General features: G+C 44.4%; 2 protein-coding genes and 3 long non-coding RNA genes across 14 annotated transcripts in view; 1 reads left to right on the top strand and 4 right to left on the bottom strand.

Annotated features, from left to right (window-relative positions):
• Nucleotides 1-37,854: 37,854 nt before the first annotated feature.
• On the bottom strand, nt 37,855-39,777 carry LOC137594402 (uncharacterized). Of its 2 annotated transcripts, XR_011035240.1 has the most exons (7): nt 39,578-39,777; nt 39,388-39,480; nt 38,966-39,238; nt 38,786-38,887; nt 38,411-38,620; nt 38,207-38,271; nt 37,855-38,112 (listed from the first exon to the last, which is right to left on the bottom strand). It is a non-coding gene; the product is annotated as an uncharacterized lncRNA (long non-coding RNA). The 2 variants fall into 2 exon arrangements; XR_011035239.1 differs by having other exon boundaries at nt 39,388-39,777.
• A 1,570-nt stretch (nt 39,778-41,347) lies between these two features.
• On the top strand, nt 41,348-43,919 carry LOC137594403 (uncharacterized). The gene is made up of 3 exons (XR_011035241.1): nt 41,348-41,956; nt 42,171-42,270; nt 42,598-43,919. It is a non-coding gene; the product is annotated as an uncharacterized lncRNA (long non-coding RNA).
• Nucleotides 43,920-45,078: 1,159 nt separating this feature from the next.
• On the bottom strand, nt 45,079-50,323 carry LOC137594401 (uncharacterized). 2 transcript variants are annotated; one of them, XR_011035238.1, is made up of 5 exons: nt 50,059-50,323; nt 49,764-49,849; nt 49,346-49,487; nt 45,708-46,074; nt 45,079-45,630 (listed from the first exon to the last, which is right to left on the bottom strand). It is a non-coding gene; the product is annotated as an uncharacterized lncRNA (long non-coding RNA). The 2 variants fall into 2 exon arrangements; XR_011035237.1 differs by lacking the exons at nt 49,346-49,487; nt 49,764-49,849; nt 50,059-50,323 and having other exon boundaries at nt 45,099-45,630; nt 45,708-45,786; nt 45,887-49,333.
• Nucleotides 50,324-55,740: 5,417 nt separating this feature from the next.
• Nucleotides 55,741-63,079, bottom strand: rnf141 (ring finger protein 141). Of its 3 annotated transcripts, none has more exons than XM_068313962.1 (6): nt 62,994-63,079; nt 61,827-62,009; nt 61,591-61,699; nt 60,245-60,438; nt 59,697-59,804; nt 55,741-59,413 (listed from the first exon to the last, which is right to left on the bottom strand). In XM_068313962.1, exons 1-6 carry the CDS (start codon nt 63,065-63,067, stop codon nt 59,263-59,265), a joined length of 819 nt encoding a protein of 272 aa, XP_068170063.1. In that variant the 5' UTR covers nt 63,068-63,079; the 3' UTR covers nt 55,741-59,262. The 3 variants fall into 3 exon arrangements, with proteins under 3 accessions (XP_068170063.1, XP_068170064.1, XP_068170065.1); XM_068313963.1 differs by having other exon boundaries at nt 61,827-62,006; nt 62,994-63,047; XM_068313964.1 differs by lacking the exon at nt 62,994-63,079 and adding an exon at nt 62,220-62,737.
• Nucleotides 63,080-65,271: 2,192 nt separating this feature from the next.
• The window catches only part of LOC137593508 (alpha-1,3-mannosyl-glycoprotein 4-beta-N-acetylglucosaminyltransferase C-like), a 40,495-nt gene continuing 33,677 nt past the window's right edge, over nt 65,272-72,089 (bottom strand). For 4 of the 6 annotated variants that reach the window (XM_068312267.1, XM_068312270.1, XM_068312269.1 and 1 more), the window contains 3 exons: nt 66,988-67,132; nt 66,725-66,872; nt 65,272-66,628 (listed from right to left, as the gene is read on the bottom strand). In XM_068312267.1, coding sequence (XP_068168368.1) covers nt 65,463-66,628; nt 66,725-66,872; nt 66,988-67,132 — 1,459 coding nt within the window. In that variant the 3' untranslated portion in view covers nt 65,272-65,462. Of the gene's footprint in view, nt 66,629-66,724; nt 66,873-66,987; nt 67,281-68,546; nt 68,988-71,496 lie in introns of those variants that run through there. The other 2 variants (XM_068312272.1, XM_068312268.1) reach the window with 2 other exon arrangements.

Raw genomic sequence — 72,089 nt, 5'->3', positions numbered from 1 at the left:
TTGCCACACTACAATCAATGCAACAAAGAAAGTGCTGAATAACTATGTGCATCATGGGATGACATACAAGCACTGCATGTATGCAGAGTTTAGCTCCTCTTCATAAACTGGTTCATACTTGTTCTTTGGTTTTACATAATCTCTTCCCTGGTAACTGGTTCTTGAATGGAATGTTACCCTCCTTTTCAAAATAATTTTTTCTACACAATTTCAAAGAAATAGTCTTAGACCATATTTTCCTTGAGATGAAACGTACATCTAGCACTAAATAGCACTAAAGAGGAAGTAACAGGAAGGCAATTGATCTGGTAGACATTCTTGGAGGTATGGAACCTTCTCTGAGAGGTGACTGGAGTTTTTGACCAGGTTGTTCAACAGAGTTCTAGCGGCTGAGAAGATGCCTGAGGAATGGAGGAAGTGTGCTGGTTCCCATTTTTAGGAACAAAGGTGACGTGATGAGTTGTAGAATCACTAGAAGGATAGAGTTGATGAGTCACACAATGAAGTTCTTGGAACAAATGGTACAGGGTAGAGTTAGGACAGATGGGAGTATTAACGAGTAACAACATGGTTTCATTCCCAGGAAAAGGAGCACAGATGCATTATTTGCCTTGAGAATGTTAATGAGGTACAGAGAAGGTCAGAAGGAGCTCCATGGTGTCTTTGTACATCTAGAGAAAGTTTATGACAGAGAGGAAGTGTGGGACTGCATGAGGAGGTCTGGACTGGCAGAGAAGTCCGTTAGAACAATACAGGACATGAACGAGGGCAGCAGAACAGGTGAGGTGTGCTGCAGGTGTGAGGGAGGGGTTCGAGGTAGAGGTAGAACTGATCAGGGATCAGATCTGAGCCCCTTCCTGTTTAAAGTGGAGGAAATAGGCTGACATGAAGTTAGACTGGATTCCACATGGACCATGATGTTCACAGATGACACTGATCTGCACAGAGCTGGTGGAGGAACATTTAGAAAGGTGGTGGCATGCGATGGAGAGGAAAACAGCACCTGTGCATTAATTAGTGGAGTGGAGAAGGAAGAATGTTCCTCCACCTGATCCCTGCTTTCACAATGTCATCTGTGAACATGATGGTCCATGAGGTAATCCAGTCCAACTCCATCAGTCAGCCCATCATCACCACTGCAAACAGGAAGGGGCTCAGATCTGATCCCTGATCAGTCCCACCTCTACGTTGAACTCCCTCACACCTGCAGCACACCTCACCTGTTCAGCTGAACTTGTTCATGTCCTGTACTGTTCTAACGGACCTCTGCCACTCCAGACTTCATGCAGGACCCCAGTTCCTCTCTGGGTACCCTGTCATTCTTTCTCTAGATCTACAGACACCATGGAGCTCCTCCTGACCTTCTCTGTACTTCATTAACATCCTCAAGGAAAAGAATGCATCTGTGGTTCTTTTCCTGGAAATTAAACCAAAGTCACCTGTAAATACTCACATCTGTCCTAACTACCTTCTACCACTCGTTACCCACAACTTCATCGTGGGATTCATCAAATGTATCCCTCCACAGTTCCCAGAACTCAGCAGATGACCCTTGTTCCTAAAAATGGGAACCAGCACACTCTTCCTCCATTCCTCAGGCATCTTCTCATCCGCTAAAATTCTGTTGAACAACCTGGTCAAAAACTCCACAGCCACCCAAGAGAAGGTTCCGTACCTCCAGGAATGCCATCCAGACAAACTGCCCTCCCGTTCCTTCCTCTTTAGTGCCCTTCTACCTTCACACTTGCTGATCACCGCTACTTCCTGGTCCACCACACTTGCATCTTCCACCCACCTTTTTCTGATTTTCCTCATCTCCTCAGGGTATTCCTTCCATCTACCCAGGACACTGGCACTAGTTGCCACATTTCCATCTCTATCCATCACCCTAACCTGCTGCACGTCCTGCCCATCTCCATCCCTCTGTCCGGCCAACCTGTAGAGACCTTTCAGGTAAGACTCACCATATATCCAGGAGTCATGGACCGACCCAACCTACATTGCCTCCACTTCAGAAATGTGGATTTCAGCACCACACATGATCTTGACAGGGCAGAGAATGATAGATGTTAGTTTAGCTATGACTCAGTCTAACATTTTAATAGTCAATCTACATGTACCTGCACGTTTGGGTTGATGGATTTATAGGATGGAGCCTCGATGGGGTGCCATCCATGCAGCCAGTTCTGTCAGGAAATCCTAAAGAAAAATTAAACTGAGGTACTGAAGTCTGAGGTTGCAGCACAATGTCAGATATAATTTTAAGTTAATTTAACAGATCTCCACATGACTCACCTGTAATCCTGTGGAACTCCTCCTTGATGGCTCAGACGGGTTTCTGTCCAGGGAAATTGACGACCGCGGTAAAAGCCGTTTCGACGTTGAGTCGCACTCTGATGACCGCTCTGATACAGGAGTCTTACTCAGGTGCATCTCCCACATCATACAAAGACAACTTTATATAATGTGGGAGATCCCAATACCTGTTGGGACGCGAGAGCATGACCGGTTGTTTTTTAGGCTACAAATGTGAGGACATATTAGGCCATGGATGTATGTGATGGATTCGGACATGAAACACCGAATACTGCTCGTCACCTCAATCACCTCATCGCCATCATTGTTAGCAGTATCAGCATCATGTGCATCAGCATCTTAATTATTGATACCCTAATCGGCATCCTCATCACCATAATCATTGTTAGTATTATCTTTAAGGCATTCAATTTCATCAGCATTATCAATAGCACATCATCATCATCACCACAATCAGAGGGAGGGACACACACACACTTTAGGGTTTTTCTACAAACACAAACCCTCTTGGTTCTTTGGTCTCTGTCTAGAGGTGCATCTCCAGTGATGAAACAAGTTGTAGTACCAACAAAGTTAACTGAACAACGATCAGTTTGCCGTATGTATCCCTTCACACGATGTGGTAGACAAGGAACAAAGTGTGTATTATCCATGTTTGTGTCAGCAGATGGGCTTTGTGGTCGTTTCCATTTGTTTAATGATAACTCCCAACAACTCCCCCTGTTGAGCTGGCCCAATCGGGTCACTTCACAAAACTTGTGTGGTGATCCAAATGAACATGGCTCTGGCCCCTAAAGGGATTTAGCATAAAATCCGTCTCCCAGACAGTGGAGTGTGGATGTAGCACTGTGTTTAGAGCTGGAACCAATGGAAGCTAACCTTCCCATGAGCCCTAGGGGTTAGGGCTCTAACCCTAACACTAGGGACCTGTAGGCATGCCATTAGTACCACAAGCAGTACAGGGGGAGGCCGAGTGACGGTCGCGCTGCAAATTTGGTTGTAGGGGGGACACCGCCTCGTTCAAGGGCTCCTCGGCAGTGACCGGGAGGTGAGCAGACACCTCCCACTCAATCTGGCTGGTGGGAGCAGGTCTCGAACCGCCAATGTCTGACCGCAAGGCGTCTGCTCTACAACGGAGACACTACTGCCCCAAAAGAGAAGATCCATGGTGTCTTTCTAGATCTAGAGAAAGTCTATGACAGAGAGGAAGTGTGGGACTGCATGAGGAGGTCTGGACTGGCAGAGAAGTCCGTTGGAACAGTACAGGACATGAACGAGGGCAGCAGAACAGGTGAGGTGTGCTGCTGGTGTGAGGGAGGGGTTCGAGGCAGAGGTGGGACTGATCACGAATCAGATCTGAGCCCCTTCCTGTTTGCTGTGGAGGTAATAGGCTGACATGAAGTTAGACTGGATTCCCCATGGACCATGATGTTCACAGATGACACTGTTCTGCACGGAGCTGGTGGAGGAACATTTACAAAGGTGGTGGCATGCGATGGAGAGGAAAACAGCACCTGTGCATTAATGAGTGGAGTGGAGAAGGAAGAATGTTCCTCCACCTGATCCCTGCTTTCACAATGTCATCTGTGAACATGATGGTTCATGAGGTAATTCAGTCCAACTCCATCAGTCAGCCCATCATCACCACTGCAAACAGGAAGGGGCTCAGATCTGATCCCTGATCAGTCCCAGCTCTACGTTGAACTCCCTCACACCTGCAGCACACCTCACCTGTTCAGCTGAACTCGTTCATGTCCTGTACTGTTCTAACAGACCTCTGCCACCCCAGACTTCATGCAGGACCCCAGTTCCTCTCTGGGTACCCTGTCAATCTTTCTCTAGATCCACAGACACCATGGAGCTCCTCCTGACCTTCTCTGTACTTCATTAACATCCTCAAGGAAAAGAATGCATCTGTGGTTCTTTTCCTGGAAATTAAACCAAAGTCACCTGTAAATACTCACATCTGTCCTAACTACCTTCTACCACTCGTTACCCACAACTTCATCGTGGGATTCATCAAATTTATTCCGCCATCGTTCCCACAACTCAGCAGATGACCCTTGTTCCTAAAAATGCATGTCCTTCCCATCTCCATCCCTCTGTCCGGCCAACCTGTAGAGACCTTTCAGGTAAGACTCACCGTATATCCAGGAGCCGTGGACCGACCCAACCTACATTGCCTCCACTTCAGAAATGTGGATTTCAGCACCACACATGATCTTGACAGGGTAGAGAATGATAGATGTTAGTTTAGCTATGACTCAGTCTTTAACATCTTAACAGTCAATCTACATGTACCTGCACGTTTGGGTTGATGGATTTATAGGATGGAGCCTCGATGGGGTGCCATCCATGCAGCCAGTTCTGTCGGGAAATCCTAAAGAAAAATTAAACTGAGGTACTGAAGTCTGAGGTTGCAGCACAATGTCAGATATAATTTTAAGTTAATTTAACAGATCTCCACATGACTCACCTGTAATCCTGTGGAACTCCTCCTTGATGGCTCAGACGGGTTTCTGTCCAGGGAAATTGACGACCGCGGTAAAAGCCGTTTCGACGTTGAGTCGCACTCTGATGACCGCTCTGATACTGAAGTCTTACTCGGGTGCATCTCCCACATCATACAAAGACAACTTTATATAATGTGGGAGATCCCAATACCTGTTGGGACGCGAGAGCATGACCGGTTGTTTTTTAGGCTACAAATGTGAGGACATTAGGCCATGGATGTATGTGATGGATTCGGACATGAAACACCGAATACTGCTCATCACCTCAATCACCTCATCGTCATCATTGTGAGCAGTATCAGCATCATGTTCATCAGCATCTTAATTATTGATACCATAATCGGCATCCTCATCACCATAATCATTGTTAGTATCATCTTTGAGGCATTCAATTTCATCAGCATTATCAATAGCACATCATCATCACCACCACAATCAGAGGGACACACACACACTTTAGGGTTTTTCTATGAACACTAACCCTCTTGGTTCTTTGGTCTCGGTCTAGAGGTGCATCTACAGTGATGAAACAAGTTGTAGTACCAACAAAGTTAACTGAACAACGATCAGTTTGCCGTATGTGTCCCTTCACACGATGTGGTAGACAAGGAGCAAAGTGTGTATTATCCATGTTTGTGTCAGCAGATGGGCTTTGTGGTCGTTTCCATTTGTTTAATGATAATTCCCAACAACTCCCCCTGTTGAGCTGGCCCAATCGGGTCACCTCACAAAACTTGTGTGGTGATCCAAATGAACATGGCTCTGGCCCCTAAAGGGATTTAGCATAAAATCCGTCTCCCAGACAGTGGAGTGTGGATGTAGCACTGTGTTTAGAGCTGGTACCAATGGAAGCTAACCTTCCCATGAGCCCTACGGGGTTAGGGCTCTAACCCTAACACTACGGACCTGTAGGCATGCCATTAGTACCACAAGCAGTACAGGGGGAGGCCGAGTGACGGTCGCGCTGCAAATTAGGTTGTGGGGGGACACCGCCTCGCTCAAGGGCTCCTCGGCAGTGACCGGGAGGTGAGCAGACACCTCCCACTCTGAAACTGGCTGGTGGGAGCGGGACTCGAACCGCCAATGTCTGACCGCAAGGCGTCTGCTCTACAACGGAGACACTACTGCCCCAAAAGAGAAGCTCGATGGTGTCTTTGTACATCTAGAGAAAGTCTATGACAGAGAGGAAGTGTGTGACTGCATGAGGAGGTCTGGACTGGCAGAGAAGTCCGTTAGAACAGTACAGGACATGAACGAGGGCAGCAAAACAGGTGGTGTGCTGCAGGTGTGAGGGAGGGGTTCGAGGTAGAGGTGGGACTGATCAGAGATCAGATCCCCTTCCTGTTTGCAGTGGAGGTAATAGGCTGACATGAAGTCAGACTGGATTACCCATGGACCATGATGTTCACAGATGACACTGATCTGCACGGAGCTGGTGGAGGAACATTTACAAAGGTGGTGGCATGCGATGGAGAGGAAAACAGCATCTGTGCATAAATGAGTGGAGTGGAGAAGGAAGAATGTTCCTCCACCTGATCCCTGCTTTCACAATGTCATCTGTGAACATGATGGTCCATGAGGTAATTCAGTCCAACTCCATCAGTCAGCCCATCATCACAACTGCAAACAGGAAGGGGCTCAGATCTGATCCCTGATCAGTCCCAGCTCTACGTTGAACTCCCTCACACCTGCAGCACACCTCACCTGTTCAGCTGAACTCGTTCATGTCCTGTACTGTTCTAACGGACCGCTGCCACTCCAGACTTCATGCAGGACCCCAGTTCCTCTCTGGGTACCCTGTCATTCTTTCTCTAGATCTACAGACACCATGGAGCTCCTCCTGACCTTCTCTCTACTTCATTAACATCAAGACAAATAACGCATCTGTGGTTCTTTTCCTGGAAATTAAACCAAAGTCGCTCGTAATTATAACACCCTCAATGTCAAGTTTCCCCCTCATCACTGGATCTGACACTTTCCACCTACACGACCCTCTTAGCTAACCCTTATTTTAAAGTGACCCCTACTCCGTTTCTCTTCGCATTAACACCACAGTAAATCTGAATCCTGTTCTTCAGATTCTAGACCTACTGCCTTTCCACCTGCTCTCCTGCACACAGTGATGCTGGTTAGTTCTAAACCTGGTTCCTTTAAAATCCATAGTTAGCTGCGTTCAAAAACTAGTCATTTTAAAACCTAGTCCACAACCTAGTTTTTCAGAATTAGAGTCTTCATAATTAAGATAGTGTAAACAAAAAAAATGTATTCCTATTCTTTGACTACTGATTTTTCATTAAAATATTTATCTGAACTTAACATGTTTTTAATTGGATTGATAATTTTTATGATCCTTTTTGTAACCAATTTCACTTCTTAGGTACTTTGAGATTCTGATTCATCGGTGCACTCTTCCCTCTCTGACCCCCTCCCAAATTAACCAGCCCCTACCCCCAACCTCTAACAATAATTAAATAGACAAAACTAAATACACAACTTTAGACCAATACAACTCTAGATCAGGTGAAACCAACAGTTCATTAGCTGTAGTACTCATTTTAACCACTCGAGGGAAACAAAGGACCATGGAGCCAAACCTGAGCTCCAGTCAACAAAGACCAAATGACAAAAAGAAATGTTTCATGAACACCTGAAGGAAAACTAAATGTTCACATAAAACTATAGAAAGTTGAAATGCTGTTCAAATTGCACAATGACCCACGTGTTACACATTTATGCAAGTAAATGCTTTTTAGTTCTTGTCATTTCATAGTTAAAATAGTCTTTGTCAACCTTCACACGTTCACTGTGGACACCAAAGACTTTCATTGTGTACTACATAGTGCCGTGCACTTATACTGTGATGCTTTGTGGGCGGAGTGATACGGGACAGTGTGATGAGACCGGACACCGGCATGGCTGAGAGTGTAACGTGTGTGAATGACAGTGAATAAAGTGTCGCTTCTGAGGCCAACGATGATTCTACGAGCATCTGTCATCTAAGGCAAGTTATGTGGTCACCAACAACACATTGTACAGGGAAACCAGTTTCTTTACACAACACACACTTTATATCTTGAATCTTTTAAGATAAACTGTTAAACTGTTCTGGTGTGTTTTCTTAACACTAATCTATCAGTCAGTTCACTTCAATACAGTCACGTCAGGTGACGTCACATTTAACACGACTTGGTATTATTATCAATAACCAGCAGCATTATCATCAATAACCAGCAGCAGTATCATCAATAACCAGCAGCATTATCATCAATAACCAGCAGCATTATCATCAATAACCAGCAGCATCATCATCAATAATCATCATCAGGGTGAAGGCCTCATGCGGTGGGCGGAGCTCCCCTTGTGGAACCAGGTGTCTCTGGATGATGACGCGTCTCATCGCTGTGACTCCAGCCGTTTAGATTTTTGCTCTTTTAGGTTTTTAATTAAAGTGACGTCATTGAAATCAAAGCTTGTCTGATTTTAAGTTTCAAACAAATAATTTCACACCGGAGCGCGCTCACGTTTCAGTCCGACCAACAACCGGTGTCTGCAGGCCTACGTCACCCCAGGTCCAGCTCGGTACCGGACCTGAGGGCCCGGTAGGTTAACGTGAGCACCGCCACACGGCTGGTGGCCACTGGTTCCGCCCCCCCATGAGCCAACACCCCCATCAGGAGGGACTTACCTGCTGCTGGAGGCTCCTCCGAGAGGAAGCCGCTCAGGGGCTTCCTCTGGCCGCCCCGGACCGGGACTGTGGGGGTGACGTCCTGCAGCTCCATCAGCCAGCTTTACACACACCTGCTGGTGTAGCCGGTCTGGCCCAACTTGTCCTTTAAGGTCTCTGCGTTGTGTAATAAGGACCCTGGACGTGATGGTTTGAGCCCAGCTGGCGTATTTATTCTGCACAAATGAAGAGACACGGTCACAAATTGCGCACACAAAGCGGGACAGAGCGCAGCAACCTGCAGCACAGGAAATGTCATCAAAACAATTGACGCGGTTGTCCTGAACTTCTCCTGCGAAATACACATTCTCTAAACATTGACCAAACACTTTACTCGGGACAAAAACTAAACTTAAGATCACAAAAACTCGATAGTATCAAACCCAATTCTTACTTTCTAACACTTTAACTTCATTCGTTGAACTTTTTATACCACATGCAACGCGGGAGCACTTCACAAACTCACCTTCCTCCATCGCCACAACGGGGCTGAGGAAAGGCACAGCCGCGGGTTAACGCCAGCTTTACACACAGCTGCTGGCTAACGCCGGGTCGCTGCTGCTTGAATCTTAACTCGTCCTGAAGCGAAGCTTCCAGAGCCGTGGAGGAGAAACCCGCGTTAACGCTGACCTGAAGGCGCTGGACCAAACTCTGCACGCCGACTGACATCATCTGTGTTGGAGACGCCAAATCTGACATAAAACCATCCCATCAGCCAATCCACACTGATCAATCAGCCAATCCACGCCCACCCATCAGCCAATCATCATGGTCACGCGGCTCCTGCTGCAGCTGGTCATCATTAGTCTGATTTCCTTGAATCCACTGACGCAGCGCACATGCGCAGTAGAAGTTGTTCACGTCCAACATGAACTGTTTGTTATTAGACAAGTTGTGTTTCTGATGATTCATTTTATTCTTGAACAATTACAACACTCTCACCTGAAAACGTGAATAAAACCCAAAGCTGAATATTTCAGAAGAATCACAGCGAACATGAAGGAGAACAGGAACCAGAACCAGAAACCAGATTTAATATTGAAACACAAGTCCTCACACCAGTGATCCTGGACATGAGGGTCAGACCGGACTGATTAGAACCGGTTCTACTTCACACCTGATTGGGACTGAAACTGGTGCTCAGGTCCTTCTGCTGACAGCAGGTGGCGCTACACGCATGACCGCTCACCTGCTTCTTCTCAGGAGGACGGATCACAACACACATTTATCAGTACTGTGTGTGTGTGTGTGTGTGTGTGTGTGTCCTCAGGTCTGATTGAATTAAGACAGAGAATATCACATGATATCACTGAACAGAGAGGAATAACACACACACAGACACACGCACACACACACACACACACACACGCACGCACACACACACACACACACACACGCACACACACAGAACATGTATGCTAGGCAGAGAAGAGTGACGGTTGAAACCCTTTACTTTTCTCTGCCACACCAAACAGGCTGTAAATGAAGATAAAAATACTACAAACTCTTACAGACTGACGGCCTGCATCACACAAACTGTGTGCAGTTCATCCGGTGCCATTCTAGACGTCATTTTAAATGCATTTTCTTTAGAATGGCATAATAATTTGCAGCTCGGTCCCACAGACACCAGTATAACTCTCTTTGTTCTACTGGTCCACTGGCTTCGTGTTCTAACCCAATAATACAAGATGAATTGGGATGAGTGGCTGAGTATCAGGGGTTAATGCAGTGGAATTCAAATCACCAACAAATGACTTTGTGACAGTAATGATTATTGAGTATGATAATAATGATATATTCAGTACTGATCAGACATATTGATAGGTTCCTCTGATGTCGGGACTCCTTTGAAGGAAACATTTCTGTTCTTGGGATCAACGTGTTGAATTAAAGACCAGTGTGAACGAAGCTGATCACACTGACATGATGTCATCTCCGTCTCTGGTCCCCTGCCAGTTCTGGACAGAGGCTGTTTCCATGACAACCCATCAACCCAGATGTTTATTATGTTTCTTTGAAGTGTATAAGACAGGTTGTAAAAAGGAAATGGATTCCGTCCGTCCCGTGCTCCGTCCCTCTTGAAGACCTTCTAGGTGGCCTGCTGTGTTTTTAATGTGTTCTTCTCTTCCAGCTGTGCGTGATGGACGTTTGATTGGACCTCCTTTGGGAGACATGACAGGACCCGGCCCACCTGGAAACAAAGGCCTGAGGTCTTCCCTCCCGTCCGGGCGCCGCTGAGTGATAGCCCAACAATCAGCAGTGTCATCATCAGTATCATCATCATCATCAGCGTCATCATCAGCGTCATCAGCAGCGTCATCAGCAGCAGCATCATCATCATCATCAGCGTCATCAGCGTCACCATCATCACCAGCAGCAGTATTATCACCACAATCAGAGGGACGGACGGACGGACGGACACACACACACCAATACATCTTTTAGGGTTTTTCTATGAAGAAGCTCCTCTAGACGGAGACCCAAGAACTAACAGGGTTTGTGTTCAGTGATGAAACAAGTTGTAGTACCAAAATTTACTGAACAACCTAGGGTTAGGGTTACCACAGAGACACTGCTGCCCCAAAGAAGAAGCTCCATGGTGTCTTTGTAGATCTAGAGAAAGTCTGACAGAGGAAGTGTAGGACTGCATGAGGAAGTCGAGTGGCAGTGAAGTCCGTTAGAACAGTACAGGACATGAAGGAGGGCAGCAGAACAGGTGAGGTGTGCTGCAGGTGTGACAGGGGTTCGAGGTAGAGGTGGGACTGATCAGGGATCAGATCTGAGCCCCTTCCTGTTTGCTGTGGAGGTAATAGGCTGACATGAAGTTAGACTGGATTCCCCATGGACCATGATGTTCACAGATGACACTGATCTGCACGGAGCTGGTGGAGGAATATTTAGAAAGGTGGTGGCATGCGATGGAGAGGAAAACAGCACCAGTGCATTAATGAGTGGAGTGGAGAAGGAAGAATGTTCCTTCCGCTCGTAAATATCACACCCTCAATGTCAAGTTTCCCCCTCATCACTGGATCTGACACTTTCCACCTACACAATCCTCTTAGCTAACCCTTCTTTTAAAGTGACCCCTACTCCGTTTTTCTTCCCATTAACACTACCGTAAATCTGAATCCTGTGCTTCAGAGTGTGTCTCCTGCACACAGTGATGCTGGTTAGTTCTAAACCTGGTTCCTTTAAAATACATAGTTAGCTGGGTTCAAAAAATAGTCATTTTAAAACCTAGTCCACAACCTAGTTTTTCAGAATTAGAGTCTTCATAATTAAGATAGTGTAAACAAAAAATGTATTCTATTCTTTGACTACTGATTTTTAATTAATATGTTTATCTAAACTTAACATGTTTTTAATTGGATTGATAATTTTTATGATCCTTTTTGTAACTAAACAATTTCACCTTTAAATAGTTAAATTGTCTTTGTCAACCTTCACACGTTCACTGTGGACACCAAAGACTTTCATTTTGTAGTACATAGTGCCGCGCACTTATACTGTGATGATGATGTGAATGACGAGTGGGCGGAGTGATACGGGACAGTGTGATGAGACCGGACACCGGCATGGCTGAGAGTGTAACATGCGTGAATGACAGTGAATAAAGTGTCGCTCCTTAGGCCAACGATCAGTCTACGAGCATCTGTCATCTAAGGCAAGTTATGTGGTCACCAACAACACATTGTACAGGGAAACCAGTTTCTTTACACAACACACACTTGACATCTTCAGTCTTTTTAGATTAACTGTTAAACTGTTCTGGTGTGTTTTCTTAACACTAATCTATCAGTCAGTTCACTTCAATACAGTCACGTCAGGTGACGTCACATTTAAACCGACTTGGTATTATCATCAATAACCAGCAGCATTATCATCAATAACCAGCATTATCATCAATAACTAGCATTATCATCAATAACCAGCAGCATTATCATCAACAACCAGCAGCAGTACCATCAATAACCAGCAGCAGTATCATCAATAACCAGCAGCAGTATCATCAATAACCAGCAGCAGTATCATCAATAACCAGCAGCAGTATCATCAATAACCAGCAGCATCATCATCAATAATCATCATCAGGGTGAAGGCCTCATGCGGTGGGCGGAGCTTCCCTTGTGGAACCAGGTGTCTCTGGATGATGACGCGTCTCATCGCTGTGACTCCAGCCGTTTAGATTTTTGCTCTTTTAGGTTTTTAATTAAAGTGACGTCATTGAAATCAAAGCTGGTCTGATTTTAAGTTTCAAACAAATACAGTGATACCTCTGTACTCGACCGCCTCTATACTCAACCAAATCGGTGCTCGACCAAAAAATTCGAGTAGAAAATGTATCGGACCCCGAACAGATTTTCGGTACTGGACTAGCCGAGTCGACCCGAACACGCTCCTCGGCTGCGCTCCTCGGCCAGCGGGTAAGCGTCAGTTCGACTCAGACCGCCAGCAGAGCAACACGTACGCAAATTACGTACGCAAAGACGTACGGAAATTATAGTAAAATATGAAAGTGGTGTATGAGTGTCCGACCTCGCGTCGCAGTACGAAATGGCAAAGTCAACCATTTCCACTATCTTGAAGCAGAAGCAACTGACAATGGACAGGTTCCTTCTTAAAGAAAAGAGGAAGGCTACTGCCCAGCCAGATTCACCTCCACGATAGAGAGAGAGAAGGGAGAAAACCCCTGGAGGCGCGTTACCTAGCGTCATCAACCACTCTCTAAAACGTAAAGTAAATTATACAAAATGGTTTATAATGCTTTATCTTTATCATGTACTGCTTGTGCACATTTACGTATTCATTGTTGTTTAGATACACGTTCTTATAATATTTTAGGTATTTTTCTAAATGGTAAGAACGGATTAAAATACTTTCCATTATTTCTTATGGGAAAATTGGTTTCGGTGGTCGAACAAATCGGTGCTCAACCACCACCTCAGAACGGATTATGGTCGAGCACAGAGGTATTACTGTAATTTCACACCGGAGCGCGCTCACGTTTCAGTCCGACCAACAACCGGTGTCTGCAGGCCTACGTCACCCCAGGTCCAGCTCGGTACCGGACCTGAGGGCCCGGTAGGTTAACGTGAGCACCGCCACACAGCTGGTGGCCACTGGTTCCTGTCCGACCACCACTCTGGGACCCCCCACCCCCATCAGGAGGGACTCACCTGCTGCTGGAGGCTCCTCCCAGAGGAAGCCGCTCAGGGGTCTTCCTCTGGCCCCCCCGGACTGGGACTGTGGGGGTGACGTCCTGCAGCTCCATCAGCCAGCTTTACACACACCTGCTGGTGTAGCCGGTCTGGCCCAACTTGTCCTTTAAGGTCTCTGCGTTGTGTAATAAGGACCCTGGACGTGATGGTTTGAGCCCAGCTGGCGTATTTATTCTGCACAAATGAAGAGACACGGTCACAAATTGCGCACACAAAGCGGGACAGAGCGCAGCAACCTGCAGCACAGGAAATGTCATGAAAACAATTGCTGCGGTTGTCCCGAATTTTTCCCGCGACATACACATTCTCTAACCCTTAAAGCCCGACTATCACGGCGCCGTGATCTGAGCGCATGTGTTTTTAAACCCTTCTTAACTAATGAAGTCTGTCATGTGGGTTGCTGTGGTCATGTTTCCGTGACAGTATAGATGTGAAACTTTCTTCCGGTTTTTATTTGGAGCCGATTGACCCCGGAAAACCGGAGATCTGATCATTTACATAAGAACAAAGGAAAGCGCTTCAAAGCGCTCCTTATCCACAGGCGGCCGACGCCGTGTTTCTCTCCATGTAGTCACCATTATACAAGTGATTCACGTGATGTAAACATGTTTTGCGATTCGTACATGCTTGTCATGTGATGCAAAGACGTACCATGATTGGTGCATCTTGTTACGTGACGTAAACGTCACAATAAAGCACGCCATTACGCGCACGATTTACGCTTGACGCATGCGCATTCTTACTTTGAAGCACTCCTTTGTAGAGTGGCACAAGTGACAGAAACTACATATAGTAATGTTAGAAGTCTATGGCAACCTTTTTTGAGTTCAAAATCAAATTCAATGAGCATTTTTTGGGGTTTTTATGTACAATAAAATACAATTTGTTCCACTTTCGAATTTGACTATCTATTTGGGCCCAAAAAAACTCCTTCAAGAGTGGCACAAATGACACAAACCTTTTTAGAGTTCAAAATGAATTTGATCAGCATGTTTTTGGTTTTTATGTGCAATTACATAATATTTTTCCATTTCCGGATTTGACTGTGTGTGTGTATTTTGCTCCAATATGTCAATATAGTAAGTTATATGGAAATAAAAACTATCTTCATATAGCTGAGGTTGTGCTGAAGATAAACATACCAAGCATGGGTATGTTAAATCATTTTAATGTGGTATATAGAGACAAATATCAAAAGTACCAAAAAACGGCCAAAATAGGTCAGGGCTAAAAGGGCTAAACATTGACCAAACACTTCACTCGTGACAAAAATTCGATAGCATCAAACCCAATTCTTACTTTCTAACACTTTAACTTCCTTCGTATAACTTTTTATACCACATGCAACGCAGGAGCACTTCACAAACTCACCTTCCTCCGTCATCTCCAGAATGGGACTGAGGAAAGGGCGCGCCACGGAAGTGACGTCACGGGTTGAAAGTAACGGAGACACCAAAAGAACAACTTCAAAATAAAATACAAAACACTCGTTTAAACAAAAGAATGAAGATTAAAAAAAATAAAGAACGGTGGAAGACTTTTGGTGGAATAAAATATGTTTTCCATCTGCAAAACAATAATTAAATAGACAAAACTAAGATGCACAACTTAGACCAATAAAACTGTAGATCAGGTGAAACCTACAGTTCATTAACTGTAGTACTCATTTTAAACACTCGAGGGAGACAAAGGACCATTATGCATATTCAAAAATGATGTCAAAACATTAAAAACTTTTCACCAGTTTTTGGTCGTACTTTTCTCCTGAAATTGAATCAAATACATTTCCTCTTAGATTGATGCTTTTATTTTGAGCTTCCACCGGAAATGAATGCATATCCGCGACACTGCCGTTCTCTTGTCAGTAGCCGCATTAGCTTTAAACCAAAACGAACACAAAGACAAAGACATAAACACGGAAATAACACACAAAAACCTTTAAAAGAGAGAAAATGCAAACAAAATAACACATTCGTGCTTCGTATTTGACAAACTATTGCGTGGAAAACTACACAACAAACTTATTTCGAAAGACAAGTCAATACTGTCAAATCGTCTTGAAGGATCTGTAGTTGTGAAGCCCTCCTCTGGACGTAATGGGTTACTACAACAACATTAAAATGAAGTTACACGTTGCTAGATCGTCAATAGCTTCCGGTTGGGACTACCAAAATACTTTAAATTTTTCCGAAATAACGTGTTTTTCCCCTTTTTTTTTCAAATATGACACACAATGCAACCTTCTCTTTGGTTTTGACCCAGAAATTTGAACCACAACTTTAACACTTTTACACAAGAACCTAATAGATTTTGACAATTAAAGAATTTATTCACTTCAAACTGCCTACAAGTCTTAATTTGCACGGTAACAATCGTTCAAAAATGATGTCAAAACATTAAAAACTTTTCACCAGTTTTTGGTCGTACTTTTCTCCTGAAATTGAATCAAATACATTTCCTCTTAGATTGATGCTTTTATTTTGAGCTTCCACCGGAAATGAATGCATATCCGTCACACTGCCTTCCTGTGTGAGTAGCCGTATTAGCTTTACACCAAAACGAACACAAAGACAAAGACATAAACACACAAAAAACACACATAAAACCTTTAAAAGAGAGAAAATGCAAACAAAATAACACATTCGTGCTTCGTATTTGACAAACTATTCCGTGGAAAACTACACAACAAACTTATTTCGAAAGACACGTCTTCTTCTTCTCCTAAACTGTCAAATCGTCTTGAAGGATCTGTAGTTGCGATGCCCTCCTCTGGACGTAGCGGGTTACTACAAAAACATTCAAATAAAGTTACACGTTGCTAGATCGTCAATAGCTTCCGGTTGGGACTACCAAAATACTTTAAATTTGCCGAAATATTACGTGTTTGTCCCCATTGTTTTTCAAATATTACAAACAATGCAACCTTCTCTTTGGTTTTGACCAGGAAATGTAACCCACAACTTTAACACTTTTACACAAGAACCTATTAGATTTTGACAATTAAAGAATTTATTCACTTCAAACTGCCTACAAGTCTTAATTTGCACGGTAACAATCGTTCAAAAATGATGTCAAAACATTAAAAACTTTTCACCAGTTTTTGGTCGTACTTTTCTCCTGAAATTGAATCAAATACATTTCCTCTTAGATTGATGCTTTTATTTTGAGCTTCCACCGGAAATGAATGCATATCCGTCACACTGCCTTCCTGTGTGAGTAGCCGCATTAGCTTTACACCAAAACGAACACAAAGACAAAGACATAAACACACAAAAAACACACATAAAACCTTTAAAAGAGAGAAAATGCAAACAAAATAACACATTCGTGCTTCGTATTTGACAAACTATTCCGTGGAAAACTACACAACAAACTTATTTCGAAAGACACGTCTTCTTCTTCTCCTAAACTGTCAAATCGTCTTGAAGGATCTGTAGTTGCGATGCCCTCCTCTGGACGTAGCGGGTTACTACAAAAACATTCAAATAAAGTTACACGTTGCTAGATCGTCAATAGCTTCCGGTTGGGACTACCAAAATACTTTAACTTTGCGGAAATAACGTGTTTTTCCCCCTTTTTTTTCAAATATGACACACAATGCAACCTTCTCTTTGGTTTTGACCCAGAAATTTGAACCACAACTTTAACACTTTTACACAAGAACCTAATAGATTTTGACAATTAAAGAATTTATTCACTTCAAACTGCCTACAAGTCTTAATTTGCACGGTAACAATCGTTCAAAAATGATGTCAAAACATTAAAAACTTTTCACCAGTTTTTGGTCATACTTTTCTCCTGAAATTTAATCAAATACATTTCCTCTTAGATTAATGCTTTTATTTTGAGCTTCCACCGGAAATGAATGCATATCCGTCACAATGCCTTCCTGTGTGAGTAGCCGTATTAGCTTTACACCAAAACGAACACAAAGACAAAGACATAAACACACAAAAAACACACATAAAACCTTTAAAAGAGAGAAAATGCAAACAAAATAACACATTCGTGCTTCGTATTTGACAAACTATTCCGTGGAAAACTACACAACAAACTTATTTCGAAAGACACGTCTTCTTCTTCTCCTAAACTGTCAAATCGTCTTGAAGGATCTGTAGTTGCGATGCCCTCCTCTGGACGTAGCGGGTTACTACAAAAACATTCAAATAAAGTTACACGTTGCTAGATCGTCAATAGCTTCCGGTTGGGACTACCAAAATACTTTAAATTTGCCGAAATATTACGTGTTTGTCCCCATTGTTTTTCAAATATTACAAACAATGCAACATTCTCTTTGGTTTGACCAGGAAATTTAACCCACAACTTTAACACTTTCACACAAGAACCTATTAGATTTTGACAATTAAAGAATTTATTCACTTCAAACTGCCTACAAGTCTTAATTTGCACGGTAATAATCTTTCAAAAATGATGTCAAAACATTAAAAGGTTTTCACCAGTTTTTGGTCGTACTTTTCTCCTGAAATTGAATCAAATACATTTCCTCTTAGATTGATGCTTTTATTTTGAGCTACCACCGGAAATGAATGCATATCCGTCACACTGCCTTCCTGTGTGAGTAGCCGTATTAGCTTTACACCAAAACGAACACAAAGACAAAGACATAAACACACAAAAAACACACATAAAACCTTTAAAAGAGAGAAAATGCAAACAAAATAACACATTCGTGCTTCGTATTTGACAAACTATTCCGTGGAAAACTACACAACAAACTTATTTCGAAAGACAAGTCAATACTGTCAATTCGTCTTGAAGGATCTGTAGTTGTGAAGCCCTCCTCTGGACGTAATGGGTTACTACAACATTAAAATAAAGTTACACGTTGCTAGATCGTCAATAGCTTCCGGTTGGGACTACCAAAATACTTTAAATTTGCGGAAATAACGTGTTTTTCCCCTTTTTTTTCAAATATGACACACAATGCAACCTTCTCTTTGGTTTTGACCCAGAAATTTGAACCACAACTTTAACACTTTTACACAAGAACCTAATAGATTTTGACAATTAAAGAATTTATTCACTTCAAACTGCCTACAAGTCTTAATTTGCACGGTAACAATCGTTCAAAAATGATGTCAAAACATTAAAAACTTTTCACCAGTTTTTGGTCATACTTTTCTCCTGAAATTTAATCAAATACATTTCCTCTTAGATTAATGCTTTTATTTTGAGCTTCCACCGGAAATGAATGCATATCCGTCACAATGCCTTCCTGTGTGAGTAGCCGTATTAGCTTTACACCAAAACGAACACAAAGACAAAGACATAAACACACAAAAAACACACATAAAACCTTTAAAAGAGAGAAAATGCAAACAAAATAACACATTCGTGCTTCGTATTTGACAAACTATTCCGTGGAAAACTACACAACAAACTTATTTCGAAAGACACGTCTTCTTCTTCTCCTAAACTGTCAAATCGTCTTGAAGGATCTGTAGTTGCGATGCCCTCCTCTGGACGTAGCGGGTTACTACAAAAACATTCAAATAAAGTTACACGTTGCTAGATCGTCAATAGCTTCCGGTTGGGACTACCAAAATACTTTAAATTTGCCGAAATATTACGTGTTTGTCCCCATTGTTTTTCAAATATTACAAACAATGCAACATTCTCTTTGGTTTGACCAGGAAATTTAACCCACAACTTTAACACTTTCACACAAGAACCTATTAGATTTTGACAATTAAAGAATTTATTCACTTCAAACTGCCTACAAGTCTTAATTTGCACGGTAATAATCTTTCAAAAATGATGTCAAAACATTAAAAGGTTTTCACCAGTTTTTGGTCGTACTTTTCTCCTGAAATTGAATCAAATACATTTCCTCTTAGATTGATGCTTTTATTTTGAGCTACCACCGGAAATGAATGCATATCCGTCACACTGCCTTCCTGTGTGAGTAGCCGTATTAGCTTTACACCAAAACGAACACAAAGACAAAGACATAAACACACAAAAAACACACATAAAACCTTTAAAAGAGAGAAAATGCAAACAAAATAACACATTCGTGCTTCGTATTTGACAAACTATTCCGTGGAAAACTACACAACAAACTTATTTCGAAAGACAAGTCAATACTGTCAATTCGTCTTGAAGGATCTGTAGTTGTGAAGCCCTCCTCTGGACGTAATGGGTTACTACAACATTAAAATAAAGTTACACGTTGCTAGATCGTCAATAGCTTCCGGTTGGGACTACCAAAATACTTTAAATTTGCGGAAATAACGTGTTTTTCCCCTTTTTTTTCAAATATGACACACAATGCAACCTTCTCTTTGGTTTTGACCCAGAAATTTGAACCACAACTTTAACACTTTTACACAAGAACCTAATAGATTTTGACAATTAAAGAATTTATTCACTTCAAACTGCCTACAAGTCTTAATTTGCACGGTAACAATCGTTCAAAAATGATGTCAAAACATTAAAAACTTTTCACCAGTTTTTGGTCATACTTTTCTCCTGAAATTTAATCAAATACATTTCCTCTTAGATTGATGCTTTTATTTTGAGCTTCCACCGGAAATGAATGCATATCCGTCACACTGCCTTCCTGTGTGAGTAGCCGTATTAGCTTTACACCAAAACGAACACAAAGACAAAGACATAAACACACAAAAAACACACATAAAACCTTTAAAAGAGAGAAAATGCAAACAAAATAACACATTCGTGCTTCGTATTTGACAAACTATTCCGTGGAAAACTACACAACAAACTTATTTCCAAAGACACGTCTTCTTCTTCTCCTAAACTGTCAAATCGTCTTGAAGGATCTGTAGTTGCGATGCCCTCCTCTGGACGTAGCGGGTTACTACAAAAACATTCAAATAAAGTTACACGTTGCTAGATCGTCAATAGCTTCCGGTTGGGACTACCAAAATACTTTAAATTTGCCGAAATATTACGTGTTTGTCCCCATTGTTTTTCAAATATTACAAACAATGCAACCTTCTCTTTGGTTTTGACCAGGAAATTTAACCCACAACTTTAACACTTTTACACAAGAACCTATTAGATTTTGACAATTAAAGAATTTATTCACTTCAAACTGCCTACAAGTCTTAATTTGCACGGTAATAATCTTTCAAAGACGATGTCAAAACATTAAAAAGTTTTCACAGGTTTTTGGTCGTACTTTTCTCCTGAAATTTAATCAAATACATTTCCTCTTAGATTGATGCTTTTATTTTGAGCTTCCACCGGAAATGAATGCATATCCGCGACACTGCCGTTCTCTTGTCAGTAGCCGCATTAGCTTTAAACCAAAACGAACACAAAGACAAAGACATAAACACACAAAAAACACACATGAAACCTTTAAAAGAGAGAAAATGCAAACAAAATAACACATTCGTGCTTCGTATTTGACAAACTATTCCGTGGAAAACTACACAACAAACTTATTTCGAAAGACACGTCTTCTTCTTCTCCTAAACTGTCAAATCGTCTTGAAGGATCTGTAGTTGTGAAGCCCTCCTCTGGACGTAATGGGTTACTACAAAAACATTCAATTAAAGTTACACGTTGCTAGATCGTCAATAGCTTCCGGTTGGGACTACCAAAATACTTTAAATTTGCCGAAATATTACGTGTTTGTCCCCATTTTTTTCAAATATTACAAACAATGCAACCTTCTCTTTGGTTTTGACCAGGAAATTTAACCCACAAATTTAACACTTTTACACAAGAACCTATTAGATTTTGACATTTAAAGAATTTCTTCACTTCAAACTGCCTACAAGTCTTAATTTGCACGGTAATAATTGTTCAAAAATGATGTCAAAACATTGAAAACTTTTCACCAGTTTTTGGTTGTACTTTTCTCCTGAAATTGAAGCAAATACATTTCCTCTTTCTTGATATTTAAATATATGTTATGCCTTTAATCACATTCTAACAACTTTTTCAGTGTATTCTCAGGACAGTAGGAGCTGCGAGGGAATGGACAGGTCACAAGTTGTCAGTGGAAAGTTTTTCTAACTGATACAGATGAAGACATCCTGACTGATTCATGTCCAGTTTCTCTTCTGCTATCTGTTAACTGTCACACCAAAACTAAATGTTGTAAGGGGCACAGTGACCCCCTCCCTTAAATCATGCAATGTCCTGTTATGGGAACTCTCAATCAATCAAGTTTTATTTATATAGCGCTTAATCATGACGGCAGACATTTCAAAGCGCTTTAACAGACAGAGAAACCCAACTGAACCCTCCAGAGCAAGCATAAGCGACAGTGGCGGGGAAAAACTCCCTCCATGAGGAAGAAACTCCGGGCAGGACCCAGACTCTTTTGGGCAGCCATCCGCCTCGACCGGTTGGGTGGAAAAGAAATCAAAGGAAGATAAGAACAGGGTCAGAGAGAGAGAGACAGAGAGAGAGAGAGACAGAGAGAGAGTGAGACAGGCCAGAGAGAGACAGTATCAATATGGTTAAGGTTGCTAAAGTCAAGGCACAATTACAGCTGTGTGGATGACTGTATGGAGGAAGGAGGAAGAAAGGAAGCAGGACCCCAGCCGATGGATAGTTGAGGGGTGGTACTGGTGGGCTTGGAGGATAAGGTGCACAACACATGGAGAGATGGGGGTGATACTGGTGGGCTCGGAGGTGCAGGTCCACAGAGGAAGGTCCACGGCGGCTGGGCGGATGAGGGGTGGAAAAGTAAGATGACACCAAGGAAGAGAGGCAGCAGGACCCCAGTCGATGGTTAGGTGAGGGATGATACTGTTGTTTTGGAGGTGTAGGTCCACAGCAGATGGTCCACAGCGGATGGGTGGATGAGGGGTGGAACAGTATGGTGGCGCGGAGGAAAAAGGAAGCCGGACCCCAGCCGATAATTAGGTTAGGGGTGGTACTGGTGGGATGGGAAGAGCAGGTCCATAGCAGATGGGCGGATGAGGGGTGAACCTGAGAAAAACCTGTGAGGACATAGAGCACAGAGACTCCAGGGAAGAAGTTTAGTTAGTACGGTGTGATTGGAGACTTGAAGAGTGAGATCAGAGAGGAGGAGGAGTAACAGAGATGGTTGGAGAGAAGGGGGAGGAGAGTGGAACTCAGTGAGTCTGGATGTTGAGTCTCCACCAGTGTAGGTCTATATGAAAATAAACGTAGTAACCTGAGTTACCATTAATTGTAACATTTATGAAAAAGAAAAGTTTTAAGTCTAGTCTTAAATAGTGAGAGGGTGTCTGCCCCCCGAACTGAGGGAGGGAGGTGGTTCCACAATAGAGGGGCTTGATAGCAGAAGGCTCTAGCCCCCGTCCCACTTTTATAAATTCTAGGAACCACCAGTAGGCCAGTATGTTGAGAGCGTAATGCTCTAGATGGATTATAAGGAACTAAAAGTTCCTTCAGGTAGGTCGGTGCCTGGCCACGTAGGGCTTTGTAAGTGAGGAGGAGTATTTTAACATCTATCCTAGCTTTCACAGGAAGCCAGTGCAGAGAAGCCAGCACAGGAGAAATATGGTCCCTGGCACTGGTCCTGGTCAGAACCTGGTCCCTGGTACTGGTCCTGGTCAGAACATGGGCGGCAGCATTCTGAATTAGTTGAAGACTCTTCAGCGACTTTTTGGGGCAGCCTGAGAAAAGTGCGTTACAGTAATCTAGTCTGGAAGTGATGAAAGCGTGGATTAATTTCTCTGCATCACTCCGTTTTAAAATATGCCTGATTTTAGCAATGTTTCGGAGATGGAAAAAGGCCGTTCTAGAAACCTGTTTAATGTGTGTGTTAAACCAGAGATCCTGATCAAAGATGACACCTAGGTTCCTCGCAGTGGTTTTGGCCTCAAACGTGATGCCATCCAAGGTAATTACATCACTGGGCACTACATCCCCAACAGTTTTTGGGCCGAGCACAACAACCTCAGTTTTATCAGAATTGAGATGCAAAAAGTTATTCGTCATCCAATCTTTAATCCCTTTGATACACGCCTGTAATTTGCATAACTGGCTGACTTCGTCAGGTTTAATCGAGAGATATAATTGCGTATCATCGGCATAACAATGGAAGTTGATGGAGTGTTTCCTTATCAAATTACCCAGAGGAAGCAGGTACAAGATAAACAGTATTGGACCAAGAACCGAGCCTTGAGGAACTCCATAACTAACTATAGTTGACTGAGAGGAGTTGTTATTAACGTGAACAAACTGGGAACGGTCAGTTAAATAGGACTTAAACCACATCAGTGCTGATCCCTTAATACCAATTGTTTGGTCCAGACGTGCCAGAAGAATATTGTGGTCAATTGTGTCAAACGCCGCACTAAGGTCCAAGAGAACCAGTATAGAAACAAGTCCTCTGTCTGAAGCGGTTAGAAGGTTGTTGCTAACCTTGACAAGTGCTGTTTCCGTACTATGATGTTCCCTGAAACCTGACTGGAAATTCTCGAATAAACTGTTGGATTTAAGGAAATCACAAAACTGATTAGCGACTATTTTCTCCAAGATCTTAGATAAAAATGGGAGATTTGAGATGGGTCGATAATTATTTAGAACAGTAGGGTCCAGGTTAGGTTTTTTGAGAAGTGGCTTAATTACAGCTACTTTAAAGGACCGTGGTACATATCCAGTAGATAAAGACATGTTAATTATATTAAGGAAGTGGTTGCCAAGTAAAGGTAGGGCTTCTTTGATGAGTTTAGTTGGAATTGGATCTAACAGACAGGAGGATGGTTTAGCTGAGGAGATTATTTTAATCAGCTGACTGATCTGTATTGGAGAAAAGACATCCATAGAACCAAAGGGTTCAGGAGTCAGCTGTGTGTTTTCCGGATCTAAGGGACCTAAAGAAGGACCAGAGTTTGAGGATAGGACGCCATTAATTTTGTCTCTGATGAGCAGGATCTTATTATTGAAGAAATTCATAAAATCATTGCTGTGGAGACTTGATGGAATACTAGGCACAAATGCACTGTGGTTCTTTGTCAGTCTGGATACAGTACTGAACAAGAATCTGTGATTGTTTCTATTGTCCTCGATTAATGATGAATAATAGGCTGCTCTAGCGGAACGAAGTGCCTTCCTGTATTTATGTAAACCATCATGCCACGCAGTGCGGTATTCTCCTAATTTAGTAGAACGCCATTTCCTCTCAAATTGTCGGGATTCTTGCTTTAATTGGTGGGTATGAGAATTAAACCAGTGAGCTCGCATCCCCTGTTTTATAGTCTTATTTTTTAGTGGAGCAATTAAATCTAAGGTTTTTCGCAGAGAGTCTGAAGTAACATCAACAAACTCATCAATTTGAGATGGGCTAGCATTAACTGAGTTCAGAAAATGACCCGCTGTGTAGTTCAGTAGTGGGATTAGATTAAGCATACTTGGGATTTCTTCCCTGAATTTAGAAATAGTATGATCTGATAAGTTTCTAGTACAAACGTTTTTTGCAGGAAGACAATTACACAATAGCCGAATGTCAAAAGTTATCAGGCAGTGGTCAGAAAGGATAGGATTACGAGGAAAGATGACCAACTCCTCAATTTCAATCCCATAAATCAAGACTAAGTCCAGAGTATGCTCGAACTGGTGGGTAGGTTCCTGTACACACTGACTAAAGCCTATGGAGTCTAGTAATGACATAAATGCCCTACTGAGGCTATCATTACTGTCGTCCACGTGAATATTGAAATCACCAACAATTATGACCTTATCAGTTTTAAGAATTAAACTAGTTAAGAAATCGGCAAATTCGGAAAGAAAGTCACTGTATGGACCAGGAGGACGATAGATGATGACAAATAATAGGGGCTGAAGTAGTTTCTGGATTGGGTTTGATAGGCTCAGACTAAGACTTTCAAATGAATTGAAGATAATTTTTGGTTTAGGGCTCAATTCTAGCAAGGAATTAAAAATTGATGCAACTCCACCACCTCTGCCTGAGACTCGAGGGATCTGATAATTTAGGTGACTAGTAGGAGTAGCTTCATTTAGGGAAAAATACTCATCCTCACTTAGCCAGGTTTCCGTTAAACAGAATAAATCTAATGGATAATCTGATATAATGTCATTGATTAAAACAGCTTTTGAAGACAGAGATCTAATATTTAGGAGACCACATTTTATTGTTTTGTACTCCGGAGCTATTGAAGTCCCGGTTTTGATTTTTATTAAATTTGGGTGTCCAGTTGCTTTCCTCTGGACTTGAAATGACTTGAATTTGCATGAATCAACTTTAAATGGTCGAGGGACAGACACAGTCTCAATGGTGTGTACGGTGGATGACAATACAGTAGGTGAAAGTGTAGTGGGTAACATTACAGTGGGTGAAGGTACAGTGGGTGAAGGTACAGTGGGTGACCGTTCTAGGAGTGCAGAGACTTGTTTAAGACTGCGACTCTGCATCCCGGTCTCAACTCTGGGTCATGGTTTTGGGGCAGAAATAAAAGTGGTCAGATTTTTTGACAGGAGAGCAGCGCCATCCCAAGTGGGATGTATGCCGTCTCTCCTAATGAGACCGGGTTTTCCCCAAAAAGTCCGCCAATTATCAACAAACTGAATGTCATTAGCAGGACACCACCTAGACAGCCAGCGGCTGAGTGAAGACATGCGGCTAAACATGTCATCACTGGTCAGATTGGGAAGGGGGCCAGAGAACACTACGGAGTCCGACATTGTTTTTGCGTAGCTGCACACCAACTGAATATTAATTTTTGTGACCTCCGATTGGCGTAACCGGGTGTCATTACCGCCGACATGAATTACTATCTTACCATATGTACGTGTAACCCTGGCTTACCTGTAGGTTATCATTATCATCAATAATTGGAACTCTGTGAATTAAGATCTTTTAGGTTCAATAAGGAGATTGGTAGTAGCAACTCTATATAGAGCAGTAAGACCTCCAGCACACAAAAAAACACACACACAGACACCGTGGAAGTATAATAACAAAAAAATATATTTAAATTGATCAGGTTTTATGAATGTATGTCCCTCCTTTCTTATACCTCGACTAGGCAATTCAAATATATAAATAATACCCAAAAATGCTGCAAAAAAAATAAAATTAGTGAGTGTACATAGGAAAAATGCAAAAAAATTATCCAATCAACTGTCAACCTTAATATGGTTTAACCCTTCCAATTATCCGTCGTTGGGCCCAACAAAAAAAATACATATATATATCCTGCGATCTCAGTGGAGGAAAAACAACAACAACAAAAAAGAAGTTCCAAATCCACCATGGAAGAGGGGAAAGAAGTGCTTCTCCTTGAAGTCTCTTATCAGTTTATTCCTACCGTCCTCCTCTTCGGCTCAACTATTGGATGGGGGTGAAGTCTTCCCAAGGTTGGTATTAAGGATCATCCACTTGGTCATCTGGGAGAGTTTCCCTCAAAAAAAAACCAGCCTGCACAGCCAGAGTGTGCAGAAAATTATATATGGACTTAACACCAGCAGAATCATCACAATAGAGATGTTTTTTGTTGTTGTTGTTATACTAATAGTCCATTGTCTCTTCATTCACCTCTCAATCAATCATATTAGCGTTTTACTCATTTCCAGAACATTAGCTTATCCAAATACACAACACATGTGCTTACTTAATTTGCCTTTACAACCGGCATAATAATCACAAAATAAAACACTGAACAGTACGCAACAGATTTATCCTGACTGGTTTTTTACTTCATACAATATTTTATGGTAGCATTAAACAAATGTAACGAATGTCAATATTGAACAGCCAACTCACCAGGATAATTAATGGAAACCACTTGAAAGAAAAAAACGCTAATTGGCTCTGCTGTGTCTCTCTCCTGTAACAGCGGGAACACCACGTTACCAACTTCCACGTTATGGGAAGCTACAACATATTCCGAAGTTATTCACTTCCCCTGTGTCTGATGAAAAATATATATATATATCACTGAACTCTCTTTCTGCGTGCCGTTCCATGCATCCCTCCAGCTTCATCTGTCCACACAAGCCGTCCTGGTTTTTATTGTTTACTTCCTGATTCTAGGGAACATCCCCCCCTCCACTCAGGGAGTGTCTACAAAATGCACGCATTAAGGGAGTGTCTGTAATTTCGATTAATTACTATAAACCTGGGTTACATACACTTATCTTTAGCCAGCAGTTTCAAAAAGGACTCGATGTCGCCCGCTCTGGCACCCGGGATACACTTGACTATGGTCGCTGGTGTCTCTAGTTTAACGTGCCGCACCACAGAGCTGCCAATCACCAGAGTAGGTTCCTCAGCGGGTGTGTCACTGAGCGGGGAAAAGCTGTTTGAGATATCGAGTGGTTGCGGGGATTGGTGGTGAACCCGAGGCTTTCGCCTGCCACTATGTTTCCTACGAACAGTCACCCACTGCTCCTGCTCGGGGGCTGCTGGAGGACGGCTAACCTGAGCTGGGGAGTGGCTAGCGTGAGCTGGTGGGTCCGCTCCGGCTGAAGCTACCTGACTAGGTGGCACAGCTATGTTTTCAGTTAAGGAGCGAACCAGTGCCTCCAACTGACTAAGTCTTGCTTCCATCCGAGAAAAGGCACTACACTTAGTGCAGATGCCCCTTTTGCTGAAGGAAGCGGGGGAAAAACTATACATCTGACAGACTGAGCAGCAGAGAGAAGGAGAGGGAGGAGAGTGGACAGAGGAAAGCGTAACCATAGTTAGCAACAAAGATAAGCTAAGCTAGCTCTGAAGTACGGAAGATTACTTTAATAAAACAGTTTGTAAAAGGTTAGCTGAAATATGTGAGAGCTTTCGCTATCAAGTTTTGAGATGGAGAGAAACAACTAGCTTACTCTACAGTTCTAAAATGACAAGATATTAACAGTGATTGTGTGACGAAAGCGAACCAAGACGCCGCAGTCAAACAAACACAACAGGTAATGACGAAAAACGCTTACCGCAACAGGAAGTGACCGCCCGTGAGGTGAGAAGAGCACCAGCACTGTTGTGTTGACCACTCTGCCTTTCCTGCCGAATCGGGTGACCAACTCAAACCCACCCCTATCAGTTAACCCAAGCCCCATCAGCCAATCCCAACCCTATCAGCTGACCTTAACCTCACCCAAACAATATCAGTTAACCCTAACCCAAACAGTAAAAAGATCAGCTCACCCTAGCCCCAACCTGTAACCCCAAGCCCTAACCCTAACCTCTGATGCTTTGGAAACAAGAGCTTATATCCTAGCTAATTAAAGGTGTCAAACATGTTAGAGGTTCTGGAGATAAAGTCAGAGAGGCCAGACTGAGATGGTTTGGACATGTCCAGAGGAGAGATAGTGAATATATTGGTAGAAGGATGCTGAGTTTTGAACTGCCAGGCAGGAGGCCTAGAGGAAGACCAAAGAGGAGGTTCATGGATGTAGTGAAAGAGGACATGAAGGTAGTTGGTGTGAGAGAAGAGGATGCAGAAGACAGGGTTAGATGGAGGACACTCATTGGCTGTGGAGACCCCTGAAGGGAAAAGCCCAAAGGAGGAGAAAAATTACAGGTGTCAAACAAGATGTTACAAGTCCATTCATTTTTTACTTACGTAATTTATTTCACAAAAGAAGTACAGTATATATCACACATCTAGACAGATAAAAGTAGTTCAAAGTAGTTTGGCTGGGGGCGGGGGGCCGGGGGGAAGAAGGTCTTCTCTCTGGAAACGTGACAACAGGCGAGCCCAGAAGCGCTTCTTCCTCTTCGTCTTCTTTGACTTCTTTTTCTGGAGCTCCTGAGAAGAAAGAGACGTCACAGCCATAGTAACATTACCAAATAGTCATGACAAAATTAATAAATAGTCATAGCAACATTATCAGATTGTCTGTTACTATTTTAAATATTGCTGTGACTGACAGACAGACAGATACTTTATTAATCCCAGAGGAAATTGCACATATCCACTGCTCAGGTGTTATATAATGAATAAATACTGAATAAACACCAGGAGAAAAAGAAACACTGACACCACAGGACATACACTAATGAGGGAAGACATGAAGGTAGTTGGTGTGAGAGAAGAGGATTCAAAGGACAGGGCTAGATGGAGGAAATTGATTCGCTGTGGCGACCCCGGAAGGGAAAAGCCGAAAGGAAAAGAAGAAGAAGAAGATACACTACACTAACAGACACATGTAGCATTAACAGGACATATACTAAAATATAACTAAAATATAAACGATATAAAATTAAAATATAAACAGTCTTCTTTTCCTTTCGGCTTTTCCCTTCAGGGGTCGCCACAGCGAATCAATTTCCTCCATCTAGCCCTGTCCTTTGAATCCTCTTCTCTCACACCAACTACCTTCATGTCCTCTTTCACTACATCCATAAACCTCCTCTTTGGTCTTCCTCTGGGCCTCCTGCCTGGCAGTTCAGAACTCAGCATCCTTCTACCAATATATTCACTATCTCTCCTCTGGACATGTCCAAACCATCTCAGTCTGGCCTCTCTGACTTTATCTCCAGAACCTCTAACATGTGCTGTCCCTCTGATGTACTCATTCCTGATCCTATCCATCCTGGTCACTCCCAGAGAGAACCTCAGCATCTTCATCTCTGCTACCTCCAGCTCTGTCTCCTGTCTTTTCCTCAGGGACACTGTCTCTAGACCAAACAACATCGCTGGTCTCACCACAGTTTTGTACACCTTTCCTTTCATTTTAGCTGAAACTCTTCTATCACACATCACACCTGACACTTTCCTCCACCCGTTCCATCCTGCCTGGACACGCTTCTTCACCTCTTTTCCACACTCTCCATTGCTCTGGACTGTTGAGCCTAAGTACTTCAAATCCTCCACCTTCTTGATCTATTCTCCCTGTAACCTCACTCTTCCACTTGGGTCCCTCTCATTCACACACATGTACTCTGTCTTACTGCGGCTAACCTTCATTCCTCTCCTTTCCAGGACAAACCTCCACCTCTCTAGCTTCTCCTCCACCTGTTCCCTGCTCTCACTGCAGATCACAATGTCATCTGCAAACATCATAGTCCATGGAGATTCCTGTCTAACCTCGTCTGTCAGCCTGTCCATCACCATAGCAACAAGAAGGGGCTCAGAGCTGATCCCTGATGCAGTCCCACCTCCACCTTGAACTCCTCTGTCACACCTACACACACCTCACCACTGTCTTACAGTCCTCATACATGTCCTGCACCGCTCTAACATACTTCTCTGCCAGTCCAGACTTCCTCATACAATACCACAGTTCCTCTCTGGACACCCTGTCATCAGCTTTCTCCAGATCTACAAAAACACAATGCAGCTCCCTCTGGCCTTCTCTGTACTTCTCTATCAACATCCTCAAAGCAAATACTGCATCTGTAGTACTTTTTTTTGGCATGAAACCATACTGCTGCTCACAAATGTTCACTTCTGCCCTTAGTCTAGCTTCCACTACTCTCTCCCATAACTTCATTGTATGGCTCATCAGCTTTATTCCTCTGTAGTTGCCACAACTCTGCACATCTCCCTTGTTCTTAAAAATGGGCACCAGCACACTTCTCCTCCATTCCTCAGGCATCTTCTCACTATCTAAGATCCTGTTGAACAACCCAGTCAGAAACTCTACTGCCACCTCTCCTAGACACTTCCATACCTCTACAGGTATATCATCAGGACCGACTGCCTTTCCACTCTTCATCCTCTTCAGTGCCCTCCTCACTTCATCCTGACTAATCTTTGCTACTTCCTGGTCCACAACAGTCACCTCTTCTAGTCTTTGTTCTCTCTCATTTTCCACGTTCATCAACTCTTCAAAGTACTCTTTCCATCTTCCCATCACACTACTGGCACCTGTCAATAGACTTCCATCCCTATCCTTAATCACCCTAACCTGCTGCACGTCCTTCCCATCTCTGTCTCTCTGTCTTGCCAACCTGTATAGATCAGTCTCTCCCTCCTTACTGTCCAACCTAGCATACAAGTCATCATAAGCTTCTTGTTTGGCCTTTGCTACCTCTACCTTCACCTTACGCTGCATCTCCCTGTACTCCTGTCTACTCTCCTCAGTCCTCTCAGTGTCCCACTTCTTCTTAGCTAACCTCTTTCTCTGTATCCACTCCTGTACCTCCTCATTCCACCACCAAGTCTCCTTATCTACTTTCCTTCCAGATGGCACACCAAGTACTCTCCTACCTGTCTCCCTGATCACATTAGCTGTAGTTGTCCAGTCATCTGGAAGCACCTCCTGACCACCCAGAGCCTGTCTTAACTCCTTCCTAAAAGTCATGCAACACTCTTCCTTTTTCAGCTTCCACCATTTCGTCTTCTACTCTGCCTTTGCCCTCTTGGTCTTCCTCACCACCAGAGTCATCCTACACACCACCATCCTATGCTGTTTGGCTACACTCTCACCTACCACTACTTTACAGTCACTGATCTCCTTCAGGTTTGTAACCAGGATGAATGTTACCACAGTAATATTTGATGGTTATTTTGGTTATTATTAATATTTTTCTTATTATTAATATTTTTATTCTTACCATAGCAAAGGACGTTAGGTTCCACACTAGTGTGAACTTGTCACGTGGTGTATGACATCACGCATTCACCTGTGGGGCTGCTAATGATGTCACCTGCAATAAAAGCCAGTGAGAAAACGGCGTTGGGGGTGTGTGTCCGCGAAAGAGAGAGAGATCCGGAAGCGTCGAAAGCAGCCGGCATTGGAGTTACCTGATCAGCCGCAGGCTACCGGAACAGACCTGTGTGGACGAGTTATACGAACTATATGAACGTTGAACATTTTTTTATGGATTTGGTCGGAGTGCCGGTGAGGACTCGACTAAACGATGGCGAGCTAGGACTCTGATTCAGAGCGGGGACAACCGATGCGGAGAACTTCGCCTGGTCTGGTAGGAGGCTCTGGAAGCCGGTCCCCCCCACGTCACCTCCGGACACACCCACATACACACACGCACACACACGCCATTGCCAACGGACCAATTACGGCTTGGACTTGACCCTGGATTATTTTGGACAATGAGTGTGATGATAAATATTGTGTGTGGGTTTATCTGAAATGTACTTCACTTTAGTTAATTTTATTCCTTCTGCAGAGAGTGAATATTGGGGTTCACTGTATATATATTTTTTTTCTTCACAAATTAATATAATTAATTGCACATAAAGTTCTGTGTTTGTGTGGTTCATTGCACCGCTACCTCCATGAGTCGAATTGGTCTTCTGATTGACTAGTCCGAAAGCTAATATCTTTAATTAATGTAGCCTGGAAACTTGCTACATAATTGGCGAGCCAGCCAGGAGGTAGTGGTACAGTGTTCTTCATATATTTCTCTTTAAAAAAAAAAAAAAAAAAATTTAGATTTACCAATTTACTTCAAAATGGAGGTTTTTGACATGCTTTGTATTAAAATACCAAATGCTGTGGTAATAGATGGGGTTAATAGAGATGATAAAGAGGAAGTGGGGCAGTTTTTAGAGCGGTATGGACCAATCAACAGGGCAGTTTTTGTTGACTCTCCAGAGTCTGAATTCCATGGGGTGTGGGTAGTCGAGTATGTGTCAGGGTCTGCTATGCCTTTATTAGATCCACTGCTACCGTATACTTTTACGATGAGTTCCGGGAACCAGTGTTATATTAAGAATCTATCAAAAGTTTATTCTTCAAAGGTCGGAAGATCAAAGACTAAGACATACTTAGCTGACCTTAAGCAAGTGGCTAAACTTTCTGGTAAGGATTATGCTGAGGTGCTGCAGGAAATGATGGCCCAGATCAGCGACTCCATTGCAGAGTGTTACCCTGTCGATCCTGCTAAAATGGAGGAGACGGCTGAAGAGCAGATAAACCCAGACCCACCTAAAATGGCCGCCACCTCAGTGCCACTAATCCATGCTAAGACCACGCCCACTGTAAGACCAAGGGAGCGCACTTCTTCTATTAACATTGCTGCTACTGATCTAAATCCACCTGAGGTCCAGAGATATGTGGTGGAACACATTGTAAAAAGTGAGGATGTTGTCATGCACACACGTTCATCTCACAGGCTCCGTGTTTTCTCTGGACGAGTGCCACGCCCACAGCATGAGGTCGACTATGACACTTGGCGCTCTGGTGCTGATTTGATTATGAAAGATCCAGCTATCTCTGAAATTCAGCGGACACGTCTCATCCTTGACAGCTTACTACCCCCGGCTGCAGACATTGTGAAACATCTAAGCCCTGATCTACCAGCTGACATCTACCTCGAGCAGCTGGACTCAGCCTACGGTACAGTGCAAGATGGGGAAGAGTTGTACTCTAAATTTATGGACACTCTTCAGGATGCAGGAGAAAAACCATCTACCTATCTGCAGCGGTTACAGGTGGCGTTAAATCTTGCTGTGAGGAGAGGAGGAGTCCCTGAAACTGAAGTGAATAGGCATCTGCTGAATCAATTTTGTAGAGGCTGCTGGGATAATACCCTAATTTCAGAACTTCAGCTCAAACAAAGAAAGTTGAGTTCACCATCATTTGCTGAATTACTGTTGTTACTCAGAACTGAAGAAGACCGAGAAGCTGCGAAGATTCACAGAATGAGACAACACTTAGGAACTGCAAAACAAAAAGTCACTTCCCAGGCTCAGTTCGCGTATGAGGAAGAGGAAAAGGGGATGTGTGCAACATTGACCACACTGACCAAGCAACTTACTAAGCAAATGGCAGCCATTCAACAACAGCTATCTGTCTTGACTGCAATGCAGTCTCAAGTACAACATGGTTCCTGTGCTTCCAGACTCGGTCATGCTACGAAGCCTCATAGTAAATCAAAGACTGCTGATATTGCTGTTGTAAACCCAAAGCCTGGGTTCTGCTTCCGTTGCGGTGAGGATGGCCATATCAAGCCTCAATGCAACAATCCACCTAACTCTGCCCTGGTTAGTGCAAAAAGAAAACAATTCAATGACAAGAAACAAAGACAATCTTCCAGATCTGATCAGTTAAACTAAACTCCGTTCCTGTTGTGGGACAAACAGGAACTGAGCTGGACCCATCCTGTCCCGCCATGTCAAAAATGACTGTTCAGTGTGCAGAGTTGCAGCCTTCTCGACCTAGGGCAACAGCCAAATTGCCCAGAGGCCTAGTGGGTTCTCGCTGTACAGCAGAAGTTAAAATAACAGGTCACAACTGTCGGTGCCTGTTGGATACTGGGTCACAGGTGACTACTGTACCCGCCTCATTTTTCAATCACTATCTTCATGATCACCCAATCCACTCACTGCATGATCTGTTGGAAATCGAGGGAGCAGCAGGCCACTCAATCCCCTATCTTGGTTATATTGATCTGTCAGTGACTTTCCCCAAAACCTTTTTGGGTCGAGACATTGAGATTTTTACACTGGCGCTTGTGGTTCCTGATTTTAGTCCTGGCTCTTCTTCATCTGTGCTTATTGGCATGAATACGCTTGAGCCTTTGTACGAACAATATATGTGTAATAAATCTTCAGCATTTCAGCCAAGTACTCAAGGTTACAGAGCTGTATTAAACACACTGCAGCTGACGCATCAGCAACATGACACTGGTAATGTTGGAGTGGTTCGACTCTTAAGCAAAGCCCCAGTGCGAGTTCCGGCCGGCCGCACTTTGGTGATCGAGGGCACAGCTAGGACCCCCTCTCCAACAGCCAACCAGTCAGTCTTACTTCACCATCCTGTGTCAGCTCTGCCTGGTGGGTTGTGCGTCAGCAGCTGTTTAATATCATTTCCAGCTCATTTTCCCTATAAAGTTCCAGTGATTGTAACCAACGAGTCAGAGCAAGATGTTTATATTCCATCCTTCAGTGTAATTGCAGAGCTTGAGACCTACCACTGCATCCTGTCTCAGCATCATGTGACTGACCCCCCATCCAGAATCACACAGCAATCTGTCAACTTGAATCTGAATTTTGGCAACTCTCCCATAACATCAGAGTGGAAGGAGCGAGTCACTGAGAAGCTCAACGCAATATCTGAAGTATTCTCCCACCACGATCTTGACTTTGGATGCACCAACCAAGTTAAACACCATATCACTCTTCATGATGAGACCCCGTTCAAGCAACGTGCCCGCCCTATCCATCCAAAAGACATTGAAGCTGTACGCAGACATCTTCGTGAGCTTCTGGATGCTGGTGTGATTAGGGAGTCAACATCTCATTTTTCATCTCCTATTGTGGTTGTCAAAAAGAAGAATGGTGATGTACGGCTGTGCATTGACTATCGTAAACTCAATCTCCAGACTATAAAAGATGCCTATGCCCTGCCAAACTTGGAAGAGTCTTTTATTGCCCTTACCGGTTCAAGATGGTTTTCAGTACTCGACTTGAAATCAGGATATTATCAGATCGAAATGGAAGAGGCAGACAAACCCAAGACTGCTTTTGTAACTCCGTTAGGTTTCTGGGAATTCAATAGAATGCCTCAAGGAGTCACTAACGCACCAAGCACATTCCAGCGGTTGATGGAGCGATGCATGGGAGACCTTCATCTCAAGGAAGTGCTGGTGTTTCTTGATGATCTAATCATATTCTCAAACACTCTAGAAGAGCATGAGAAAAGACTACTGCGAGTACTGAGCCGGCTGAAGGAGTATGGATTAAAGCTTTCTCCAGAAAAATGTAAATTTTTCCAGACTTCAGTCCGTTACCTGGGGCATATTGTGTCAGAGAGCGGGGTTGAAACAGATCCTGAAAAGATTGCTGCCATCAAGTCCTGGTCCATTCCCACAAACTTAAAGCAGCTGAGATCTTTCCTGGGTTTCGCAGGGTACTACCGCCGCTTTATGAAAGACTATGCTGTCATCGCCAAGCCTCTCAATGATCTAACTCGGGGTTACGCCCCAGTCCGAAAGACCAAACCTCAGACATCCGCCAAGTTGCACTGCAGCTCAAACCAGCCTTTTGGAGAGCGATGGAATCAAGGTTGCCAACAAGCCTTTGAGACCCTCATTGACAAACTTTCATCTGCACCAGTTCTCGGGTTGGCTGACCCAGCTCTTCCTTACATTTTACACACGGATGCAAGCATTACAGGTTTAGGTGCTGCCTTGTATCAAGAACAGGACGGAAAGCTTCGGGCAATAGCTTTTGCCAGCCGTGGTCTTTCTCAAAGTGAGAGTAGATATCCAGCCCACAAACTAGAATTTTTAGCACTTAAATGGAGTGTCACCGAAAAGTTTCAGGACTATCTGTATGGAGCAGAATTCACAGTAGTGACAGACAGCAACCCCCTGACCTATGTTCTGACATCAGCTAAACTGGATGCTACTGGTCATCGTTGGTTGGCTGCTCTTTCCACATTCTCTTTTAAGTTGCTCTATCGAGCTGGAAAGCACAACTATGATGCAGACGCACTCTCCCGGCGACCCAACACAGCCTCTGCCGAAGAGTCACCGAAAGATGTTGAACTTATTCACCAGTTTATATCCCACCATCTTGCAGACACTGATGTCATTTCTCCTGACATTGTCGACGCAATCTGCCAGAGTCAGCTGGTTAAAGCCTCTCAGGCCGTTGATTCTGGTCAGTGTTGCATGACCCTGATCGAGTCGCTTTCACGTAGAGCCGATGCTGTACTAGAAAGTTACATCTCTGAAGATCACTTACCTGTTGTTCCAGCGCTGTCTCACTCCAGCTTGAAAGAAAAACAGAGGGCAGACCCAAGCATGAGAGAACTCATTCACCAGATGGAGACAGGAGAGAAGGTCCCACCAACAGCTAGGGTGGAATTGCCCGAACTCCCTCTTTTGTTGCGAGAATGGACAAGGTTAGAACTCATAGATGGTATCTTGTACCGCAAACGTCACAACAATGCAGCTTTGTCATACCAACTTGTTCTCCCTGATGAACTCCGCCCTTTTGTACTGAAGAGCCTTCATGATGATATGGGTCACCTTGGAATCGATCGCACCCTTGATCTTGTTCGTGCACGGTTCTATTGGCCTAAAATGGCTAGGGACGTCGAACAAAAGATTAGGACCTGTGGCCGCTGTGTGCGAAGGAAAACCCTTCCTGAGAAGAGTGCACCACTTGTCAATATAATCACCTCACGTCCCCTCGAGTTACTCTGTATGGATTTCCTGAGCCTCGAGCCTGACTCTAGTAATGCCAAGGACATTCTTGTTTTAACAGATCACTTTACAAAGTTTGCTGTGGCCCTTCCAACACCAAACCAAAAGGCAAAAACTGTGGCAAAATGTTTATGGGACAATTTTATTGTCTATTATGGCATCCCCGAGCGTATCCACACAGATCAAGGAACAGATTTTGAATCAAAATTGATCAAAGAATTGTGTGAAGCTGCAGGAATCCAGAAGAGTCGAACTACACCGTACCATCCCAGAGGCAATCCCGTGGAGAGATTTAATCGGACACTTTTGAGCATGCTTGGAACACTGGAAGAGAAGCAAAAGTCAAAATGGAAGGACTATGTGAAACCATTAGTTCATGCATACAACTGTACTAAGAACGATGTGACCGGTTACACACCTTATGAGTTAATGTTTGGCCGAACACCCCGTCTTCCTGTCGATATGGTTTTTGGACTACCACTGCTGGGGGCCAAGAACAAAAGTCATTCACAATATGTTCAAGGACTGAAGTTACGACTGGAAGAGAGTTTCAAAATAGCCTCAGAGAATGCTCATAAATCAGCAGAACGAAACAAAACACGGTTTGATCAGAGAGTCATACCAGCAGCATTGGAAGCAGGTGATCGAGTGCTTGTGAGGAATGTGCGTCTCAGGGGAAAACATAAACTGTCTGACAAGTGGGAAGAAGACGTCTATGTGGTGGTTAGCAGAGCTGGTGATCTCCCAGTCTACAAAGTGAAGCCGGAAATCGGAGATGGACCCATTCGCACTCTCCATAGAGACCTCCTTCTCCCCTGTGGTTTCCTTCCATCTAAGGAAGACCGTAGGGCATCATTTGACACAATTCCTGCTGTAAGACCATGTACTCGTTCTCGTCAAGTTGTTGACCATTGCAGTCAAGATGCTGACGGCTCCTTGGAGTACCTTGCTAGTGATGATGATTTTGAGACCGTAGTTTCACTGAATCCAAACTTACCCGCAGTCCAATTCACCATGGACAAAGACATTCCAGCTCCTGTTCCTTTGTCATCGATTGTAGCTGTCCAAAGCAGTCCTCTAACTCCTCCGTCTGTTAGCCCTGTGGTCTCGGAAGTATTTGAAGAGGAATCAAGGGTGGAAGGAAATCTTGTTAATAAGTCACAAATTGAAAACTTACCTGAAGAGTCATTCCAGCTAGTTGCCACTGACGCAGATCCACCAGTTGCCACTAATGCAGAGCCACCAGTTGCCACTGACTCAGAGCCATTAGTTGCCACTGAAGTAGTTGACCATGACCCAACTCTTAGACGTTCAACCCGTCAACGTTTAGCTCCTGATCGACTCCAGTATACAGCTCTTGGTAAACCCTCAGAATCTGTAGTTCAACTGGTAATACGCAGCTTGTCCAACCTCCTAGGTGTTTCACCCCCATCAGATCTGGTTGTGCCGTCTGTTGAAATTGTTTAGTTAGCATGCAACGGGACGAGCATAGTTTAAGGACGGGAGAGTGTAACCAGGATGAATGTTACCACAGTAATATTCGATGGTTATTTTGGTTATTATTAATATTTTTCTTATTATTAATATTTTTATTCTTACCATAGCAAAGGACGTTAGGTTCCACACTAGTGTGAACTTGTCACGTGGTGTATGACATCACGCATTCACCTGTGGGGCTGCTAATGATGTCACCTGCAATAAAAGCCAGTGAGAAAACGGCGTTGGGGGTGTGTGTCCGCGAAAGAGAGAGAGATCCGGAAGCGTCGAAAGCAGCCGGCATTGGAGTTACCTGATCAGCCGCAGGCTACCGGAACAGACCTGTGTGGACGAGTTATACGAACTATATGAACGTTGAACATTTTTTTATGGATTTGGTCGGAGTGCCGGTGAGGACTCGACTAAACGATGGCGAGCTAGGACTCTGATTCAGAGCGGGGACAACCGATGCGGAGAACTTCGCCTGGTCTGGTAGGAGGCTCTGGAAGCCGGTCCCCCCACATACACACACGCACACACACGCCATTGCCAACGGACCAATTACAGCTTGGACTTGACCCTGGATTATTTTGGACAATGAGTGTGATGATAAATATTGTGTGTGGGTTTATCTGAAATGTACTTCACTTTAGTTAATTTTATTCCTTCTGCAGAGAGTGAATATTGGGGTTCACTGTATATATTTTTTTTTTCTTCACAAATTAATATAATTAATTGCACATAAAGTTCTGTGTTTGTGTGGTTCATTGCACCGCTACCTCCATGAGTCGAATTGGTCTTCTGATTGACTAGTCCGAAAGCTAATATCTTTAATTAATGTAGCCTGGAAACTTGCTACAGGTTACACCGTCTACACAAGATGTAGTCTACCTGTGTGCTCCTACCTCCACTCTTATAGGTCACTCTATGTTCCTGCCTCTTCTGGAAGAAAGTATTCACTACAGCCATTTACATCCTTTTTAAAAGTCAACCACCATCTGTCCTTCTGCGTTCCTCTCCTGGATACCAAACCTGCCCATCACCTCCTCATCACCTCTGTTTCCTGCACCAACATGTCCATTGAAGTCTGCTCCAATGACAACTCTCTCACTTCTAGGCATGCTCTGCATCACTTCATCAAGGTCCGACCAGAATTTCTCCTTCTCCTCCAGCTCACATCCTACCTGTGCAGCATACCCGCTAACAACATTGGACATCACACCTTCTATTTCTAGCTTCAGACTCATCACTCTATCCGACACTCTTTTTACCTCCAGGACATTCCTAAAAAACTCCTCCTTCAAGATAACTCCTACTCCATTTCTCTTCCCATCTCTACCATGACAGAACAACTTGAACCCTGCTCCTAAACTTCTAGCCTTGCTACCTTTCCACCTGGTCTCCTGGACACACAGTATGTCTACCTTCCTCCTCTGCATCATGTCAACCAACTCTCTACCTTTTCCTGTCATAGTTCCAACATTCAACGTCCCTACTCTCAGTCCTATACTCTTGGTGTTCCTCTTCTCTTTCTTCGAGCGAACGCACTTTCCTCCTCTCCTTCTTCGACCAACAGTAATCCAATTTCCACCGGCGCCCTGTAGGTCAACAGCGCCGATGGCGGTCGTTGTTAACCCGGGCCTCGACCGATCCGGTATGGAAGTCATAGGTTTGATTCACATCTTTGATTTGGCAAAAGTTTTACGCCGGATGCCCTTCCTGACGCAACCCTCTGTATTTATCCGGGCTTGGGACCGGCACAATAAGACACTGGCTTGTGTCCTCTTGCGGCTACATTATGTGTGTGACCCGTGGTAACGTGCAGAAATCGCACGGATGTCTTTAGAATTCAAGACCTTTAGAACTTAGACCTTCTGGGTCAGAGCCACTGCAGAAACCTGACATGGAACCCGTCCTCACTCCCTGTCCTCGGTCCCCAGTCCTCGGTGCTCGGTCCCGGTCCTCGCTCTCTGTCCCCAGTCCCTGGTCCTCGAACCTGCCGCTGTCGGAGCTGTGACGTGGATCGACGCTGTGATGACGGCACGCGTGGATGGAGGGGAAACTATTGGATTTTCGACCGTGTGTTAACATGTGACGTCACGACTCCAGGTGCGCCTTCTGCTGACAGATGGTTAACGTTACCTTAGTTTATCAGCACTAACCTGTTAGTATGGAACAAAGCGTTATGACGTCACAGACGACTTAGGACAGCTGACGTCAGCACAGAGCAGCCACAGAACGTGACCCAGACACCTGTAGTGTGAGCTGACAGTGGGGGTGTCAGCTCACCCCCAGAGCACTGCTGAGGCGCCCTTGAGTGAGGCGCCCTTGAGCAAGGCGCCGTCCCCTTTACAAGTTGCTCATGAGGACAGAGCTGCGGGCCACTCTACCCCCCCACTCCCCACTGCATGCCTAAAGACCCCCTCAGTGTGTGTGTTAGAGTGTGTACACACTGAGCACACATGACTAGAACAGTTTCAGAATGTGCAATCACTAATTTCCCTTCGATGATCAATATTGTATATAAAATTTAAAAAACCCACAAATGATCGATGACATCATCAGTCGTCATCAATCTCAGCTCTTACCACTTCACATAGAAATGGTCTGTTGTTTGTAGGTTCCTGCCCCACAGAGAGACTACGCTCTGATGATGGTGATGGTGATGATGATGGTGATGGCGATGATGATGGTGATGATGGCGATGATGATGATGATGATGATGGTGATGGCGATGATGATGATGGTGATGATGGTGACGATGATGGTGATGATGATGGTGATGATGATGGTGATGATGATGGTGATGAAGTTGATGGTGATGATGATGATGGTGATGATGGTGAACAACAGACACCTGAGTGTTCCTCTGGACCTTGTCCATCTGTGTGTTTGTTGTATTTCAGGACTGCAGGCTGCAGGTGGGCGACCAGCTGGTGTCTGTCAACAAAGAGTCTCTGGTTGGAGTGACGAGGCCAGGAGCGTCCTGAACCACACCGGGTTCAGGTATGCCGCACCGGAGAGCTTCACGTGATACCCCTGACCCCTAACCATTAAACCCCAAACCCTAACCCTGTAACCCTCAAACCCCTAATCTGTCCCACAGCCTCTAAACCCCTGAACCTTAACCTATCCTAAAGTCAACCTTTACAACAACCCTGATTTATAAAACAAAATTCATATTCAATTAAAAAAACTTTATTCATTCTCAAGCAACAATTGAAAGCACATAAAGAGGCATTGACGTAAAAGTCCAAACAATGTAAACAAACAATCATAAATAATAGACAGTCAATCTCGCCCTTGCTCCGTCTCTCCTGTTGTCTCTCTCAGGCCTTTGTGTGGTGGATTATTGGCTATCGGTGACCTCAGTCTGCTTCATCGGCTGGTGGTCTCTACTGGATGGATCAGCATCTGGATGGATTGCTTCTTCTCTCCTGGGAGACGGGTCCCTCCTCTGTAGTCTTCCTGAGGTTTTTCCCATCCATTTTTTTTTCCCTTGTTAAAAGGGTTTTTTGAAGAGATTTGTTCCTTATCCGATGTGAGAGTCGTACTACACGCAGTACACAAAGGTCAGAGGGATATAGTCCATGTGCAGATTGTAAAGCCCTTTGAGACATTTTATGTGAATTTGGGCTAGATTAGAAATAAACTTGAAAACCTAGTTAGTTTAGACCCTACTTTTTGTTCTAAACCTCCAGGGTTAATTAGTTCAAAACCCAGTTACTTTAAAACCAATTTAGTTTAAAACCTAGTTTGGACATTAAAAAGGTCTTGAAGTATCCCACATCATGGGGTGTAATCACCAAAACCTTCCGCTTACTTTCAACAACTTGAAAAGCATGAAGAGTCTCGACAAAGGGCGTCTCCATGTCAGAAACCACAAGATAAAGGTCATTTCTCAGAAAAATACAGCCAAAATTAGTTCAATAAACTTTTATTTGTATAGCGCTTTATCACATCAACATTTCAAAGCGCTTTAACAGACAAACCCAACAAGACCCACCAGAGCAAGCAGAAGCGACAGCGGCGGGGAAAAACTCCCTCATTGAGGAAGAAACTCCGGGCAGGACCCAGGCTCTGGGGGACGGTCATCCGCCTTGACCGGTTGGGTGGGAAAGGAAATAGAGTGGGGATAGAGAAGGGCAAGAAAAGGAGATTGACTGCAATTCCATCTGTCCCATCTGCCACTTTTAGTCGAGCTCCAGCCACTGAAGGGGGGGGGGGGGGGTTCAGGCCTTTGGGTTTCCTGTCTTCCATGCGTGTTCCCCACCTGTGGAGCAGAAGTACAGACAGCGGCAGTATCTTGCAATCGTTTAAAAAATATATTTTGCCAAACTACAATCAATGCAACAAAGTGCTGAATAACTATGTGCATCATGGGATGACATACAAGCACTGCATGTATGCAGAGTTTAGCTCCTCTTCATAAACTGGTTCATACTTGTTCTTTGGTTTTACATAATCTCTTCCCTGGTAACTGGTTCTTGAATGGTATGTTACCCTCCTTTTCAAAATAAATTTTTCTACACAATTTCAAAGAAATAGTCTTAGACCATATTTTCCTTGATGAGATGAAACAAATCTACCACTAAATAGCACTGAAGAGGAAGGAAGAGGAAGGCAATTGATCTGGAAGACATTCCTGGAGGTATGGAACCTTCTCTGAGAGGTGACTGGAGTTTTTGACCAGGTTGTTCAACAGAGTTCTAGCGGCTGAGAAGAAGCCTGAGGAATGGAGGAAGTGTGCTGGTTCCCATTTTTAGGAACAAAGGTGACGTGCAGAGTTGTAGAAACACTAGAAGGATAGAGTTGAAGAGTCACACAATGAAGTTCTTGGAACAAATGGTAAAGGGTAGAGTTAGGACAGATGGGAGTATTTACGAGCAACAATATGGTTTCATTCCCAGGAAAAGGAGCACAGATGCATTAGATGCCTTGAGAATGTTAATGAGGTACAGAGAAGGTCAGAAGGAGCTCCATGGTGTCTTTGTACATCTAGAGAAAGTTTATGACAGAGAGGAAGTGTGGGACTGCATGAGGAGGTCTGGACTGGCAGAGAAGTCCGTTAGAACAATACAGGACATGAACGAGGGCAGCAGAACAGGTGAGGTGTGCTGCAGGTGTGAGGGAGGGGTTCGAGGTAGAGGTAGAACTGATCAGGGATCAGATCTGAGCCCCTTCCTGTTTAAAGTGGAGGAAATAGGCTGACATGAAGTTAGACTGGATTCCACATGGACCATGATGTTCACAGATGACACTGATCTGAATGGAGCAGGTGGAGGAACATTTAGAAAGGTGGTGGCATGCGATGGAGAGGAAAACAGCACCTGTGCATTAATGAGTGGAGAAGGAAGAATGTTCCTCCACCTGATCCCTGCTTTCACAATGTCATCTGTGAACATGATGGTCCATGAGGTAATCCAGTCCAACTCCATCAGTCAGCCCATCATCACCACTGCAAACAGGAAGGGGCTCAGATCTGATCCCTGATCAGTCCCACCTCTACGTTGAACTCCCTCACACCTGCAGCACACCTCACCTGTTCAGCTGAACTCGTTCATGTCCTGTACTGTTCTAATGGACCTCTGCCACTCCAGACTTCATGCAGGACCCCAGTTCCTCTCTGGGTACCCTGTCATTCTTTCTCTAGATCTACAGACACCATGGAGCTCCTCCTGACCTTCTCTGTACTTCATAAACATCCTCAAGGAAAAGAATGCATCTGTGGTTCTTTTCCTGGAAATTAAACCAAAGTCACCTGTAAATACTCACATCTGTCCTAACTACCTTCTACCACTCGTTACCCACAACTTCATCGTGGGATTCATCAAATGTATCCCTCCATAGTTCCCACAACTCAGCAGACGACCCTTGTTCCTAAAAATGGGAACCAGCACACTCTTCCTCCATTCCTCAGGCATCTTCTCAGCCGCTAAAATTCTGTTGAACAACCTGGTCAAAAACTCCACAGCCACCCAGGAGAAGGTTCTGTACCTCCAGGAATGCCATCCAGACCAACTGCCCTCCCGTTCCTTCCTCTTTAGTGCCCTTCTACCTTCACACTTGCTGATCACCGCTACTTCCTGGTCCACCACACTTGCATCTTCCACCCTCCCTTTTTCTGATTTTCCTCATCTCCTCAGAGTATTCCTTCCATCTACCCAGGACACTGGCACTAGTTGCCACATTTCCATCTCTATTCATCACCCTAACCTGCTGCACGTCCTTCTCATCTCCATCCCTCTGTCCGGCCAACCTGTAGAGACCTTTCAGGCAAGACTCACCGTATATCCTGAAGTCGTGGAACGACCCAACATACATTGCCTCCACTTCAGAAATGTGGATTTCAGCACCACACATGATCTTGACAGGGCAGAGAATGACAGATGTTAGTTTAGCTATGACTCAGTCTAACATTTTAATAGTCAATCTACATGTACCTGCACGTTTGGGTTGATGGATTTATAGGATGGAGCCTCGATGGGGTGCCATCCATGCAGCCAGTTATGTCGGGAAATCCTAATAAAAAATTAAAGTAACTCAGGTACTGAAGTCTGAGGTTGCAGCACAATGTCAGATATAACTTTAAGTTAATTTAACAGATCTCCACATGACTCACCTGCAATCCTGTGGAACTCCTCCTTGATGGCTGAGACGGGTTTCTGTCCAAGGAAATTGACGACCGCAGTAAAAGCCATTTCGATGTCGAGTCGCACTCTGATGACCGCTCTGATACAGGAGTCTTACTCAGGTGCATCTCCCACATCATACAAAGACAACTTTATATAATGTGGGAGATCCCAATACCTGTTGGGACGCGAGAGCATGACCGGTTGTTTTTTAGGCTACAAATGTGAGGACATATTAGGCCATGGATGTATGTGATGGATTCGGACATGAAACACCGAATACTGCTCGTCACCTCAATCACCTCATCGCCATCATTGTTAGCAGTATCAGCATCATGTTCATCAGCATCTTAATTATTGATACCCTAATCGGCATCCTCATCACCATAATCATTATTAGTATCATCTTTGAGGCATTCACTTTCATCAGCATTATCAATAGCACATCATCATCATCATCACCACAATCAGAGGGAGGGACACACACACACTTTAGGGTTTTTCTATGAACACTAACCCTCTAGGTTCTTTGGTCTCGGTCTAGAGGTGCGTCTCCAGTGATGAAACAAGTTGTAGTACCAACAAAGTTAACTGAACAACGATCAGTTTGCCGTATGTATCCCTTCACACGATGTGGTAGACGAGGAACAAAGTGTGTATTATCCATGTTTGTGTCAGCAGATGGGCTTTGTGGTCGTTTCCATTTGTTTAATGATAATTCCCAACAACTCCCCCTGTTGAGCTGGCCCAATCGGGTCACCTCACAAAACTTGTGTGGTGATCCAAATGAACATGGCTCTGGCCCCTAAAGGGATTTAGCATAAAATCCGTCTCCCAGACAGTGGAGTGTGGATGTAGCACTGTGTTTAGAGCTGGAACCAATGGAAGCTAACCTTCCCATGAGCCCTAGGGGTTAGGGATCTAACCCTAACACTAGGGACCTGTAGGCATGCCATTAGTACCACAACCAGTACAGGGGGAGGCTGAGTGACGGTCGCGCCGCAAATTAGGTTGTGGGGGGACAGCGCCTCGCTCAAGGGCTCCTCGGCAGTGACCGGGAGGTGAGCAGACACCTCCCACTCTGAAACTGGCTGGTGGGAGCAGGACTCGAACCGCCAATGTCTGACCGCAAGGCGTCTGCTCTACAACGGAGACACTACTGCCCCAAAAGAGAAGCTCCATGGTGTCTTTGTAGATCTACAGAAAGTCTATGACAGAGAGGAAGTGTGGGACTGCATGAGGAGGTCTGGACTGGCAGAGAAGTCCGTTAGAACAATACAGGACATGAACGAGGGCAGCAAAACAGGTGGTTAGAGGTGGGACTGATCAGGGATCAGATCTGAGCCCCTTCCTGTTTGCAGTGGAGGTAATAGGCTGACATATGAAGTTAGACTGGAGTCCCCATGGACCATGATGTTCACAGATGACACTGATCTGCACGGAGCAGGTGGAGGAACATTTACAAAGGTGGTGGCATGCAATGGAGAGGAAAACAGCACCTGTGCATTAATGAGTGGAGTGGAGAAGGAAGAATGTTCCTCCACCTGATCCCTGCTTTCACAATGTCATCTGTGAACATGATGGTCCATGAGGTAATCCAGTCCAACTCCATCAGTCAGCCCATCATCACCACTGCAAACAGGAAGGGGCTCAGATCTGATCCCTGATCAGTCCCACCTCTACGTTGAACTCCCTCACACCTGCAGCACACCTCACCTGTTCAGCTGAACTCGTTAATGTCCTGTACTGTTCTAACAGACCTCTGCCACTCCAGACTTCATGCAGGACCCTAGTTCCTCTCTGGGTACCCTGTCTTTCTTTCTCTAGATCTACAGACACCATGGAGCTCCTCCTGACCTTCTCTCTACTTCATTAACATCAAGACAAATAACGCATCTGTGGTTCTTTTCCTGGAAATTAAACCAAAGTCACTCGTAAATACAACACCCTCAATGTCAAGTTTCCCCCTCATCACTGGATCTGACACTTTCCACCTACACGACCCTCTTAGCTAACCCTTATTTTAAAGTGACCCCTACTCCGTTTCTCTTCGCATTAACACCACAGTAAATCTGAATCCTGTTCTTCAGATTCTAGAGCTACTGCCTTTCCACCTGCTCTCCTGCACACAGTGATGCTGGTTAGTTCTAAACCTGGTTCCTTTAAAATCCATAGTTAGCTGGGTTCAAAAACTAGTCATTTCAAAACCTAGTTTTTCAGAATTAGAGTCTTCATAATTAAGATAGTGTAAACAAAAAAAATGTATTCCTATTCTTTGACTACTGATTTTTCATTAAAATGGTTTAACATGTTTTTAATTGGATTGATAATTTTTATGATCCTTTTTGTAACTAAACTTTCACTTCTTAGGTACTTTGAGATTGAGTCATCGGTGCACTCTTCCCTCTCTGCCCCCCTCCCAAACTAACTAGCCCCTACCCCCAACCTCTAACAATAATTAGACAAAACTAAGATACACAACTTTAGACCAATAAAACTAGATCAGGTGAAACCAACAGTTCATTAGCTGTAGTACTCATTTTAACCACTCGAGGGAGACAAAGGACCATCGAGCCAAACCTGAGCTCCAGTCAGCAAAGACCAAATGACAAAAAAAGATGTTTCATGAACAGCTGAAGGAAAACTAAATGTTCACAAAAAACTATAGAAAGTTGAAATGCTGCTCAATTTGCACAATGACCCACTTGTTACACATTTATGCAAGTAAATGCTTTTTAGTTCTTGTTATTTCAGAGTTAAAATAGTCTTTGGTGTCCACAGTGAACATGTAAAGGTTGACAAAGACTTTCATTGTGAAGTACATAGTGCCGCCAGTTGTACTGTGATGCTTTGTGGGCGGAGTGATACGGGACAGTGTAAAGAGACCGGACACCGGAATGGCTGAGAGTGTAACGTGTGTGAATGACAGTGAATAAAGTGTCGCTCCTGAGACCAACGATGAGTCTACGAGCATCTGTCATCCAAGTTATGTGGTCACCAACAACACATTGTACAGGTAAACCAGTTTCTTTACACAACACACACTTTACATCTTGAGTCTTTTAAGATCAACTGTTAAACTATTCTGGTGTGTTTTCTTAACACTAATCTATCAGTCAGTTCACTTCAATACAGTCACGTCAGGTGACGTCACATTTAACACGACTTGGTATTATCATCAATAACCAGCAGCCTTATCAATAACCAGCAGCGGTATCATCATCAATAACCAGCAGCGGTATCATCAATAATCATCAGGGTGAAGGCCTCACACGGTGGGCGGACGTTTCAGTCCGACCAACAACCGGTGTCTGCAGGCCTACGTCACCCCAGGTCCAGCTCGGTACCGGACCTGAGGGCCCGGTAGGTTAACGTGAGCACCGCCACACGGCTGGTGGCCACTGGTTCCGCCCCCCCATGAGCCAACACCCCCATCAGGAGGGACTCACCTGCTGCTGGAGGCTTCCACGAGGGGTAGGCGCTCAGGGGTCTTCCTCTGCCCCCCCCCCCCCCCCCCGGACCGGGACTGTGGGGGCGTTGTGTAATAAGGACCCTGGACGTGATGGTTTGAGCCCAGCTGGCGTATTTATTCTGCACAAATGAAGAGACACGGTCACAAATTGCGCACACAAAGCGGGACAGAGCGCAGCAACCTGCAGCACAGGAAATGTCATGAAAACAATTGCCGCGGTTGTCCTGAATTTTTCCCGCGAAATACACATTCTCTAAACATTGACCAAACACTTCACTCGGGACAAAAAACTCGATAATATCAAACCCAACTCTTACTTTCTAACACTATCTTCGTTCTTCATGGTTTCCGACTTTTTATACCACATGCAACACGGGAGCACTTCACAAACTCACCTCATCGCCAGAACGTGACTGGAAAGGGCTCGCGTCCCAGGAAGTGACGTCACGGGTCGAAGGTAACGGAGACCCCAAAAGAACAACTTTAAAATAAAATACAAAACACTCGTTTGAACAAAAGAATGAAGCTCAAAAACAAAGAACGGAAGACTTTTGTTGAAATGAAATACTTTTTCTATATGCTACACTGGCTGACGCCAGCTTTACGCACCTGCTGGCTGACGCCAGCTTTACGCACCTGCTGGCTGACGCCAGCTTTACGCACCTGCTGGCTGACGCCAGCTTTACGCACCTGCTGGCTGACGCCGGGTCGCTGCTGCTCCAGGTGCTGCGCGTTAAAGACAATCAGCCAATCAGAGACTCAGGCTGGAGCAGCGAGAGGCTTGAATCTTAACTCGTCCTGAAGCGAAGCTTCCAGAGCCGTGGAGGAGAAACCCGCGTTAACGCTGACCTGAAGGCGCTGGACCGAACTCTGCGCGCCAACTGACATCACCTGTGTTGGAGACGCCAAGTTTGACATAAAGCCATCCCATCAGCCAATCCACGCTGATCAATCAGCCAATCCACGCCCACCCATCAGCCAATCATCGTGGTCACGCGGCTCCTGCTGCAGCTGGTCATCATTAGTCTGATTTCCTTGAATCCACCGACGCAGCGCACATGCGCAGTAGAAGTTGTTCACGTCCAACATGAACTGTTTATTAGACAAGTTGTGTTTATGATGATTCATTTTATTCTTGAACAATTACAACACTCTCACCTGAAAACGTGAATAAAACCCAAAGCTGAATATTTCAGAAGAATCACAGCGAACATGAAGGAGAACAGGAACCAGAACCAGAAACCAGATTTAATATTTAACACAAGTCCTGACCCCAGTGATCCTGGTATCATCATCATCATCATCACCGGCATCATCATCACCATTAGCATCAGCAGCAGCATCGTTAGCAGCACCTAATCCATAACTGATTAAAAAAGCAAACTATTAAAACTTCATCAGGTGAACCAGACCAATAGCTCTTAGCGGTAGTACCCGTTTTAACTACTGGAGGGAGACGCAGAACCAGGATCAGGATCAGAATCAGAATCAGAAAAGGTTTTATTGCCAAGTACAGTAAAAGTTACTGTCGAGGAACCTGACGCGGTGTCGGTGCATAGAAAGGCGGAAGAGAATAGTAGTGAGTGAACCAGGACCCAAACCTGAGCTCCAGTCAGCAAAGACCAAATGACAAAGAGAAATATTTCCTACAAACCTGAAGGAAAACTAGATGTTCACATAAAATGCTGTTAAAAGCTAAAATAATTCACCATTGACACAATGACCTCGATGTTGTACATTTATATAAATAAATGCCTTTTTATTGTCATCGTTTGTGAACAATAAACGGGACTAGACCAACAGCCTCAATGTGCTGTACAGAAGGGTCAGAGCAGACTATCTGCTCAGGAGGCTGAGGTCTTTTGGAGGGGGGGCACTCCTGAAGACCTTACTTGACACCGTGGTGGCCTGGGCTATTTTCCATGGGGGGTCTGCAGGGGAGCAGCATCACTGCGGCGACAGGAGGAGACTGGACAGGCTGATCAGGAGGGCTGTGTCCCAGGATGCCCCCGGGACTCAGTGGAGGGGGTGGGAGAGAGGAGGATGATGGGTAAACTGTCATCAATGATGAAGAACAGCTCCCCCTGCAGGGCAGGTTAACATCACTGGAGAGATCCTTCAGCGATTGGTTGCTTCACCTGAAATGCGTGAAGGAACGTTGTCACAGGAACTTCCTGTCCGGTCACCACTGCTCACAACCACGTGTGTGTGTGTGTGTGTGTGTGTGTGTGTGTGTGTGTGTGTGTGTGTGTGTGTGTGTGTGTGTGTGTGTGTGTGTGAACCCTCTTCTCTGCTGCCACAATGGTATAAAACTGTGTGACAAATAAAGGATTTCTAACCTTTTCTCATCTTCCTTGTTAAATGACTTTTTTCTCACCAGAATTTCATGAACAGGAAACCAGTTCGCTAAACAGGAAACCAGTTCGCTAAACAGGAAACCAGTTCGCTGAACAGGAAACCAGTTCGCTAAACAGGAAACCAGTTCGCTAAACAGGAAACCAGTTCGCTGAACAGGAAACCAGTTCACTGAACAGGAAACCAGTTCACTAAACAGGAAACCAGTTCGCTGAACAGGAAACCAGTTCGCTGAACAGGAAACCAGTTCACTGAACAGGAAACCAGTTCGCTAAACAGGAAACCAGTTCGCTGAACAGGAAACCAGTTCACTGAACAGGAAACCAGTTCACTGAACAGGAAACCAGTTCGCTGAACAGGAAACCAGTTCACTAAACAGGAAACCAGTTCGCTGAACAGGAAACCAGTTCACTGAACAGGAAACCAGTTCACTGAACAGGAAACCAGTTCGCTGAACAGGAAACCAGTTCACTAAACAGGAAACCAGTTCGCTAAACAGGAAACCAGTTCACTAAAAAGGAAACCAGTTCGCTAAACAGGAAACCAGTTCGCTGAACAGGAAACCAGTTCACTGAACAGGAAACCAGTTCACTGAACAGGAAACCAGTTCGCTGAACAGGAAACCAGTTCACTAAACAGGAAACCAGTTCGCTAAACAGGAAACCAGTTCACTAAAAAGGAAACCAGTTCGCTAAACAGGAAACCAGTTCGCTGAACAGGAAACCAGTTCACTGAACAGGAAACCAGTTCTCTACACCACAATAAAGGCTTCACACCTTGAATCTTTTTAGTAATGATCGTGAACATTCTGGTGATGTCACAGGCTGGGGGGGGCAACACTGATGTGGGTGGGGGGGACCTGACTCTGGATTTCAGGCCTGATGGAGCTCTGGTTGAACAGCAGTGGAAGTCCGGTGGTGCTGCTGTGATGACGTCACGGGATTCAGACTTTTATCTCACAACATAGACCTTGTTTTTTATCAGTGGCATTAATCATCCTACGTAACTCACGAACACGAACACACATGTTTATTTATATTACATAGACACGCATGAACATGTTATCTATGTCTCTTATTGCTTTCTTGAATCCTGCAAGGATCAATAATCATAAATAAATTTCCTATAATATATGACTACGATATGGCAAGCAAGGATTAACACATTAAATTAAATTTGGTTTTATTCAGAAAATGCATGGAATACATGTCAAAGCGCTGTTTTCTGGGTTCATTGATCGTTGTGTGGCTGCATTACAGCCAATCTTCAGGCTTTTTAAAACCAGTAATCACTGTAAATTCCACAAAACACAAAATTGAACAAGAGGAATGTCTTATCCCGATCTTATCCCGGCTTGATGAATAAACTTTGATAGTGATTTTGAATCACCAAATCCCTTTACAGAAGCTAATGATATAAACAAATCCTTTATATTAAATACTGTAATGCTAATTAACTACACAGTTACAAAACTAATCCGTCACACCCACATTTCAAGCATGTGGGTGTGACGGATTAGACAAATTAGATTACATGTTGGTGGTGGAGGAAGAAACCAGAAGGAACTCATCCAGATGAACAGGGAGATTCAAGTAGAACCTCATTCCTGTGAGGAAACAGCACCACCTATTGGCTAACCAACTGCTAAACTTGAACAATTTGCTGTATATATACTAGCACTGTATAGTAGTACAGTCAGGGGTGGACGGTAACGGAGTAAATGTACTTAAGTACTGCATTTAAGTACAGATATCCAAAAGCTGTTAAGTCGATCCACTGGACGTTAAGAACGTTCTGGAAGACGTTTCGTCTCTCATCCAAGAGACTTCTTCAGTTTAGAGGGTGGCTGATCATTTCCCAGATTATTAACCCTGTGGGGTGGGGTCAGATTATTAACCCTGTGGGGTGGGGTCAGATTATTAACCCTGTGGGGTGGGGTCAGATTATTAACCCTGTGGGGTGGGGTCAGATTATTAACCCTGTGGGGTGGGGTCAGACTGTGTAGTGGTTGTTTGGTTTCTCCTATGTAGACATCTGAGCATTCCTCGCTGCATTTAACTGCTTACACCAGATTGCTCTTCTGAGACCCCACAGGGTTAATAATCTGGGACATGATCAGCCACTCTCTGAACTGAAGAAGTCTCTTGGATGAGAGACCAAACGTCTTCAAGAACGTTCTTAACGTCCAGTGGATCGACTCAACAGCTTTTGGATAACCATGACCTGGACGACTGAGAACCTACACAGACAAACAGATTCTGAGGATTTTTACTTTACTCAAATACTAGAATTCTTTTATACTTATTACTCTTACTCGAATACATTTCCAAGGCAAAGATTTTTCCTCTTACTCGAGTTAATTTCTGAGAAGGCTCATGAATACTCGTTACTTTTAGGTTTGCCCGTTGTTTTTTTGCCCCACCCCACCCCCCCCAATGCAATTGGCCACACGCAGCGTTCGTCAAAGAAGGAAACCTATCACAGTACACGTTCTCAACTGGGATTTACGTAAAAGCGGAAATACGTCATTCCCTACCCAATCAGCTCAAAACTAGACCGCGGTGGCGAGGGAAGAAGAAGCCTCCGTTGGATCTGATGAACATGATGAGTTTAATGAGGCGGAGGAAGAAAACCCACGGACTCATCTTAAAGACATGTTCGAGTTTGTAGAAGTGAAAAAGGACAACGGAGACTCAGACAAGAAAAAGTACATTTTCAAATGCTTATTGTGTTCGCTGAAGAAAAACTGACAAAAGTCACACCTAGAGACCTCTGGTCACTTCATTTTACAGACTGACAGAGACTGGAGGACACAGGGCCACAGAGGCACACAGACTGGGGGGGGGGGGAGACAGACAGTCTGGGGGAGACAAATATTGTGGTCCTGGGATATGTCCTTCCTGTAAACATTGAGTTGTTGAAAGCAGATTTAGTTTGTTGTAAAGCAGTGGTTCTCAACCAGTGGTCCACCAGGGTGTCCTTCAGGGGTTCCAGTTGGTCCCCAGTTAAACCAGTTGGTTGGGCCTGTATGGCTCCATTTGGTCTTGTGTGTGTATGGAAGGGGGGGTTGTTTAATAAAATGTGAAAAGGACAGAATAGTCCTCTTTGATGATGCCATTAATGTTATTTCCATTGTTATAGATGTTGGGGAAGGCTTGGTTCAGTATAACATGATGGTTCTACAGGCAAGAACATCAGTGCAGGTGGTTTCAAAGAGTTTTCTCTGAAACAAGACATACAAGGTACTATATATAAAACTGTAAAATGACAGTAATTCAGTCAGGTCCATTCTCATCAAAGATAAAAAAAAGGAATTTACTCTCACTTTTGGTACATTTAAAAGCATTTACTCATGAATACTTAAGTACATTTAAAAGCAAGTACTTTTTTACTCTTACTCAAGTAATGTATTGACTGGGCTACTCTTGTAGCAGAGTAAATTTTGACCAGAAGTATTTGTCAGTCAGTCATCTTCAGATCACCACCGCTGTATCCGCCGCAGCGGGTCACAGGGAGCCGGAGCCCATCTCGGCGGCATAGGGCGTGAGGCGGGGGACACTTCGGGCACGACGCCAGTGCACCGCGGAGCCACACACAAAGACATACAACCATGTACACACACACTCATTCCTACGGGACATTTGGAACGGCCAATCAACCTGAAGCGCATGCTTTTGGGAGGGGGGAGGAAGCCGGAGAACCCGGAGAGAACCCCCCCAGACACGGGGAGAGCATGAGAACTCCACACAGAGTGGGACCCAAACCCGGGTCCGCCGTGTTGTGACGCGGCATCGGTAACCACTGCGCCGCCCAGGAGTATTTGTACTCTTACTCAAGTACTGGGGTCAAGTACTCTGTCCATCTCTGGGTAGAGTATGTACATACACACATACGTGTGTATATATATACTGTGCGCGCACACACGCACGCACACACACGCGCACGCGCGCGCGCGCGCGCACACACACACACACACACAGTTACCTCAATGATCAATAAAATCACCGACAAATAAAATAATAGCATATTAGTTTTTACTTCATGTCATACTTTGCACATTAAAATAGGATTAAAAATACTTCCATGAACTGTAAACAAGGCATTTTTAAAAATTAAGCAAATAAAAGCTGTGAAGTGGTTTCAGCCTTCTGTCACTGATCATAAAGTGCAAAGTGAGAATCTACTTTTTCAGGGTAATACAGTAAGGATGAAATAATTTCACAGCAGCTCTTTACACTCATTCATGATATACAGTTGTCCATAAGAAAACAGTATTGTAATCATTTTCATGCCTTAAATCTTATATAATCATAAATTACAACCTTGTCTCATGTACGGTATTTTAAATGAGCCAAACAGACGTTTTGTGTCTGATCTCAGCTCCACTCGGAGGATTCCACCAGAGGTCAAATCATCTGTTGTTGTGTACAGTCACCAAGACAATGTAAAGAGAACAATATGTGTCAGCACTATCAACCAACAACTACCTCCAGTCAAATTAGAACCACATGTTTAGCAAGTATTAAATGAACATAAATTAAATATCTACAGGAAAACGCGTCTGTCCAATGAAAAGGCTTCAACAATTGTTTGGAGATGTTTTATGTTTGGAAAACAATGAAAATGTATTTTAATAAATTATCTAAATACTTAATTAGAATTCTTCATCATAGCATGTTGAAATAATCTAAAATAGTGTTCTATATTTTCACATTTTATAAAATTCTTTAGGACACAGTTTTGATAAATCACAACTTTTAGCTTCAGAGCTGCCGGCCCCCGTGAATCCCTAACCCCTAACCTTTAACCCTAACCCAAAGCAGACAAATGTAAAGTAAAACATGTCTACAGCAAAAGGATTCAAAAGAACTCAGTAGAGTTACAGTGGGATGAAAAGTTTTCCACATTTTCCTTTATAAATCACTGGTTTGAATCAACAATTCCAGTTAAATAAATCCGATCAGATGAACACAGAAGTTTATAGGGTTTACAAAAAGTGTGCAATAATTACGTACACAAAAGTAGGCAGGTGGATAAATTTGGGCACCTGGAGACAAAAATGTCATCAATATTTAGTAGAGCCTGTTTTTTCAGAAAAACAGTCTCTGAATTCAGTCTAGAGCTTCCAATGAGGGTTTAAATTTTGTTTGAAAGTATTTTTGACGATTTGTCTTCACAACACTTCTCCAGTTGGATTAGTTTGATGGTTACCAGCATGATCAGCCCGCTTTATATCACACCACAAATTTTTGATGTTCAGGTCCAGGAGTGAGATGTCTATTCCAGAACATTTACTTGTTCCTCTGCATGAATGTCTTAGTAGAATCTAAACAGCGCTTAGGGTCGCTGTCCTGTTGACATATCCGGCCCCGTCACTGATTCTTAAACATTTTTAGAATCTGCTGATATGGACTGGAATCCATGTGACCTTTAATAAGAATGCCACTGGACACACCCCCACAGCATGATGGAACCACCACAAATGCACCACGTTTGAATCAAGTGTTTGTTTTTATAACGCTGTTTTCTTCATCTGCGATGCGTACCGCGTCTTATGTTTAAATAACTCAACATTAGTTCCATCAGTACAGAGAACCTCATTCCAAACTGAAGCTGGTTTGTCCAAATGTTCTTGAACACACCTCAAGAGACTGTCATGTGTGCAGACTGTTTCTCCCACGTCGTTCTTCCACAGAGCATCCCTTTGCACAACGTGTGTCGAGTAGTTGAACGATGCACAGTGACACCATCTGCAGAGAGATGATGTTGTAGGTCTGTGGAGCTGGTCTGTGAGATGACTGACTGTTCTCACCATCCGTCGCCTCTGCTTATCTGATATTTTTCTGGGCCTTTCAATCCGGACCCTAACTAGAACTGTTCCTGTGTTCCTCCATTTCCTCACTACGTTCCTCTCAGTGGAAACTGACAGCAGAAATCTCTGAGCTAGCTTTTTGCATCCTTCCCCTAAAGCATGATGTTGAACGATCTTTGTTTTCAGGTCATGTGAGTTGTTTTGAGACTCCTCTGTTGCGCTCTTCATAGAAAATGCAAAAAGGACATCAAACTTACAACTGGCCAACTACCCTTTCTCATGATTAACTTCACCTTTGTATGTAGGTCAACGGTCAATGAGCTTCACTTAACTATTTTTTTTGTTCCAATAATTGGTGCTAAAGTTATTCATATCAATAAAACATCAAGGGTGCTAAAATTTCTGCACCTGCTTACTTTAGTTTAAATAATTATTGCACACTTTCTGTAAATCATATAAACTTCATTTCACTTCTCAAACATCACTGTGTTTGTCTGCTATATAATGTATTTAACTGAAATTGTTGATCCGAATAACCAGTGATTTATAAAGGAAAATCTGAAAAATTATCAGGGGTGCCCAAACGTTTTCATACCACTGTGCATCGTTAAAAAGATTAAAACAGCACTGATGACAATTTATGGCTTTTATACCATAAATCATCACAGAAATCATAAAAAATTAAATATTTATCCCCAGAAAGACAATCACGTTCTAAACTGGAACTCTGAACATCGGATCACAAAAATTTTACACATCATGTGATGGAAACATGTAGGTTGAAGTTTACAGGGTGGGAAACACATCTGTCAGAAACCGTCTGTTATATCTGTGGCTGAAGCAGAAGAGAAAGGTTTTTGGGTCAAACTGGAAAAAATTTGTCTTTTGTTCAGCAGTCCCACCTAACCCAGACCCTAATCCTGACCCTAATCCTAATCCTGACCCTAATCCTGAACCTAATCCTGAACCTAATCCTGAACCTAATCCTGACCCTAATCCTAACCCTAATCCTGACCCTAACCCCTAACCCTAATCCTGACCCTAATCCTAACCCTAATCCTGACCCTAATCCTAACCCTAACCCTAAAAACCAATCTAAATGTGTGTTGGTGCTTCAGAGGGGATTCAGGAGGTTTAAGGACCTGGATTGTTGTTTCCACCCATTTCAACACTTCATGCTAAACTAAACTAACAGCTGGAGACAGTAGGCTTGTGTTTCTCACACAGAAGTGAAACTCTTGACCTTCTCATGTAGCGCCCCCTGTAGGAGGAGCATGTAAAACCATTGATGTGACAGCATCTTCTTCACCGTCAATGAAACAAACCTGGAAATACTGGATTTCTGGTTATTCTGAAAATTACATGAATGAGTTAGGATTTAATCCAGCAGATTAGATACTGAACATAGAACCAGAAGCGGTCATGGAGCACGACACCAACCACGCCTGGGGAACAGGTGTGGTTGGTGTGGTTTAAGCCCTTTGAGACATTGTTTGCGAATCTGGGCTATATAAAAATAAATAAACTTGAAACAAAGAACATCTGAAGACTTTTTTTGGACTGTTTCATTTTCCACCCTTGTGGCCTTAAAGAGCAGGAGACCCTGCTGCCCCAGGTTTTTACCCCACAGGAAAAAAAGTTCTCTCCCCAGGTGAAAGTGACGTTTTGTTGTACGGGTTCTTCCCTGGTCCTCTACCGGCTCAGGGGTGTGTGTGAAGGAGTGTGTGCTAAGGCCTGTGAGGGTGGCCGGCATCATCCGCCAAGTTCAGGATGTAACCAGCGATGTCGCCCTCAGTCGGGAAGTCAGACATTACCCATGATTCACTGGCAGCCGTCACGTGTAGGCGGCACATGGGGCAGTTTCTGCTGTGTCCACTCCTGCAGAAACACAAGTGTGTGTGCTATTACAGGTGTGTGTGTGTGTGTGTGTGTGTGTGTGTGTGTGTGTGTGTGTGTGTGTGTGTGCGTGTGTGTGTGTGTGTGTTATTAGAGCTGTGTGTGTGTGTGTGTGTGTGTTATTAGAGCTATGTGTGTGTGTGAGTGTGTGTGTGTGTGTGTGTTATTAGAGCTGTGTGTGTGTGTTATTAGAGCTGAGTGTGTGTGTGTGTGTGTGTGTGTGTGTGTGTGTGTTATTAGAGCTGAGTGTGTGTGTTATTATTACCATTTATCGATACACTTCTGACAGAAGCTGTGTGCACACGGGAGAATGAGGTCTGCCCTCCCGTCCATGCAGATGCAGCACTCCTCCTCGTCAGTCAGCTGCTTCACTCTACACACACACACACACACACACACACACACACACACACACACACACACACACACACACACACACACACACACACACACACACACACACACACACACACACACACACACACACACACACACACACACACACACACACACACACAAACACACACAGGAGCCAGACGTTAACAGTGACGCTACTTTTGGAGACAAACACATGAAGTTGGATAAATCGTTCTAAAAACTGACTCAGGTAAATATCTTCAGTGTTATAAAAAGCCAAACTTTAAATGTCTGTTTGTCTGGCCAGTTTTAATGAAACTGAAGTGATTTGGTTCACCAAACGGTGAAGTGCCCCCACCTGTAGGTGGAGCTACTGAAGTCATTACAGAACTGTTTCTTCACACAGTATCTTAACTGTGTGTCTGTCAGGCTGAGCCACACCTGGACGACCCCTACCTGCCCATCCACATGCTGGCCTGGCAGGAGTCTGTGGAGGGGAGCTGGGCTGACGGGCCCTCGGTGGGGCCCTCGGGGGGCCCCTCAGCAGACAGAACCTCTGCAGCCTGGCTGGTGATGTCCCGGTACAGCTGGATGAACTGGTACAGGTTCATGATTCGCGATGCTTCCAGCATGCCGTTCTCCTTGTTGATCTGTAAATAAACAATAAAGCAGTCCTTTAATACCCCTGTAGGGAGCCATGACAACCATCGTGTGCGACCACAGTGCTGCCCTGTCCCAAGCAGCTGGCCTCAAACCAGTGAAGGACAGACGACCAATAACGCTGTTTATGTCATTCAATCTGTCTGAAACATCTCAATCCTGACTACTGTCAGGGGACGCGCGTGAAAAAGAAGCACGACTCTATCGGGTGGGCAATGTGAAATAATTCAGCCTCCAATAACTTCATACTTCCTTTGTTCTCCACAAAGAAAAGTACTGAATGATGCAACCCCTCAATGGTATTCTACCACTTTTGTGTTTACAAGAAAAACCCAGTGGATCAACTCTGTATTCAATGAAAAAACATTTGTTTAGCAGATTTTCTGTTAAAAATAAGCTCATGGGAATTAACTGCATAGTTTTAGCAATCTTCTTCTCCTTTGGGCTTTTCCCTTCAGGGGTCTCCACAGCCAATCAGTGTCCTCCATCTAACCCTGTCTTCTCATCCTCTTCTCTCACACCAACTACCTTCATGTCCTCTTTCACTACATCCATAAACCTCCTCTTTGGTCTTCCTCTAGGCCTCCTGCCTGGCAGTTCAGAACTCAGCATCCTTCTACCAATATATTCACTATCTCTCCTCTGGACATGTCCAAACCATCTCAGTCTGGCCTCTCTGACTTTATCTCCAGAACCTCCAACATGTGCTGTCCCTCTGATGTACTCATTCCTGATCCTATCCATCCTGGTCACTCCCAGAGAGAACCTCAGCATCTTCATCTCTGCTACCTCCAGCTCTGTCTCCTGTCTTTTCCTCAGGGACACTGTCTCTAGACCAAACAACATCGCTGGTCTCACCACAGTTTTGTACACCTTTCCTTTCATTTTAGCTGAAACTCTTCTATCAACACATCGCATAGTTTTAGCAATAAAGATTTTAATGTAATTTAATAACTCAAGTATAGAGAACAGAAATGCTATCAAGGAAGACTGATTAAATTATAAAAACAAATCAATCCAAAAGGCAGACTGGGCTGAAAACTTGGATTTCAGGGTCAGTCTGTGTCTCCTTCATGAAGGAGGCTTGATGTCTGCTGATGGTTGTGTTGCTGGAGGAACATGTGAAGGAACGATGGCGGTACCTTGGTGCACAGAACCCTGACCGCCACCTTCCACAAGGCCGTGGCGTCAGATCCCGGCTGGACCTCAAACAGAAGGTGTTTCTGCTGCCCAGCTGCCAGCTTAGCCGTCCTGAGAGAGAACCAGCAGAGAGAAAGTAGCTGAGTATCCCATACTGTTTGAAATTCTATTTACCAAATCGTAAAGACACATCCAATGTAAACACATATTCAGCTGAGTATTTCCAGAGGACACCTACACATCATTGAGTTCAGCCACTCGGGCCAGAAACTCCTCGTAAGTCAGGTATCCGCTGTCACGAACGAGTCCGGCGTGTTTGAGCAGCTTCTCCGGCAGACGGGTCATCACCGCCTGACCCGAGAGCTGCTGGCCCATCCCGTCAGCCGCAGGAACAGGAAGCTCCTCCAGATCACACTGCCTGCTGGGAAATGAAGGCACAAGCTGTGATTTTCTCATAGATTCCTTTCTTACAAAATTAAGAGTTTCCACAGCATTTCTTTGTTTTTGAATCATTTAAATTCTGGAGGTGTCAGTTGTAGCAGAAAAGTCTGGAACAATCTGTGTGAATACAGACTGCCAAAGACACATGTAGAATATAATATAATATAATATAATATAATAAGGTCATTACTGTCACAGCTGAGGCCTCCACTTGTACACCTGACATGTTTGAACCTGCTTGATGTCCTGCAGGTCTGACAGCATCTCTGAGAACTAAAGCTCCTCGAGATGCTGGACCGGATGAGTCCCGGTGAACAGGGTCACGGAGCAGAATTCTTCTGAACCAGAAACATCTAAATGTTGTTTAGATATATTTATCTCCACTTACCTCGTTTTAAACAGAACGGACGGCTAAAGCTAACGGCTAAAGCTAACGGCTAAAGCTAACGGCTAAAGCTAACGGCTAAAGCTAACGGTTAAAGCTAACGGTTAAAGCTAACGGCGAAGCGCTGACATCAGAAACTTTCTCCTTCAACACTTCCTGACGAAACTGACAGCATTTAACAACGTAAATCTTTTTTAGCGTGTAAGAAGAACAAATACGAGACACTGTGACTTATGATTTACCCTGACTTATGATTTACCCTGACTTATGATTTACCCTGACTTATGATTTACCCTGACTTATGATTTACCCTGACTTATGATTTACCCTGACTTATTTACCACGTTACGGTTCGACTCCAAACTGAACCGGTTCTTGTTTTGACTTCATTTAAATCGGGTGACATCATTTTTCGGGCAGCAGCTAGCAGCAGCTTCCCATCCCGTTTGGCTCATCTTAGCAGCAGCGAAACAACCGATTCTCAGCGGTTTGTACGGAGGAGCAGCTCGTTAGTGTATCTAACGTGATTAATATTTATTAAGATGATTGATTAAATATCAATGAAACTTGTTATCTTACCGAACTTCACAAGCAGCTCGGCTGTTAGCTTTTTGCTTTGTTGACACTACACAGTCGCAGTTTGATGACGGCATTGCGCGCCCCCGACGTCACTGCCTGGGTGTACGAGTTGCGTTCAAGAACACGACTCTCTTTCTCTGGACGTCAGTCCGGTTTCCGGGTTGATCACATGATCGCGTCTGGAAAATCCCAGCAATTGAGAACTCACTCAGCTGACTAGTTAATTACAATATGACCAAAGTCTAGAACTTGGTGTAATCGTCTGATTTTGACCGAGTTTATTTTCCTCGGTTTGAGCAAAGCGTTTCTTCCGCAGACTATTGAGGTTAATGACGGTGCATGTAGAAGTGATAGCATTGAGCTTTCATTGTTCAAATTGATTTTAATCTAATGATGTTATTTAATATGACAGTAACGCCTTTGCTGATGGTGTATTATTTTATACTGTCCTTATGTAATAAAACCATGAGGTGGATAAAATGTCCTGACACGGAGTTGTAGGAATCGGTCTGGTTAAAAGGCAGACATAACATCTCATTGATATTTTATTTACTTCAATCTGACAGAATTTCACATGTTAACACTTATTTGATATTATTTTAGTTTGAAATCCAGTAATTCTATTTGATTCTGTAAAATACATCCAAGAATTTGATCGTCAAGGAAAAGTTTTTATCACACTGCTGCGTGTCTGCTGGACACACACACACACACACACACACACACACACACACGTACACACACACAAACACACACACACGTACACAAACACACAAACACACACACACGTACACACACACACACACACGTACACACACACACAAACACACACACACGTACACACACACACACACACGTACACACACACACACACACACACACACACGTACACACACACAAACACACACACACGTACACACACACACGTACACACACACACACACACACACACGTACACACACACAAACACACACACACACACTCATTACGGGCGTCTCTCAGATTAAAGCGTTCTTGTACATTAATGCCGGCAGATGTTCGTCCCTCTTCACTCTGTCTGACCCGACAGGGGTTGTCCACGATCTGTTTTCACGTCTGTAGGTGGGAAGATGATGGCAGACTGAGGAGGAAGAGGAGGCAGCACTTGCTAAATGAAATAGAGAGGAGGAGGCAGAGAATAGAATGTGCAGAGAAATAGGATGAAGGAAATTGGATGGCACCAGAAGGCAAGACCGTCACCTAGGGGCACATAAGAGGAGGCTAATCTAGAAGCAGGAGATCAAGAGAACGGCATCTCAAAGCCACTGTGTGGACTGAAATGTTCCAGCAGACCATCAGCTGGAGCCTGATGTGATGGAGAAACACACTGACATCTAGATGATTTGTCTGATGGTGGAATTTTTTTGTTTTTCACCACCATATTCTCTCTGGGTTTGGCTCTGTCTGCAGATGAACCATCTGCTTCACTGGCGACCAGGACAGGTGGGGGGGGCAGAGACACCAGTCCCACTGAAGAGTCTATGCTCACATTATAACACCTGTCTGTGATTTTTATTAGCATGACGTCACTGCGTACTTTCTGCATCTCGTTGGGTCACACGGGATCTGTCAGCGTCCAACGTGTCTCCACGACCTGAAAGAAAGCACCGTCTTATAATCAGTTTATTTAAGTTAAAGCGCATCAACATCTGCATTAATGCAAGAAGTCTCCCTAATTAAACACTGAAGTCCACCTGCTGCTGCTCCTCTGCCTCATGTCTCTAAGCAGACGTAGATGTTTTAATGGTGACCTGGCAGGTGAAGCAGTAACACCTGCACCATTCTTAATGTCCTGCTGGTAACTCTTGAGTGGAGAGTCCTCCCAGGGTTCTAACAGCTTTATATCTATTCTCGGTTCTTCTTGCAGGAGGTTAAAGGGTCGTTGCACCTTTACACCGGGACCAGGACGTTTCACTCCACCTGAAGAAGCAGCGATTCACCAGGTAATTAATACACGACCAGCAGATGGCAGCAAAGAACACGACAGGCAACGAAGACAGAATGAGAAGGGAGGAAGTGATGGATAAATGTGACTATAAATCAACACACTGATTAAAGTACAAGGGTAGAGTGAAAGTTCTGGAAGTTTTTGTATTTTGGGACATTCATAATATTTTGTGATTTATTTTGTGTGGGAATTTAACCTTTTTTTTTTTAGCTGAAGAAGGAAGGGGGGCTCAGTTTCTACGACAGGTTTTGTATTAGAAGCAGCGACGAAAGTAAGAACAACTTTGCAGAGAAGTATTAACAATTTATGTACAGACTTTAAAGTGAATATAAGTATAAAGGTTTGGAATTGTACAGATTGGTCATTTTAATACATCACATTGAAAATAAAGCCTTAGACCAACCCAAGAAAATATGGATTGGAATCCCAGAAATACATTTCCCAGAAGTAAAACAATTATTCAATCATTAAAAGTCTTTCCACTACTTTGTAAATGGGCTGACGGGCTGTGTGGTCCATAAACTGATAGTTCTGATGATGAGCCACTCTTTCTGACTAGCAGTGACGACGATTCTTACGCATTCAATGTCAAAGCCGATGGCATGATCCACGTTGGTGACCTCGATCCTTCCACCTTTAAACTCTCCCAGCGTGATGTAGGACAAACACTGCCTTCCCTGCTTTGTGTCCACAGACTTCTGGCCCACCTCCAGAGCTCCGTGGTGAAGAATGTCGCTCTGTCTGTCTTCTGTTCCTGTGATGATTTTAATCCTGCTGATTTTAGCAGACTTACCGAAGACGATGACGAAGAAGTCTCCTGTTGACGGGGGCTTTCCCCAGAAGTACTCGTCCACCGTGCTGTAAGCCTTGGTGGCGTCGTAGTTCTCAAAGACGTTGATGTTGGTGTGAAGGCTGGCAGGAGGGTTGTCGGGAATGTCTATGGAGTCTTCCTCGAAGTCGTCGTCCTTCAGCTTGTTCTCTGCTCCCTTGTAGGAGGAGTAGTAGCCCATGTGCTGGAACAGCGAGGGCTTGAAGCGGATCACGTCCTTCTGGGCCAGCAGACCCCGGAAGTGGATGAGGAGCCAGTCGCAGGGCATTTCCTGGTAGAACATGAGGAGGAAGTGGGCCAGACGGGGCAGGTCTTTGGCGTGGTACAGTTTCCCGATGTAGCCCAGCTTGGAGAACTCCAGCATCACCCAGTAGGAACCTTCTCTGGAGGTGATCACCTTCTTCAGCGCCGTCAGGAAGTTCCTGGAGCAGCGCACGTCGTCCTCCAGCATCATGTAGAAGTGGGACAGATTGGTGCAGAAGTTGAGCAGGAACGCGTAGTCCACGTTCTGCTTGGAGCGGAAGCGGACCCGGTCCTCCGGGTCGTTGTAGTTCCTTTTCAAGCCGTCCAGAGATGGGTAGAACTCCTCTGGGGCCTGGATCACCAGGAGGCGCCCGGCGATGATGTGGTGAGCAAACTTCCTGGTGATTTCCTGGACCAGGTTTTCACACCAGGCCAGGTCAAAGTCTGCCAGGTGGACCACAACCATGATCTCTTTGAGTTCCTCGTAGCTGGACTGATCGAAGATGGACTTGATGGTCTCCAGGAGGTAGTTCCCTCGTTTCCTCTTCACTGACGACAGCCCGATGGTGAGATATTCTGTGAACACAAATCATTTTATTCATTTAAGGATGAAATTGAAAAAACATTTCTTGTTAAATGTCAAAGTAGTTTCTGGCAGGAAAGAACACTTACTTTTACGAGGCAGAGGAATTCCTGCAAGGTAACGATATGTCACATTGATGGTCCCAGAGAAATTGGACAGGTCTCTGAACGTGTGGACATATCGTTCGGAGTTTACAGGATGGATCAGCGACTCTCCCAGCTGCCTTTTCTTAGCCTCCTTGAAAGACAAAAACCAGAACACACTGAGCAAAAGTAGAACTCCAGGGGTAGCAGCTGGACGGAGGTGCTCCAAGATGGACGCTGTTGACCTTTTCAAAGGTGAGAAGTCTTACCAGCACATATCCATCATCCAGATAAAGGTTGAAAAACAGCAGAAAGGTGATGAGGAAGCCGAGGAAGGGGAACATAGATCGCTTCCTGAAAAACCTCATCTTGTCTCCGCCGACTTCCACATTCGCCTCCAGATCCCGGCTCTCGCTGCAGGAAGCCAGAGATAAGACAGATCTTCGGTCATCTCGAGGGATGAAGATGAGAGAGTGCACACATGGACGGCTACATCTTTTCAAATTTAAATCTTGTGGACTTGTGAGTAGCAGCATCAATATTAAGGATTAGGAGAACGCTTCTGTGGAAGGAATAACAAAGAGCTGATCACACACCTCAACCACAAATCATGAATCAGGATCGGCGTACTAATGAGAGCAGAAGACGTGACGTACTGACTGAAGTGAATTCAATGACGACACAATTAATAGAAATCAAGCAACAACCTAAATGTCATCCTGGAGAAAAAAACCCACTCAGTTACTCAGTTTAGGGTTGAAGCTCATTTCTGACGACGTGATGAAGATGAAGAACGTTTCTGTAACCAGTAAATGATGAAGGTAATGTGGCAGCGAGAAAACATTTATTCATCACATGAAATCTTGCATAAAAATGACTTCATGAAAGCATCTTCCTCCTGTGGGGTGACTTTAACTCGTTCCTGAGTTCTCTGTTTTACAGTCGTTCACAGATCGATGATTCTGTGGACGACTTCTCGTCCTGTGTCGGATTTGATTTGGTGAATAAATATGTTGTCCCATCTTCAGAAAACCTCCAATAAAAATAATGTCTTAATGAATTATGAAAGGAATCTTTCCCACAAATAGTAGAAATAAAAACAGTCATTATTTTAGAAATAATGACTCAATACATGACAACAATAATTATAATAAATCATTATCTACAGATGCAAGATAAAAGTCAGTTTTCTGAAAACTTTTTCCACTCTGAGGTGTTTCATTTTTTTAAATGATGTCATTATAAATGGGTTTTCAGAGACACACAATGGATTGATGAATAAATCATGATAAATTTGCATGGTTGTGAAACCGATCACAGGAGACGACGCTGACTTCATGAATGTGCTGCAAACAGAGTTTACTGAAGCAGAAACAAACAAGCAGATTAACATTTCTATGAGAGATGCTGGACGAGGGATTATCTGGACACACTCGGTTCATGTCGGTTTAGGCGTTGGGGGAAACATCTGCCTCACCAGCGACTAAACGCTAAAGCTAAATCTCCTCTGCTGCTGTCTGCCATGTGGGAGCAAACCAAAACAAAGCTGAAAGACGCTAAAAACAATCGAAACAGATTGGAGGACATGCAAACTCAGGATATCTGTAAAGTCAGCAATGTCTGTCCATTCATTTAGGCCCCAGTAAAGCAGATGGAAGTATTCTAGTCATACAACATACATGTGACGTGTGGACGCCACCAGGACAAAACAAGCATGACACACTCAACAACGGACGCGTCACACTGGACGACAGCCACAAATAAGTTAACGACATTGTTCGTGGTGTGGTGGGATGTTTCAAATAAGATAAAATAATAAAATACACACAGCAGATGTGTTAGAGAAGTTGACAGAGTCGTAGAGACTATCTGACCGGGATGTCAGGCAGAGGCTTTGCTTCTCCTGGACTCAGATGAGTTCTGGCAGTAAACTTATCACCAGACTTGCATGATGTGTTTTGTGAAGATGATGTATTGATGTCAGTTGGACATGGGCTTGGTTTGACATGTGGTCAGTTGCCAGTGAGTCCAGTGACCGCCACCACGTACACACAGTTGAGTTGAGGGCTAGCTGGACTCCCAGGACGTCGTTACCAAAGATCTCGTTACATAAGTATCTGCTGACGTTGTTTGTCTGCATCATCAATGACATTGTTGGTCTCCTCTCAACCTACGTATGATTGGAATGGACAAATAATTATCTTAGTCTTATGTACTTTTTCCTGTCTTCAGAAAACCTCCACCTCCATCTCCACCTCACACGGCGTCACCAAAAGGGGGTTCAAGACGTCGTCTGCCGTCCATGGTCACACACACACACACACACATACACACACACACACACACACACACACACACACACACACACACACACACACACACACACACACACACACACACACACACACACACACAGACACACACATACACACACACACACACACAGACACACACACACACACACACACACACACACACACACACACACACACACACACACACACACACACACACACACACACACACACACACACACACACACACTCGGTCAGCTCGTTGGTGTTTTTAACAGCTGGACCCACGGAGCTGATTTCACTCCTGAGGTCATCTCAGATTAGAGGGGCTGAGATTATCAGAGGGAATCCAGTGAACGGCTGACGTCAGCACAGGTGCGCTCTGGGGGCGGGGCCTCCACATCAGAAGACCTCAGCTAAACGTTTTATTTTATTTACATCGGTGACTTTACGACAGGCGTCACAGGTCAGCCTGATGATTGGAGGAATAAAGAAGGTCTTACAGCGCTGCAGACCGTCCACATGGGGAGTCGCCCACCTTCACCTGTTGAACCAGATGTTGACACGACACCTGCCATTAAAACTTTACCGAGGAAAATTGTCGCGCTAAAAAGGCACTTCCTGTCAGAGCGGTTTGAAAACGTCCTGATCAATAGAGGACGATTTGGAAAACAGACGGTCGACAGGCTGCTGGACGTTTGGCTGGAGGCTCCCAGACACCTGTGAGCTTCAAACGCCACCGCTTCCATCAAGGTGCCCTTCAGCAAGGCACCTCATCGCAGTGAGCCTCAGCAGCAGCGAGTCCAGCTCCGGACAAAGGCCCCCCAGTGGAAACAAAGCTAACTGGATGAGACACCCCCCCCGACGTCTCTACAGGAACAGACGGATCGATGGCGTCGCGTTGGGAGGGGCTCCACACATACGCGTGACGTCTTGTTGACGCACACGGATGATAACGCTTCATCACGCTCCACGCCATCAGGCGGTGTGAATAAATACGCCGTCAGGTGGTGTGAATAAACACCCCCAGCTGACCAATCGTTTGGAAGGAGGCGGAGTCTCGACAGGTGTTCAGCCATTAAAACGTGGCAAGTTCAGAGTTCACCTCAGCGCCAACAGAACTCCAGAGGTTCTTCAGACGGATCAAAGGTTTCTGAAGGTCACAGCCTCCTGGAGCTCAGGACTTTAACTTCTGACACAGTATGTGTCTCAGACTCTAAATCGGGCTATTATATATATCCAGCCCCCCCCCCCACTGCAGGCAGACCACTAACGTGGGTCAGAGCGCCGTCAGCTGAGGAGAGACCATCCTCATTAGAGACGAAGCTGCATGCTCTCCTGACAGGACCTACATGAAGGTCGGCTGAAAGGAGAGAGGAGAATCGTGTCTGCTTCCGGTGAGGCTTCAGGTGAGGCTTCAGGTGAGGCTTCAGGTGAGGCTTCAGGTGATGGTAACACCATCAGGACATCATGAGTTTATGTTCTGAGAGGCGACAGCACAGGATAAGAAACGCCGATGCACGAATCAAACGCCCCGACGCAGCCTCAAACCCTCCAGCTGATGCGTCAGTGGGACAGGTGTGAGGGGCGCCAGCTGCACCTTGTTCGGTTTGTCTGGGGTGAAAGGCGGGGCTAATGGAGCTGCTAACCACTAACAGAAGCCCCACATTGACCCCGATGAAGCACCAGACGTTTATCTGTTCATCTCTGTGGACGAGTCGCCTCCTTTACCATGAGCCCCCCCCGACTGGACCGCAGAACCAAAACTCAACCCCTGAGCCGTAACGGTACCTGCTGCAGCCGGCCATCCTCCCTTCTCCTCCTCCCTTCTTCTCCTCCTCCCTTCTTCTCCTCCTCCCTTCTTGTCCTCCTCCATTCTCCTCCTCCCTTCTTCTCCTCTTCCCTTCTTCTCCTCCTCCCTTCTTCTCCTCCCTTCTTCTCCTCCCTTCTTCTCCTCTTCCCTTCTTCTCCTCCTCCCTTCTCCTCCTCCATTCTCCTCCTCCCTTCTTCTCCTCCTCCCTTCTTCTCCTCCCTTCTCCTCCTCCCTTCTTCTCCTCCTCCCTTCTTCTCCTCCTCCCTTCTTCTCCTCCCTTCTCCTCCTCCCTTCTTCTCCTCCCTTCTTCTCCTCCCTTCTTCTCCTCCCTTCTTCTCCTCCTTCCTTCTTCTCCTCCTCCCTTCTTCTCCTCCTCCCTTCTCCTCCTCCCTTCCTTCTCCTGTCTTCTTTCTAGTCAGGCGATTTACCGACAGCCTCTCTGCCCACATGTTTGGGGGTGGGGGGCAGCTAGTTTCCCAGACTCCAGCAGTTACCGTCTTCCTGCTGGACAAGAGGAGAACGCCCCAATGAGAAGAGACCGGGCTGCTGGGCCCGGGTCACATGACACAGCCAGTGGTACCGACGCCCCAAATCAGCTCAAACCTGGAGAAGTCGTTTGTAGGTCAAACAAAGATTTAACATTTAAAATTTACTAAACCATGTTAACCTACCGGGAGGAGGCCCCGGGGACGACCCAGGACACGCTGGAGAGACTATGTCTCCCGGCTGGCCTGGAAACGCCTTGGGATTCTCCCGGAGGAGCTGGACGAAGTGGCTAGGGAGAGGGAAGTCTGGGCTGGCCTGCTTAAGCTGCTGCCCCCGCGACCCGACCCCGGATAAGAGGAGGAAGATGGATGGATGGATGGATGGATGGATGGATGGATGGATGGATGGATGGATGGATGGATGGATGGATGGATGTTAATCTGTTCCAGTCTTGTAAAAAAAAACAACAACAACATATTTTTATCAACCAATAGAAATGCAGACTTTACCTGTGTATAATTAATGATAAATAAGTTACATAAACAATGATAAAGAATGAAAAAACACACACATACGAGCAACGTCTTTACTCCACCAACAAGAACGAGATCCGGTCTCACTGATGTATCCATCCACCAACACGTGGTAAAGAACGAGATCCGGTCTCACTGATGTATCCATCCACCAACACGCGGTAAAGAACGAGATGCGGTCTCACTGATGTATCCATCCACCAACACGCGGTAAAGAACGAGATCCGGTCTCACTGATGTATCCA

Source organism: Antennarius striatus, chromosome 4 (genome assembly GCF_040054535.1).
Source record: "Antennarius striatus isolate MH-2024 chromosome 4, ASM4005453v1, whole genome shotgun sequence".
Lineage (NCBI taxonomy): Eukaryota > Metazoa > Chordata > Actinopteri > Lophiiformes > Antennariidae > Antennarius > Antennarius striatus.
The sequence above is the reverse complement of the archived record's forward strand: the minus strand, read 5'-3'. Positions and strand labels throughout refer to the sequence as shown.

Coding starts and splice junctions, on each gene's coding strand:
- rnf141 (XM_068313962.1), bottom strand. CDS start 63,067: ATGCCGTCATCAAACTGCGACTGTGTAGTGTCAACAAAGCAAAAAGCT. Junction 60,439..61,590: donor TCAGGGTTCTGTGCACCAAG/GTACCGCCATCG, acceptor GTTTATTTACAG/ATCAACAAGGAGAACGGCAT. Junction 59,805..60,244: donor GCCAGCATGTGGATGGGCAG/GTAGGGGTCGTC, acceptor GTGTGTGTGTAG/AGTGAAGCAGCTGACTGACG.